This window comes from Triticum aestivum, chromosome 1A, assembly GCF_018294505.1.
Source record: "Triticum aestivum cultivar Chinese Spring chromosome 1A, IWGSC CS RefSeq v2.1, whole genome shotgun sequence".
Lineage (NCBI taxonomy): Eukaryota > Viridiplantae > Streptophyta > Magnoliopsida > Poales > Poaceae > Triticum > Triticum aestivum.
The window spans coordinates 322,998,197-323,070,285 of record NC_057794.1 but is presented as its reverse complement, the minus strand read 5'-3'; the positions used below and the strand labels follow the sequence as shown (position 1 = coordinate 323,070,285).

Below are 72,089 nucleotides of genomic sequence, written 5' to 3'. Positions count from 1 at the left end.
CAAGTGGCTATAAATAGCCCACCCCCTACAACCATAAACGGCTGGCTGCTCAGATTGAAAGTACGGCTTTTGTCGTTTGAGAGCAACCCACCTTGAAGCCTTTGAGAGAGAATTCCTTGCGAGGATAAAGCCCTAACCACCAGAGCCAGAGAGAATTGGGCATCACTTAAGTCTTCTTGTCTGTGTGATCTGAAGACTTATTACACTTGAGGACTGTGCATCCTCCAGCCGGTTAGGCGTCGCGTTCTGAGCATCCAAGATACATTGTGGATTGCCGGTGAACGAAGTCTGTGAAGGTCTGGGAGTCTACCTTGAAGACTTACCAGAGTGTTGGGCGAGGTCTATGTGACCTTAGCTCAAGGAGAATACGGTGAGGACTGGGTGTCATGAGCTGCGTGTTCAGGACTGGGTGTCCGGGACTGTGTGTCCTAAGGTTTAAATACCTAGCCGCTCCAACCAGACGTACAGTTGTCACAGCAACTGGAACTGGTCCAACAAATCATTGTCTTCAACGAGTCACTGGTTTCATCTTCACTTCACTTTACTTACTGTTACTCCTTGTGAAGTCATTGTATGTTTGCACTATCATTTGTCTTCACTGAGTGACTGCGTGTTCTGTTTGGCTTCACAATATCTTCCTACTTGATCCTTACTACCTAGCTGCTATTAGTCTTTGTGTTTTCACTTCATTGAATACTTGACTATGGTTTGCCTAGTGTAGTCTACCTTCCGCTGCATGGTAATAGGTTTAATTTTATCGTTTGTCTTCAAAACTTCTATGTTTTGAAGACTTTCATAAAAATCGCCTATTCACCCCCCTCTAGTCGATATAACGCACTTTCAAAACTATAAACTGTTTAAGAATCAGAATGGTGAAGTGTTTGCCAAGTATATTGGTACTAACTGCAGGAATGGGCCACCTATGAAGAAAGTTTGGGTGCCGAAAAGGCGTCTAGAGAATCTTCTTGTGAATGTCATCATGACACCACAAGTGAAGAAGACAAACCCCAGACCACATGCTTCATATGGTCCAAAGGCTTCATACAGACAGAGGACTCACCTGAGTCGCACTAACGCAAATATTTTGTAGGGAAACCATACTCAGGACTATGAATATGAGCGTGTTTCGTCAAACTGCCATGTTCATAAGACCAAGAACTACTCTGCTTATTCTTATGAGTATTATTGCCCTCCTGCAAGATTATTTGCTAGGGCTACAAAGCCAAAGTTCTCAGATGCTGCACTTAGACTCATTGCTTCGAAGCCACCATTGAAGATGTGGGTGGCTAAGAAAGCTTAACTCTCTTTTGCAGGGAAGGGTCTCCAGCCAAAAATCAAATTCGTTTGAAGCTATTGCTGGGGACCTTAAACATCTTGTAGGGCGCAATATCAAATGCCCAAATGGTCTTATTATGTATTTTGTTCCTGAGTTGCTTGCTACTTGCCCTATCAGTCCTAACCTCGATCTAAGCTTTCATAATCCACTTGCTCGTCAAATGTTTATGCTTCACAATTCTCTTCGTGAAGCCTACCCCCCTAACTGCACTGTAGGGCATGACACCAGCTGCTTCAGAATGGATTATTGACAGTGGGTGTACTAATCACATGACTGGCAAGCGAAGTCTTCTCATGGACTCAACTTTACGTCCATCTGAAAAGAGTCACATCACATTTGCTGATACTGGTAAAAGCAAGGTATTGGGTCTAGGTAGAGTTGCAATCTCAAGGGATCAACACATGGATAAAGTGATGCTTGTTGAATCCCTTGGTTTCAACTTAATGTCTGTCTCAATGCTTTGCGATTTAAACATGATTGTAATATTTGGAAAATATCGTTGCCTTGTTCTAATGGAATCTAACAAGTCTCTAGTCTTTGAAGGGTATCGGAAAGATGATTTCTACGTGGTAGATTTCTTAGCAGGACCACAGCTTGCCGTATGTCTTCTAGCAAAAGCTTCAGAATGCTGGCTCTGGCATCGGAGGCTAGGGCATGCTGGCATGAGGAACTTGCACACTCTTGCAAAGAAGAAGCATGTCAGAGGCATCGAGGGCGTCAAGTTCAAGAAAGATCACCTATGCGGTGCCTTTGAAGCTGGAAAGATGACGAGGGCCAAGCATCCCTTGAAGACAATCATGACAACGAATCAACCCTTCGAACTGCTACACATGGACCTCTTCGGTCCCACTCACTACTCAACTCTTACTACTACTGCTTGTCTCTATGGCTTCGTCATTGTTGATGATTATTCAAGATATACATGGGTGCATATAATCCTCTACAAGACTGAAGTGCAGGATGTCTTCAGACGCTTCGCCAATCAAGCCATGAACAACTATGGCGTCAAGATCAAGCATATCAGAAGTGACAATGGCACTGAATTCAAGAACACTGGCCTCGACACTTATCTTGATACTTTGGGCATCACTCATGAGTTCTCAGCTCCATACACGCTGCAGCAGAATGGTGTCGTGGAATGCAAGAACAGAACACTTATTGAGATGGCCCGGACGATGGTCGATGAACACAAGACTCCAAGAAAGTTCTATCCTGAAGCCATTGATACTGCATGCCATATTATCAACTGTGTTTATCTTCACAAGCTTCTGAACGAAACATCCTATGAGCTCCTCACTGGTAAGAAGCCAAATGTCAACTACTTCAGAGTATTTGGTGTCAGGTGCTGGATCAAGGATCCACATCACACTTCAAAATTTGCACCGAAAGCACATGAAAGTTTTATGCTTGGACACGGAAAGGATTCGCACTCCTACAGAGTCTTCAACCTCTTTCACTATAAAGTGGTTGAAACTGTGGATGTGCGGTTCGATGAGACTAACGGCTCGCAAAGAGAGCACCTGCCAAATGTGCTAGATGAAGTTCCATCCAGTGAAACCATCAAGCTTATGGGAACTGGAGAAATCATACCGTCTGAAGCTCAGCCTGAAGAGGAACTCATCATCTCTGCACCTGATCAGCCTGAAGACAATGCTCAGCCTGAAGACAATCCTTCTAGCGATGACAATGATCAGCAAGAGCAAAATCTTCATCCTGTTCATCCTCGTGTTGCAAATGAAGTACAGATTGAGAGAATAATTGACAACATCAGTGCACCTGGTCCACTCACTCGTTCAAGGGCAACGCAACTAGCAAATTTCTATGGACACTTCGCATTCGTCTCAATATCTAAACCCAAGAAAGTTGATGAAGCCTTCATGGAGCCTGAGTGGATTCAAGCAATGCAAGAAGAGCTTCAACAATTTGAGCTGAATAATGTGTGGGAACTGGTCAAGCGTCCTGATCCTCGTAAGCACAATATCATAGGCACTAAATGGATATATCGCAACAAGCAAGATGAGCATGGTCAAGTTGTCAAAAACAAAGCTCGTCTTGTTGCTCAAGGATACACTCAAGTTGAAGGAATTGACTTCGATGAAACATTTGCTCCTGTGGCTAGGCTTGAAGCTATACGCATACTGCTGGCCTATGCAAATCATCATAACATTCTTCTGTATCAAATGGATGTGAGCGCTTTTCTCAATGGCAAGATTGAAGAAGAAGTGTATGTTGCACAACCGCCTCACTTTGAAGATCCAAAACATCCTGACATGGTTTATAAGCTCAACAAGGCACTGTATGGCCTCAAACAAGCCCCTCGTGCTTGGTATGACACACTCAAGGACTTCCTGAAGAGCAAAGGCTTCAAACCTGGTTCTTTGGATCCCACACTCTTCACGAAGACATATGATGGTGAACTATTTGTGTGCCAAATATATGTGGATGACATTATCTTCGGCTGCACCAACCAGAAATACAATGATGAGTCTGGATATATGATGCAAGAGCAATATCAGATGTCCATGATGGGTGAACTGAAGTTCTTCCTTGGTCTTCAAATACGACAGCAATGCAACGGCATCTTCATATCTCAAGAGAAATGCCTCAAAGATTGCCTGAAGAAGTTTGGAATGCAAGACAGCAAAGGTTACACTATGCCAATGCCAGCTAAACACCATCTGGGTCCCGACGACAATGGTAAAGAGTTCGATCAAAAGGTATACCTCTCCATGATTGGTTCTTTGCTTTATTTATGTGCATCTAGGCCAGATATCATGCTTAGTGTTTGCATGTGTGCCCGATTCCATGCGGCACCAAAGGAATCGCATCACTTAGCTGTGAAGCGAATTCTTCGATATTTGGCTCATACCCCAACACTAGGATTATGGTATCCAAAGGGCTTAGAGTTTGGTCTAGTTGGATTCTCGGATGCTGATTATGCTGGTGACAAGGTGGATCGCAAGTCTACATCAGGCACATGTCACTTTCTGGGACGATCACTTGTATGTCGGTCTTCAAAGAAGCAGAACTGTGTATCTCTCTCCACTGCTGAATCTGAATACATTGCTGCTGGATCTTGCTGCGCTCAGCTTCTATGGATGAAACAAACACTCAAAGACTATGGCATTCATCTGAAGCAAGTGCCACTCTACTGCGACAATGAAAGTGCCATCAAGATTGCTAACAACCCAGTTCAGCACTCGAAGACAAAGCACATTGAAATTCGTCATCACTTTCTCAGAGATCATGTCATGAAGGAAGATATTGATATCATACACGTCAACACTAAAGAGCAACTGGCAGATATCTTCACAAAGCCCTTGGATGAGAAGAGGTCTTGCAAGTTACGGTGTGAGCTAAATATCTTGGAATCCTCAAATGTCCTGTGATCAGGCACACATCCTAACACTTATGCATGTTGATGACTTAGATGTGCAACACATGAAGTAAAGTATGTCTTCAATCAATGAAGACTTACATTCTGAGTGTGAATACATTAACGTGGAATTTGACTTCGGAGCGCCACGATAATTGTGCGCCATGTCTGGGTCTAATACTTCCTATACGGTGGGTAACGCCACCACCAAATTCTTCCCTTAGAAGTGTTTTTCACATGGCGTTACATTTGCAAAGTCTTTGCATTTTGTTTGTCTTCAATGTTAACATGGCCTCATGTTTATCTTCAATATACTGATTTAGTTTCTGTCCTCTACAGCATTCACTTATAGCTATGTCTTCACGTTGAATCTTTTGAACTAAGTGAATGTGATCGGACCCTAACCTTTCTATGCTTCCGTCTTAAGTCTCTCTATCCAAATCATATGCATTCTATTGAAACTGTCAAAACGTCTTCTCCGCGTCCTTGTCAGCAGAAGACACAGAGACAAACATTAATCTGTTTTCAATGCTCAATCCTTTTTGCCTGAAACCCGGAGAAGTGGGAACGACCACCCGACAATCCAGGCGTGCGTGGGAACGTGGAACAACCTCCAATGTGTTGCATGATCACCACGTCTCCTTCAGGTGTGAACCGCTAGGGGCGCCTGCGTAATAATGATGTGCCATCCCTATCTCTATAAATACACGCCTTACCCCAGTCATTATCTCTTCTTACACTCTCGCACAAACCCTAGCGCCACCGCTAGCACTTGACGACGCCGGCGACGAAGTGCTTAGCTGCCGCGACCTCATCGACGCCGTCCTCACGCCGTCCGCGGACATCGTCTTCTCCGCCGTCGCCATAAGTGTCCTCCGTCGCCAAGTTAGGGCACGGAAGATAGAACTACTCGGCCTCCTCTCCCACTCCGTCTAGCAGTTCCTCGTGTGGTAAATAAAACCTCCTTTTTATAGTCTTTTTGATCCAATAGATTCATCCTTTTCAACCACAAGTGGTTTCTATTCCCACAAGTTGGATCTATCTCATTCTGCATCTCATAGCATGCCCAGTATGTTCACTTATGCTTCACAAAGTAGTTAGATTCCTCACTTGTACTTATTCGTGGATTCGTACAAATCTGGAACCAACTCTCTACATATGAGTGAATGTCTTTGCACTATGAGGTCAATGTCTTCTAAACTAATTTATCTTCAAAATCTTCTGAGAATGCATATGACCTCTTCCCCTTCCCTCACACCTTTAATGCTGTCACAGGTACATGTCTGTGGGAGAATCCCTTGGTTCTCATAGTCTGCATTCATTTGCAGAGTTCTTACAGCATCATATAAATTCTCCTGAAGCCAATTCTTGTCTGACCAGTAGACGGAGGACTTTGACATTGTTGAAGCCTTTCAGTCTAAACTTCATGGAAATAGAGAAATCTGCAAGGAAGGGTGGCAGACAGCACCATGGAAACACCTCAAGAGATTTGCCTCCTGACCTCTATGAGCTATACAAGACAGATACAGAGGAGGACTACAATCAGCGGAAAACCTGAATCCAATGGATTCGAAGATATTGGGCAGAACAATGGTACAAGTATAGATTCGTGACCTAGGAATATGTTGAGAAGAATGCCATCAAGCGACCCTGGGGAGACATCTTGTACAGAAATCTTCAACCGAGGTCCAGAGCTGAAGCCATTGAATAAGGCTTCTATCCTTGCATGGTCCATGGAGCACAGCCTGCAGATGCAGACCCATCTTCATTACTATGGTGCCGTGATGACAATCTGTTCAAGCGCAACTTCCAGTTTGCCAAGAACTTAGCCAAAGAAAATAAGAAATCACGGGGATTAGACTTCAATCCAGGCCCCTCTGCTCCTCGTGCTGACGGCACACGCGAAGCTGAACCCAATCTGGTTGGGCCCTTCTATAACTTAGAAGGTCTCATCACTCACATAAAGGTTCAAGGGGCAGTCATGGATCAACCTGCAGACGGCGCTGATTCTGACGAAGCGCCTGCACCACCGAAGCCAAAGAAGCTGAAGAAACCTAAAGCTTCGAAGCCTTCCCCTGCACCAAAGGTTTCACAGGCGAAGCCTCTGGCCACTGCACCTCCTGAAGACAGTGTGCAGTCTGAAGATCTTTCACGCATCTCCAAGCCCGCCAAAGTGAAGAAGCCCATGCAACCCACTGGTCAAGCACTAACCCCTGCTACTGTTTTGCGAAATAAAAATGATGCCATTGATCTGTCCAGTGACGACGATCTTGGCGATGACGCTATTGAGCAGTTGATCAAGAGCAAGGAAGAGGCAGAAATCTTCAATGAACTTCCTCTCCTTGATGTGGAAATCTTAAACAAGTTCATTGATGAGTGGTTCGACAGCCCAAATGTCAGCTTTAATGATCTTCAGCTTCCAATTGGCCTCAGCGTCGCCTTCCATGAGCCATTGCTCCTGAGCTGGCTCTAGCTCAGAAAATTGTTGAGCTGAAGCATAAGATCGATTATGAAAAGGCTCAGTTCAAGAAGCACATGGCCAAGCCCAATGTTGAAGACATTCAAAACTTCAAGGTCATGATGCATGAGCTCAAGGAAGCATTCCACAAGAAACGCGAAGAAGCCAAAGGTTCTCATGAGCACATGAAGGATCTTGCTGCCAAATGCGTTCAAGAATACAATGAAGCTGAAAAGCGCAAGGCTTTGGGGCGACCAGGCATGACCCCAGAATGGCTGCCAAGAAGAAGAAGAAGCCAGCTGTGGAAGAACCAGAAGCATCAAGGCAGGAAGAACCTCGCATTGTCTTCCCATCCAGTATGACAGGCTCGAAGCCAATACTGAAGCACCTGAAGCCAATGTGGCCCCTAAAGCCCATGTCAACGACAATGTCAATGCTCATGTACCCCATCCAAGACCTCATACAATTGAGCTGGCATTTGATCATGGTCAGCCTGTTATGGTCTGATGGCCCATTCTGGTTCCTCCACCTGTTGCGGGTCCACAATTTGACTATCATGTCAAGCACAGACCTCATGTCCAGAAGCCCAAGCCAAGACTTCCAAGATTCCTAGGCACTGCAACCTCTCCTAGGGTCTTCAATGTGAATGGCTTCGTGGCACATAACACCTTCTTCAACAGCGCCAAGAATCCATACACCAAACCCCGTATTTCCTCGGATCGGTTCTGGAGCTATCAGCAGCGCATCTACTATTCCTGCGTCTTATACAATCAAGGGCGCATATTTCCCCATATGTGTCTTGATACTGAAGCTATAGCTGGTCTGCCCTGTCTAGAAGAAGCGTTGGATTGCTTCAGAGACGCTGGACTCCTGCAGTTTGTCACAGACAAGGAACACTGGAATGAAGAGCTTCTGTTACAGTTCTATGCAACTCTTCACATTCGCGGCTACAACAGGGATTCAAAGACTTGGGTCCTTGAGTGGATGACAGGCAATGTCCATCATGAAGCCAAAGCTCTTGATATCATTGAGCTCACAGGCCTACCCACTCTTGGTGAATATTATGAACTAGGTTATCAACAACACCAGAATGCTATGGAGAGCATTTTTCAGAAGCCAGAACCCAACATGAGCCAAATGTTGAGCATGATGAAGCCTTTGCCTCACGATGCTGACTACCCATCTGAATTCTTTGTTGAAGACCTAGAGTATTTGCCTCGCACCATTTATCATATCATCAGAAAAACTCTATGGCCTGTCAAAGGACATTCATCTGCAGCGAAGCTTGAAGGAGCAATGAAGACTTTGGTTTTCTATATCTTCAATGGCATCAGCTTCAATGCTCAAGACTTCTTCATCAGGCAGTTGGCTGCATCTGGCTCCGACATTTTTGGTCTGAAGTTCTATGCTCCATGGGTAATGCGTCTTATCAAGCTTCACTCTGCCATCAACTATCAGCCGTCTGCGCGCAATCATCTTGTAATCTTGCCAGAGGTTGATCTGTCTGTTGAAGCTATTTACCCAGAGCCTGCTAAGGATCCCATTTATATTCACAATGCTAATCACCAAAGCTTCACCCAGCCCATTGAAGGAGTTCAGGCAGTCTCGCGTGTTTATCCCTTGGCTGGCAATACACGTGCCCCTCGCGCTCAAACTGACACCACTGGAAGCACCATTGCCCAAAGGCCTCGGAGGCGATCTAGTGTTCTCAATGACCGAGAGCTTCTCGTCGCGCTTCATCAGAAAGAGGACAAGCATCACAACTGGCTTAAGCGTCAGATGCAAATCCTCTTGGTGGATGTCAATTTCATTCACAATCTTGCCACCAAGAATGCCTTTGTTACTCATGAAACCTGTCGGAGGTCTTGGAAGAGTTTGACATTGCTTAGTGCTGAAGCTGATCGGCAGGACGATGGCTTCACCGAAAGATTCAAGTTTGACTCAACTCCTCCAAGGAATGCTCACTTGTGTCGGACTCCCTCACTTGAAGACTCTGACTATTCGTCCTCAGCTGCGACAGTTAATGCCAGAGTCATCGATGACCAAGATGATGCAACTTCACCTCCTCCAACTTCAGCGCGTGTCGACACTGCACCAAGTTCTTCTGCACCACCTGACCTCAACGATGACCCTGTTGCCTCGTCTGCACCTCATGGGAACGAGTAGGCCCTCTATGTCTTCAAACCTTTTTGGTCCTTACTAACAAAAGGGGGAGAAGCATATGAGTTGATAGTCTTCAAGCGGGTCCATATGGGTGGTTGCTTTACTTTTTGCTACTTTTGCCAAGTGCTTACAACTCTCGCTTTTCGATACATTTGGTTCTTTGAGTTGTAACACTTAAACTCGATGGTCGTCTGCTACTTATTTGCTATTCTGTGATGCGATGATAAATTCCGCATGTGCGATGATAACTTCCGCACTTAGGTCATTTTGCAGACGTCCATTTTTCATTATGCATGGCATTATCTTCGTTATATCAAATCATGCATGATGAATTGTCATCATAAGTTGAAGAGGGTCTCCACAAGTACAACCTGTCATGTGCATTTTCATTCCAAAAGCAAATTACTTATATGCACATCTTCAGGGGGAACCTTTGCCACTTATGAAGACAATACACTATCCTTTACAATTTCACATATTTTATTCCCCATTGAAAACTTCAACCAGTTTGTCATCAATCACCAAAAAGGGGGAGATTGTAAGTGCATCTAGTGCCACCCCTAGTTGGTTTTGGAGTATTGACGACAAACCTGGTTGAGGGACTAATGTGTTTGTGAGAATTGCAGGATAACACAGGTAGAAGTCCCTCATTGATTCGGTTTTCCTACCAGAGATGACCCCTAAAAATGTATGAAAACATTGAAGTCAAAGGTGGTATGTGAAGACATTCACATTGAAGACTATGACAAGAGAAGACATTGCGTGAAGACTATGGAGCGCGAAGACTTAGTTGTTTCATCGTTCTTTTTCTTCTTTGTTGAGTCATAGGAACCACCGTACTGTTAAGTGGGGTCCAAGTGAACCAGTCAGAATGACTGAAGTGATGCTTAACCAAAATCCTATGTCTTCGAGCGAAGACAATGAGAGCAAATCTTATCCAGAGCTGGATAAGTCAGCTTTGCTTGTAGCCCAAGTAAAGTTGTCGTGTGTGTTTGAAATCTGACCATTGGAACACATGTCAGTTCCTTAGTGACCCAGGGTCATTTCGGACAAATCAGGTTGGGTTGCCTAGTGGCTATAAATAGCCCACCCCCTACAACCATAAACAGTTGGCTGCTTAGAGTTAGTGTGCGGCTTTTGTCGTTTGAGAGCAACCCGCCTCGAAGCCTTTGAGAGAGAATTCCTTGCGAGGACAAAGCCCTAAACACGCAGAGCCAAAGAGTGTTAGGCATCACTGAAGTCTTCGTGTCTGTGTGATCCGAAGACTTATTACACTTGAGGACTGTGAATCCTCCAGTCGGTTAGGCGTCACGTTCTGAGCATCCAAGAGTCATTGTGGATCGCCGGTAACGAAGTCTGTGAAGGTTTGGAAGTCTACCTTGAAGACTTACCAGAGTGATTGGGCGAGGACTGGGTGTCCTTAGCTCAAGGGGAATAAGGTGAAGACGCGGTCTTCTGAGTTGAATCTTAGCCTCCCTAACCAAACATACAGTTGTCACAGCAACTGGAACTGGTCCAACAAATCATTGTCTTCAACGAGTCACTGGTTCCATTCTTCGCATCTCTTTATTTGCAGATTGGTCCTTGTGAAGTCATTGCCTGTTTGCATTATCTATTTGTCTTCACTATGTGACTGCTTGTTCTGTTTTGCTTCGTACTATCTTCCATCCTGATCTATACTGCCTAGCTGCTATTAGTCTTTGTGCCTTCATCTCATTGAATACTTGACTATGGCTTGCTTAGTGTAGTCTACCTTCCGCTGCATGGTAATAGGTTTGTTTCTATCATTTGTCTTTGAAACTTCCATGTTTTGAAGACTTTCATAAAAATCGTCTATTCACCCCCCCCCCCTCTAGTCAATCACTAGCACTTTCACTTGGAAAAGATAGGTTCCAAGAGAGAAGCCATTCCCAGCAATGTGTTTTTGGAGCATATTCACACACCAACAGTTCAGGAAGATCCTTTACTGAAGAGCCCCCGCAGCCTAAGAGTGCCACAGATCCGACCGAAGTCGAGGTCCCAGCCATGGTCGACCTAATCATGGAGGTTCTAGTCATTACTCCTGACTGGACAGTGTCGTACATTGCGTACATCCTTAGGAAGGAACTCCTAGAGGACGAAGAAGAGGCTCGGTAGGTCGTCCGTCGATCCAAGGCCTTTACTGTGATAAGAGGACAACTGTTCAGAGAAAGCGTGACTGGAGTCGGTCAGAGATGCATAACGCTAGAAGAAGGTCAAATGATCGTCAACAACATCCACTCGGGGACCTGTGGTCACCATGCGTCCTCTCGGGCCATCGTGGATAAAGCATACCGAGCCGGATTCTATTGGCCACGAGCAAATGAAATGGCGAAAGATATAGTCGAGAGATGTGAAGGCTGCTAGTTTTACTCTGACATGTCTCACAAGCCAGCGTCAGCCCTGAAGACCATTCCCCTCGTCTGGCCCTTTATTGTTTGGGGATTGGATATGGTTGGACCACTGAGAACTGGTAGGAGCGGCTTCACTCATGTGCTTGTAGCAGTCGACAAGTTTACCAAATGGATTGAAGCTAAACCTATCAAGAATCTTGAAGCCAGCACCGCTGTCAGTTTTATCAGAGAATTGGCATTCAAATATGGAGTTCCACATAGCATCATCATTGACAATAGGTCAAACTTTGATTCTGATGAGTTTAGAGCTTTCTACGCTTCTCAAGGCACACGAGTCGACTATGCTTCAGTCGCTCACCCGCAGTCGAACGGACAAGCAAAAAGAGCGAATGCCTAATTCTCAAAGGACTAAAACCCCGACTGATGCGTCATCTCAAACACACAGCAGGCACTTGGGTTGATGAACTTCCGTCAGTTCTCTGGGGTTTGAGGACAACTCCCAATTGATCGACTGGACAAACTCCTTTCTTTTTGGTCTATGGAGCCGAAGCTGTTCTGCCAAGTGACCTGCTCCACAATGCACCCCGAGCCGAGCTCTTCTTCGAAGAGGAAGCCGAGCAGGCCTGGCAAGATCCAGTCGATCTCTTAGAGGAGGAAAGAGAGATGGCCTTGATCCGGTCGACCATTTATCAGCAAGACTTGCATCGATTCCACGCCAGAAACATGAGGGGTTGAACCTTTCAAGAGGGAGACCTGGTTCTTCAAGTGGATCAACAGAAACCACACAAGCTCGCCGCGGCTTGGGAAGGCCCCTTCATCATCACCAAAGTTCTCCACAATGGAGCATACCATCTTTACAGCGTCGAGCATCAGAAGGACGAGCCACGGGCTTGGAACGCGGAGCTGCTTCGTCTTTTTATACTTAAGCACTCGTTCGAATAAAATGTAATAAGAAGTACCTTTGTAATTTGTTCGTCAGAGACAAAAGCTTTTCAGTCTTCTCGCACGATTGTTGTTGTTTTTACTTACCTCCGAAATCCCCCAGTGGGTGGGCTTAGCCGTGAATCCGTTTCGCCTAAGTTCGAAAGAAAATCCTACCGAGTGATGAGCAAGCCTCTCACTCGGGAGGCTTAGCCACGAATCCATTTTGCCTAAGCTCGAAAGAAAATCCTACCAAGCAGTGAGCAATCCTCCCACTCGGGGGCTTAGCTGCAGTCCAGTGCTCGCCTAAGTTTGTAAAATCCTCCCGAGTGGTGAGCAATCCTCTCACTCGGGGGCTTAGCTGCAGTCCAGTACTCACCTAAGTTTGTAAAATCCTACCGAGTGGTGAGCAATCCTCCCACTCGGGGGCTTAGCTACAGTCCAGTACTCGCCTAAGTTTGTAAAATCCTACCGAGTGGTGAGCAATCCTCTCACTCGGGGGCTTAGCTACAGTCCAGTACTCGCCTAAGTTTGTAAAATCCTACCGAGTGGTGAGCAATCCTCCCACTCGGGGGCTTAGCCGCATTCCAGTACTCGCCTAAGTTTGTAAAATCCTACCGAGTGGTGAGCAATCCTCCCACTCGGGGGCTTAGCTGCAGTCCAGTACTCGCCTAAGTTTGTAAAATCCTACCGAGTGGTGAGCAATCCTCCCACTCGGGGGCTTAGCTGCAGTCCAGTACTTGGCTAAGTTTGTAAAATCCTACCGAGTGGTGAGCAATCCTCTCACTCGGGGGCTTAGCTGCAGTCCAGTACTCGCCTAAGTTTGTAAAATCCTACCAAGTGGTGAGCAATCCTCCCACTCGGGGGCTTAGCTGCAGTCCAGTACTCGCCTAAGTTTGTAAAATCCTACCGAGTGGTGAGCAACCCTCTCACTCGGGGGCTTAGCTGCAGTCCAGTACTCGCCTAAGTTTGTAAAATCCTACCGAGTGGTGAGCAATCCTCCCACTCGGGGGCTTAGCCACAGTCCAGTACTCGCCTAAGTTTGTAAAATCCTACCGAGTGGTGAGCAATCCTCCCACTCGGGGGCTTAGCTGCAGTCCGGTACTCGCCTAAGTTTGTAAAATCCTACCGAGTGGTGAGCAATCCTCCCACTCGGGGGCTTAGCTGCAGTCCAGCACTGGCCTAAGTTTATAAAATCCTTGTCCGCAAGGACGGCGAGGTGCAGGTCGACCGCGGCCCTCTTCTCCGAGCTACGCCACAAATACAACGTACGCTCCATCCTTGTCCGCAAGGACGACGAGGCGCAGGTCGACCGCGGCCCTCTTCTCCGAGCTACGCCACGAATACAACGTACGCTCCATCCTTGTCCGCAAGGACGACGAGGCGCAGGTCGACCACGGCCCTCTTCTCCGAGCTACGCCATAAATACAACGTACGCTCCATCCTTGTTCGCAAGGACGGCGAAGCGCAGGTCGACTGCAACCTTCTCCTCCGAGCTATGCCACATATACAACGGAGCAGACCCCAAAAGCAATTGCAAGTATACTCAAAAGCAATTCGGATAAATCCTAAAGTTCCAAGCAGCAAATCAAAAGTATTTGAGCATCAAGCCCGAAGGAGTTTAACAGTTACAACAATCACTCGGCATTCCGAGGCAAATTTAAGACGGTTCAAATCTCATAAGTTTGTTCACTCGGCAGGAGGAGGGTTGGCTAGTTCGACGAATTCGTCCAAGTCGATCCCATCCGTGATCTGAGTGGCAGAAGCGGTGAAAGTCTCCATAAAGGACTGGAAGTCATGCCTTTTGGTGTTAGCGATCTTGATCGCCGCCAGCTTGTCTTCACGGGCTTCCTTGCAGTGGACTCGTACCAAGGACAACGCCACGTCAGCACCACACCGGGCGAAGGACTTCTTCCATTCTTGCACTCGATCGGGGATCTCATCGAGTCGAGCCATCAGAGATTCCAGGTCATTTTGAAGCGTCGCCCTTGGACAAAGCAATGAGTCGACTCGTGAGACCGCCACCTTCAGACGCGCGAGGTAACTTGTGACGCTGGCGACACGAGACTCCAGTTGGAGCATGTTCATGGCAGTTTCATCGCAAACTGGAGAAGCGATAGGGTCCAGACCCGTCTCGACCCTTCTGGTTTCCTCGTCAAAGTCTTGACAGAATTCTGCAGTCAAAAAATTAGTGATTCGACCGGACAGGATTCGTTTGCAAGCATCAACACAGTCGGTTTAAAAGAAGTACCTTCCAGCATAAGATAGAGCTTCTTGGCAAGAGTTCTCATATAAGCTTCCGTGTCATTCCTCTTGTGGACTACAGACTCTAGCTTTTCATTCAGGGCAATTTTATCCTTCTTCAGACGACTCACTTCTCGGTTAGACTCATTGAGACAGAACTTCAGCTTGTTCACCTCCCCTTCCAATGCTCCGACTGAAGCCAGCTTCTGGTCTGTAAGGGCAGTCTTATCCTGGGCTTCCTTCTGCGTAGCTGCGAGGTCTGAGTCCTTTTTCTCCGAAGCCAACTTCATTTTCTTTGCAAAAGAAGCAATCGGATCAAACAAGAGATCGAAGAAATGTTTTAAAAGACGATCGACGTAAACAGTCGACATGCAGTTACCTTCCATACCAGCAGCTTCATCTTGAGCTTTCTTCAAATTCTGTTGGGCCAGCTCCAAGTCGAGGTTGAGTTGCCTCTGCTTCTCCTCAAGTTCAGCAAACTTGGAAATGAGAGTACAAGATTTCTGCAGGAGGCAAAAGACGTGTCAATCGACAAGATCAAAGGTTATTTACTTTCGAGTGAATAAAACTTAAAGAGTTCACTTAGACCCCAGCCGACTGCACGTAGTCGACTATGGTCTCGGGGACTACACCCAGCAGGTGCACTTGGCGTGCTCCCGCTGATTTAGACCCAACTCAACCGGTCCGCCCGGGTCAAGTCAAAAAAAACTATTCAGACCCCAGTTGACTGCCAGTAGTCAACCGCGGTCTCGGGGACTACACCCAGTGGGTGCACTTGACGTGCCCCCACTAGTTCAGATCTCATTCGACCGGTCTGCCCGGGTCGAGTGGAAGAAAAGAAAGGAAAAATAACTCAGACCCCAGTCGATCGCCAGCAGTCGACTGCGGTCTCGGGGACTACACCCAGTGGGTGCACTTAGCGTGCCCCCACCGGTTCTGATCCTACTCGCCCAGACCGAGTAGAAGAGCGCAAATACCAAAGACAACAAAACACCCAGCGGGTGTACAGATTCGACGCAAACAACAGGAGATTGTATGGAAGAAAATATTTTGGGTAGCATATCCTGATAGAACAAGGTCAGTCGAAAGTTTACTTACCTGGACATTGGCCCGGAGAGCAGCGCTGGCGTCATAAGCAGCCTAGCTATTCTCGTGCACCGTCTTCATCCGCTCCATCATCACGTTAGCCTGACAGATGGCTTCTGCAGCCGCATCCGACTGGCTTTCCAAAACAGGGTAGCTGGTGAAGAAGAGGGCAGACGACCCAGGTGCGGCAGCTTGGAGCTCCGGGGCGTGAGATTGGACGACTGAAGGAGACACCGGTACAGTCGACGGTGCAGGGCGCTCACTCGACAAGGGTACATCGAAGGTTACAGAGGCCCCGCCCGCGTCTTTAGATTGACGGATGGTTGGTGTTGTCGTTGGTCCCTGCTGAGATGCCTTACCAGCCGCTACCTTTTTGTTCTTTCTGGGCCTAGGAGCCACATCTTCATCGTCGTCTGGGAGATCGATGACGTTGGGTGGAGCTACAGAGAAGTTCACTCGACCTCAAGTGAACCGCTAGAATTCAATCGACCGAGTAATCAAGAACAAGATCATAAGAGTTTTTACCTGGGTTGGAGGTAACCGCATCTTCCATCTCCTCGTCTCGGTACTGGTAGGAAGAGGTTCCTGATGTAGTAGCACTGCAAATTTCCTCACTCAGTCGGTTACATTCTATTGCTCAAATCGACGAAAAGAACATGTCAGATGATTACCCAGAGATGGTGGGGATGGTCACTTTGATTCTGGGCAAAGCCTTCGGTGGTTTGGAGGAGGTGGCCTTCGATGCTTTTGGCGCAGGAGGAGGCACAACCTTGAGCTGCTTCGGAGCCTTCTCAATCGGCGCTGGGGAAGACGTCCGGGGGCGCTTCGAAGATTGCCCAATCGGCGCGGTCCAGGACCGGGGTGCTCGCCGGGTCGTGAGCGTGCTTGGATCTCCTCTCTCTACGAGGAGGCGAGTCGACCTCTTCGTCATCACTCGAGTCGTCGCTCTCCTCGTCCTCCTCTGCATCCGAGTGCCACTCGCCACTCTCGCCCCCGCTCGCTCCTTCCTCGACGTCTTGCTCCTGCACTCCATTAGGCATCGAGTACATATCAATGAGAGCCTGAAAGGACAATGAGCAAAAGAAATACAGTCGACCATCAATAAGGTGTCACACAGTGAATCGAGAAGATACTTGGCAAAGCAGAATCATACCTGTTCCGGCTGGCGCGAGTGGTCGAATGGAATCACCCTCCTAGACCCCCGGGGACTGTCTTTGTTGCTGGTGATTCCCCTCAGCCACTTCTCCGCCATGTCTTCGCTAACGTCCTCCGGGTGGATCCGAGTGGAGTCCTCGAGTCCCGAGTACATCCACATCGGATGGTCACGTGCCTGAAGCGGTTGGATGCGTCGACTGAGAAAGACCTCCAGCAGGTCCATCCCAGTCACCCCGTCGCGGACAAGTTGGACGACCCGCTCGACCAATGCCTTGACATGCGCCTTCTCTTCTGGGATCACCCTCAAGGAGGAGGGCTTCTCCACTCGAGCCAGGAAAAGGGGGGAGTCTAGTCGACTGACCCGGAGTCGGCTGGTCCTTACAGTAAAACCAAGTCGACTGCCAGCCCTGAACCGAGTCAGGAAGGATCATTGCTGGGAAGGTACTCTTGTTCCTCATTTGGATCCCAAGGCCCCCGCACATCTGGATCACGTGCGTCCTCTCATCACTCGGGTTGGCCTTCTTGACCAACTGGGAGAGACGGGTGAATATGTGTTTGAAGAGACCCCAGTGCGGTCGACAACCCAATAAATTTTCGCTAATTGACACAAAGGCAACCAGATAAACTATGGTGTTTGGAGTGAAGTGGTGGAGTTGAGCCCCGAAGAAGTTCAAAAAGGCACAAAAGAAAGGATGGGGAGGCAAAGAAAACCCGCGGTCGACGTGAGTGGCAAGGATAACACACTCACCCTCCCGTGACTGCGGCTCGGTCTCGTTCCCAGGGAGCCGCGCTGATTCGTGGGGGATCAGTCCCCCCTCCACCAGGTCGTCGAGGTCGTCCTGGCTGATCATCGAGCGGATCCAGTCACTCTGGATCCAGCCCGGCGGCAGGCCGGATCTTGATGAGGATCCGCCCCGGCTGGTCCTCTTACCCTTTGCCTTCGCGGTCGCCTTCTTCGCGCGCTCCAACGCCACCGTTTTCTCTTTTCCCATGGCAACGGATCGAGTCTGAGCGAGGTTGCGATGCCGAGAGCGGAAGCGGGCGCAGCGGAGAAGTCTGAGGAAGAAGAAAGAGAATGAGGGCGCGCTGTTCAAAGGCCCTGTCCAGTGTCCCTTATAAGGTCATTCCCGAGTGACTGACTTGTAGGCCCAGACGATCTAAACAAATCCCGCAACAGTCGCGCGCGTGATACGTGGCGAAAAAGGTGGCATGGGGACCGAGGCGGCCTGCCTAATCCATCCCGATTACCACGGCCTCGCCCGTCCAGCGCGCTTCCCAAAATTCAAATCCCGCGGAATCCGCGGAGAGCAGAGCAACTTGTCAGATGGAAAACATCCTCCACATCGTCATTCGGAACTCTACCATGAAAGTTCACTCGACAAAAACTAAGAATGGACTAAGGCGACTGGAAAAGAAGTTGATGTCATCCCCTCAATTCATTGATCCAAAGCAAGATATACTGATAGCACGAAGAATGAGTCGGAAGTGTTTTCAACTCCTTCCTCACTCAAACCCTGATCCATTCGGGGGCTAATGATGAAGCTATGTACCTAGGGTAGGGTCATGGATCCAATCCAGATACCCTCCCCAAGGACATCTCTTAAAGAACCAGAAGCAGTCGAATAGAAATCATCGTCCACTCGACCATAAAGCCATGTTCCACTCGACAGTCTTGAAGACACTCGACCATACGAACAACCACTCGACTACCAGAAGACTAAGAGCCACTCACTCTGCAACGGTCGGGATTTAAGTCATAGCTTTAATGGTCATTTATGTACTTTTATTACAGGCGTTACCAGTAACGTATCTACCTTTATGTACCTTAAACCCTTTGTAACTAAGGGCAGGAGGGGTCTGGCGAACTCTATATAAGCCACCCCCTCCTCAGGGGCAAGGGTTCGCACCCCGTGTAACTCACACGCGTATAATCCAGTCGACCGCCTCCGGGCTCCGAGACGTAGGGTTGTTACTTCCTCCGAGAAGGGCCTGAACTCATAAAACTCGCGTGTACAACTCCTCCATAGCTAGGATCTTGCCTCTACATTCCTACCCCCCATTTTACTGTCAGACCTAGAACCACGACATACGACACTCTCCCCTCTCGTTGCTATGCATCACCATGATCTTGCGTGTGCGTAGGATTTTTTTTGAAATTACTACGTTCCCCAACAATGGCATCCGAGCCAGGTTTATGCATAGATGTTATATGCACGAGTAGAACACAAAGGAGTTGTGGGCCTGGATATATACATATTGCTTGTCGTCACTAGTTGATTCTTGATTCAATGGCATTGTTGGATGAAGCGGCTCAGACCGACATTACGCGTACGCTTACGCGAGACTGGTTCTACCGACGTGCTTCGCACACAGGTGGCTAGTGTGTGTCTGTTTCTCCAGCTTTAGTTGAATCAGATTCAATGAACATGGTTCTTTCTGAAGATCAAAAAGCAATCACTTATATCGTGTTGTGGTTTTGATGCGTAGGTAAGAACGGTTCTTACTCAGCCCGTAGCAGCCACGTAAAACCTGCAACAACAAAGTAGAGGACGTTTAACTTGTTTTTGCAGGGCATGTTGTGATGTGATATGGTCAAGACATGATGCTATATTTTGTTGTATGAGATGATCATGTTTTGTAACCGAGTTATCGGCAACTGGCAAGAGCCATATGGTTGTCGCTTTATTGTATGCAATGCAATCGCCCTATAATTGCTTTACTTTATCACTAAGCGGTAGCGATAGTCGTAGAAGCAATAGTTGGTGAGACGACAACGATGCTACGATGGAGATCAAGGTGTCGCGCCGGTGATGATGGTGATCATGAAGGTGCTTCGGAGATGGAGATCACAAGCACAAGATGATGATGGCCATATCATATCACTTATATTGATTGCATGTGATGTTTATCCTTTATGCATCTTATTCTACTTTGTTTGATGGTAGCATTATAAGATGATCTCTCACTAAATTTCAAGGTATAAGTGTTCTCCCTGAGTATGCACCATTGCGAAAGTTCGTTGTGCCGAGACACCACGTGATGATCGGGTGTGATAAGCTCTACGTTCACATACACCAGGTGCAAGCCAGTTTTGCACACGTACAATACTCGGGTTAAACTTGACGAGCCTAGCATATGCAGATATGGCCTCGGAACACTGAGACCGAAAGGTCGAGCGTGAATCATATAGTAGATATGATCAACATAGTGTTGTTCACCATTGAAAACTACTCCATCTCACGTGATGATCGGACATGGTTTAGTTGATATGGATCACGTGATCGCTTAGATGATTAGAGGGATGTATGTCTAAGTGGGAGTTCTTAAGTAATATGATTAATTGAACTTTAATTTATCATGAAGTTAGTACATGATAGTATTTTGCATGTCTATGTTGTTGTAGATAGATGGCCCGTGTTGTTGTTTCGTTGAATTTTAATGCGTTCCTTGAGAAAGCAAAGTTGAAAGATGATGGTAGCAATTACACGGACTAGGTCCGTAACTTGAGGATTATCCTCATTGCTGCATAGAAGAATTTCGTCCTGGAAGCATCGCTGGGTGCCAGGCCTGCTGCAGATGCTGCTGACGTTAAGAACATCTGGCAAACTAAAGCTGATGACTACTCGATAGTTTAGTGTGCCATGCTTTACGGCTTAGAACCGGGACTTCAACGACGTTTTGAATGTCATGGAGCATATGAGATGTTCCAGGAGTTGAAGTTAATATTTCAAGCAAATGCCCGGATTAAGAGATATGAAGTCTCCAATAAGTCCTATAGCTGCAAGATGGAGGAGAATACTTCTGTCAGTGAACATATACTCAAAATGTCTGGGTATCATAATCACTTGACTCAACTGGGAGTTAATCTTCTTGTTGATAGTGTCATTGACAGAGTTCTTCAATCACTGCCACCTAGCTACAAAAGCTTCATGATGAACTATAATATGCAAGGGATGAATAAGACAATTCCTGAGCTCTTCGCAATGCTAAAGGCAGCGGAGGTAGAAATCAAGAAGGAGCATCAAGTGTTGATGGTCAACAAGACCACCAGTTTCAAGAAAAAGGGTAAAGGGAAGAAGAAGGGGAACTTCAAGAAGAACAATAAACAAGTTGCTGCTCAGGAGAAGAAACCTAAGTCTGGACCTAAGCCTGAGACTGAGTGCTTCTACTGCAAACAGACTGGTCACTGGAAGCGGAACTACCCCAAGTATTTAGCGGATAAGAAGGATGGCAAGGTGAACAAAGGTATATGTGATATACATGTTATTGATGTGTACCTTACCAGAGCTCGCAGTAGCACTTGGGTATTTGATACTGGCTCTGTTGCTAATATTTGCAACTCGAAACAAGGACTACAGATTAAGCGAAGACTGGCTAAGGACAAGGTGATGATGCGCGTGGGAAATGGTTCCAAAGTCGATGTGATCGCCGTCGGCACGCTACCTCTACATCTACCTTCGAGATTAGTTTTAGACCTAAATAATTGTTATTTGGTGCCAGCGTTAAGCATGAACATTATATCTAGATCTTGTTTGATGCGAGACAGTTATTCATTTAAATATGAGAATAATGGTTGTTCTATTTATATGAGTAATATCTTTTATGGTCATGCACCCTTGAAGAGTGGTCTATTTTTGTTGAATCTCGATAGTAGTGATACACATATTCATAATGTTGAAGCCAAAAGATGCAGAGTTGATAATGATAGTGCAACTTACTTGTGGCACTGCCGTTTGGGTCATATTGGTATAAAGCGCATGAAGAAACTCCATACTGATGGACTTTTGGAATCACTTGGTACTTGCGAACCATGCCTTATGGGCAAGATGACTAAAACGCCGTTCTCCGGAACTATGGAGCGAGCAACATATTTGTTGGAAATCATACATACTGATGTATGTGGTCCGATAAATATTGAGGCTTGCGGCGGGTATCGTTATTTTCTCACCTTCATAGATGATTTGAGCAGATATGGGTATATCTACTTAATGAAACATAAATCTGAAACATTTGAAAAGTTCAAAGAATTTCAGAGTGAAGTGGAAAATCATCGTAACAAGAAAATAAAGTTTCTACGATCTAATTGTGGAGGAGAATATTTGAGTTACAAGTTTGGTCTACATTTGAAACAATGCGAATAGTTTCGCAACTCACGCCACCCGGAACACCACAGCGTAATGGTGTGTCCGAACGTCGTAATCGTACTTTACTAGATATGGTGCAATCTATGATGTCTCTTACTAATTTACCGCTATCGTTTTTGGGTTATGCTTTAGAGACGGCTACATTCACGTTAAACAAGGCACCATCAAAATCCGTTGAGACGATGCCTTGCGAACAATGGTTTGGCAAGAAACCAAAGTTGTCGCTTTTTAAAGTTTGGGGCTGCAATGCTTATGTGAAAAGGCTTCAACCTGATAAGCTCGAACCCAAATCGGAGAAATGTGTCTTCATAGGATACCCAAAGGAGACTGTTGGGTACACCTTCTATCACAGATCCGAAGGCAAGATATTCGTTGCTAAGAATGGATCCTTTCCAGAGAAGGAGTTTCTCTCGAAAAAAGTGAGTGGGAGGAAAGTAGAACTTGACGAGGTAATTGTACCTTCTCCCTTATTGGAAAGTAGTTCATCACTGAAATCAGTTCCAGTGATTCCTACACCAGTAAGTGAGGAAGCTAATGACGATGATCATGAATCTTCTGATCAAGTTACTACCGAACCTCGTAGGTCAACCAGAGTACGATCTGCACCAGAGTGGTACGGTAGTCCTGTTCTGGAGGTCATGTTACTAGACCATGACGAACCTACAAACTATGAGGAAGTGATGATGAGCCCAGATTCCGCAAAATGGCTTGAGGCCATGAAATCTGAGATGGGATCCATGTATGAGAACAAAGTGTGGACTTTGGTTGACTTGCCCGATGATCGGCAAGCCATCGAGAATAAATGGATCTTCAAGAAGAAGACAGACGTTGATGGTAATGTTACTGTCTACAAAGCTCGACTTGTTGCGAAAGGTTTTCGACAAGTTCAAGGAGTTGACTACGATGAGACCTTCTCACCCGTAGCGATGCTTGATACGTCTCTGTCGTATTTATAATTTTTGATTGTTCCATGCCAATATTATTCAACTTTCATATACTTTTGGCAACTTTTTATACTATTTTTGGGACTAACATATTGATCAAGTGCCCAGTGCCAGTTCCTGTTTGTTGCATGTTTTTTGTTTTGCAGAATATCCATATCAAATGGAGTCCAAACGGAATAAAAACTGACGGAGATTTTTTTAGAATATATATGATTTTTGGGAAGAAGAATCCACGCGAGACGGTGCCCGAGGGGGGCATGAGGTAGGGGGGCGCCCCCCAGGGTGTCAGGAACGCCTCTGATCCTCGTGGACACCCCGTAAGGCGGTTGATGCCCTTCTTTCACCGCAAGAAAGCTAATATCTAGATAGAGATCGTGTTAAAATTTCAGCCCAATCGGAGTTACTGATCTCCGGAAATATAAGAAACAGTGAAAGGGAAGAATCTGAGAACGCAGAAACAGAGAGAGACAGAGAGACAGATCCAATCTCGGAGGGGCTCTCGCCCCTCCCGTGCCATGGAGGCCATGGACCAGAGGGGAAACCCTTCTCCCATCTAGGGAGGAGGTCAAGGAAGAAGAAGAAGGAGGGGGCTCTCTCCCCCTCGCTTCCGGTGGCACCGGAGTGCCACCGGGGGCCATCATCATCACTGCGATCTACACCAACACCTCTGCCATCTTCACCAACATCTCCATCACCTTCCCCCCTCTATCTACAGCGGTCCACTCTCCCGCAACCCGTTGTACCCTCTACTTGAACATGGTGCTTTATGCTTCATATTATTATCCAATGATGTCTGAGTAGATTTTCGTTGTCCTACCGGTGGTTGATGAATTGCTATGATTGATTTAATTTGCTTGTGGTTATGTTGTTGTCGTTTGGTGCCCATCATATTATTGCGCGCGTGGATCACACCATAGGGTTAGTTGTATGTTGATAGGACTATGTATTGGAGGGCAAGAGTGACAGAAGCTTCGACCTAGCATAGAAATTGATGCATACGGGATTGAAGGGGGGGCCAATATATCTTAATGCTATGGTTGGGTTTTACCTTAATGAACATTAGTAGTTGCGGATGCTTGCTAATATTTCCAATCATAAGTGCATAGAATTCCAAGTAAGGGATGACATGCTAGCAGTGGCCTCTCCCACATAATACTTGCTATCGGTCTAGTAAAGTAGTCAATTGCTTAGGGGCAATTTCGCAACTCCTACCACCACTTTTCCACACTCGCTATATTTACTTTATTGTTTCTTTATCTAAACAGCCCCTACTTTTTATTTACGTACTCTTTATTATCTTGCAAACCTATCCAACAACACCTACAAAGTACTTCTAGTTTCATACTTGTTCTAGGTAAAGCGAACGTCAAGCATGCGTAGAGTTGTATCGGTGGTCGATAGAACTTGAGGGAATATTTGTTCTACCTTTAGCTCCTCGTTGGGTTCGACACTCTTACTTATCGAAAACTGTTGCGATCCCCTATACTTGTGGGTTATCAAGACCTTTTTCTGGCGCCGTTGCCGGGGAGCAATAGCGTGGGGTGAATATTCTCGTGTGTGCTTGTTTGCTTTATCACTAAGTAATTTTTATTTGCTGTTCTAGTTGTTTTCTATCTTTAGTTATGGGTAGGAAACGCAGAATACCAAAAAATTTAGTTGTACCTACTAAACCAATGGTTGAAGAACCACTCAAAATCTATCACACTGCTGAAGCTTATTACTTGGATCATCTTTGATCCCTTTGTGCTCGTGCTGAAACCCCAACTAGCTTAGTTGAGGGCAAATCTTTAGATGAGCATGCTTGTTTTGTGCGACACCGAATATCTGAAAAAGGGAAAACTTTACAGGATCAAATTCATTGTTTGCAATGCTATGCTTGGAATTTATGTGAAATATATGATTATACTTGTTGTTCTGAAGACCCTAAGAAAGACCTTCCCTACCAATGTTTGTTTAGTGATAATGGAATCGTATCCTCTTATGATAAGGGTGTTTATAGTTACTATGATGTTCAACAAATTGAAGAATTTGTTGCTTTTAAGGGTGCTTATGAAATTGCTTCTTTGATTGAAAAATATGATGTTACTCTTTACAAATCTGAAAATTTTGCCATATTTAAATATTGCTATGATAATTATGCTTCTAATGCCTATGTTGAACCATATATTGAGTACTACTCCGCTGTCCAAGAAGAGACTAATATTTTGCAGGAGTCTATGGAAGAAGAAATCGATGAAACTGTGAGCTCATTGGATGAAAAAGATGAGGAGGAGAGCGAAGAACAAAAGGAGGAAGAGCGGATTAGCTACCCGTGCCCACCTTCTAATGAGAGTAACTCTTCAACTCATACATTGTTTAATTTCCCTTCGTGCTTACCGGAGGATGATTGCTATGATGATTGTTATGATCCCGTTGATTCTTTTGAAATATCCCTTTTTGATGATGCTTCCTATGCTTGTGGCCAAGATGCCAATATGAATTATGCTTATGGAGATGAACTTGCTATAGTTCCTTATGTTAAACATGAAATTGTTGCTATTTCACCCACGCATGATAGTCCTATTATCTTTTTGAATTCTCCCAACTACACTATATCGGAGAAGTTTGCACTTATTAAGGAATATATTGATGGGTTGTCTTTTACCGTTGCGCATGATGATTTTGATGAATATAATATGCATGTGCTTGCTGCTCCTACTTGCAATTATTATGAGAGAGGAACTATATCTCCACCTCTCTATGTTTCCAATACAATAAAATTGTAAGAAACTGTTTATACTATGCATTGGCCTTTACTATGTGTGCATGAATTGTTCTTTTATGACATGCCGATGCATAGGAAGAGAGTTAGACTTCGTCATTACATGATATATGTTACCTTGTGCTCACCACTAAATTACAAATCATTGTTAATTAAAATTGGCTTTGATATACCTTGGGATCCGGGTGGATCCATTACTTGAGCACTATATGCCTAGCTTAATGGCTTTAAAGAAATCGCTGCCAGGGAGACAACCCGGAAGTTTTAGGGAGTCATTTATTTCTGTTGAGTGCTTTCATATAGTTTAAAAACAACAAAAATAAAAAGGGGAACCCGAAACTTTTTCAAAAAGGAAAGTGAAAGTGAGAAAGACAAGCATTGTTGAAGTGGGAGAGCTCCTTGAACTTTGTTCATGCTCACTGAAACTTTGTGAATCTTGATTACAGAAACTTTTCAACAAAAATAATTATCCCCTTGTACAATTCCATTGTATTATAAAAATAATGTGCCAAGGTTTGCCTTTAGGATGTTTACATTTGCTTGATGGTTTGGATGGTGCAGGACAGAAACTTTGGCTGTAGTGCGCGATTTTACATTTTTAGCTGGAACATCAAATGGTTCTTATTCTTTCTGCGTTGTATTCCTATACAAATTGTTTATTTTTCCTCATTTTGGGAGAATTTTTCAAGTATTATAAGTATGGTGAATGTTCAGATTATTACAGACTATTCTGTTTTAGACAGATTCTGTTTTTGATGCATAATTTGCTTGTTTTGATGAAACTATCAATTCATATCAGTGGATTAAGCCATGAAAAAGTTATATTACAGTAGACACAATGCAAAAACAAAATATGAATTGGTTTGCAACAATACTTAGAGTAGTGATTTGCTTTATTATACTAACGGATCTTACCGAGTTTTCTATTGAAGTTTTGTGTGGATGAAGTGTTCGATGATCGAGAAGGTCTCGATGTGAGAAGAAGGAAGAGAGACAAGAGCTCAAGCTTGGGGAATGACCGAGGCACCCCAAGTAAATATACAAGGAGACTCAAGTGTCTAAGCTTGGGGATGCTGCGGAGGCATCCCCTCTTTCTTCAACAAGTATCGGTATGTTTTCGGATTCGTTTCGTTCATGCGATATGTGCAATCTTGGAGCGTCTTTTGCATTTAGTTTTCATTTTTCTTTTATGCACCATGCTAGTATGAGATAGTCCTTGGTTGATTTATAGAATGCTCTTTGCACTTCACTTATATTCTTTGAGTATGGCTTTATAGAATGCTTCATGTGCTTCACTTATATCATTGGAAGTTTGGATTGCGTGTTTCTCTTTACATAGACAACCGCCATTTGTAGAATGCTCTTTTGCTTCACTTATATTTGTTAGAGCACGGGCATATCTTTTGTAGAAAGAATTAAACTCTCTTGCTTCACTTATATCTATTTAGAGAGATGACAGGAATTGGTCATTCACATGGTTGGTCATAAAATCCTACATAAAACTTGTAGATCACTGAATATGATATGTTTGATTCCTTGCAATAGTTTTGCGATATAAAGATGGTGATATTAGAGTCATGCTAGTGGGTAGTTGTGGATTGTAGAAATACTTGTGTTGATGTTCGTGATTCCTGTAGCATGCACATATGGTGAACCGTTATGTAACGAAGTCGGAGCATGATTTATTTATTGATTGTCTTCCTTATGAGTGGCGGTCGGGGATGAGCGATGGTCTTTTCCTACCAATCTATCCCCCTAGGAGCATGCGCGTAGTACTTTGTTTCGATGACTAATAGATTTTTGCAATAAGTATGTGAGTTCTTTATGACTAATGTTGAGTCCATGGATTATACGCACTCTCACCCTTCCACCATTGCTAGCCTCTCTAGTACTGCACAACTTTCGCCGGTACCATAAACCCACCATATACCTTCCTCAAATCAGCCACCATACCTACCTATCATGGCATTTCCATAGCTATTCCGAGATATATTGCCATGCAACTTTCATCATCATCATATACATGACTTGAGCATTCATTGTCATATTGCTTTGCATGATCGTAAGATAGCTAGCATGATGTTTTCATGGCTTGTCCATTTTTTGATGTCATTGCTACGCTAGATCATTGCACATCCCGGTACACCACCGGAGGCATCCATATAGAGTCATACTTTCTTCTAGACATTGAGTTGTAATATTCAGTTGTAAGTAAATAAAAGTGTGATGATCATCATTATTAGAGCATTGCCCAAAAAAGGGAGAGGCCAAAGAAGCCTAAATAAATAAATAAAGGGGCCAAAGAAGCTCACAAAAAAAAGAAAAAAAGGGGGCAATGTTACTATCCTTTTACCACACTTGTGCTTCAAAGCAGCACCATGTTCTTCATATAGAGAGTCTCTTGAGTTATCACTTTCATATACTAGTGGGAATTTTTATTATATAACTTGGCTTGTATATTCCGATTATGGGCTTCCTCAAATGCCCGAGGTCTTCATGAGCAAGCAAGTTGGATGCACACCCACTTAGTTTCAGTTAGAGCTTTCATACACCTATAGCTCTAGTGCATCCGTTGCATGTCAATCCCTACTCACTCACATTGATATCTATTGATGGGCATCTCCATAGCCCGTTGATACGCCTAGTTGATGTGAGACTATCTTCTCCTTTTGTATTCTCCACCATCATATTCTATTCCACCTATAGTGCTATGTCCATGGCTCACGCTCATGTATTGCGTGAAAGTTGAAAAGGTTTGAGAACGTCAAAAGTATGAAACAATTGCTTGGCTTGTCATCGGGGGTGTGCATGATGTGAATATTTTGTGTGGTGAAGATGGAGCATAGCCAGACTATATGATTTTGTAGGGATAACTTTCTTTGGCCATGTTATTTTGAAAAGACATGATTGCTTTATTAGTAGGCTTGAAGTATTGTTGTTTTTATGTCAAATGATAGACTATTGCTTTAAATCACTCGTGTCTTAATATTCATGCCATGATTAGATATGTGATCAAGATTATGCTAGGTAGCATTCCACATAAAAAATTATATTTTTTATCATTTACCTACTCGGGGACGAGCAGGAATTAAGCTTGGGGATGCTGACACGTCTCCGTTGTATCTATAATTTTTGATTGTTCCATGCCAATATTATTCAACTTTCATATACTTTTGGCAACTTTTTATACTATTTTTGGGACTAACATATTGATCCAGTGCCGAGTGCCAGTTCTTGTTTGTTGCATGTTTTTTGTTTCGCAGAATATCCATATCAAACGGAGTCCAAATGGAATAAAAACTGACGGAGACTTTTTTTTGGAATATATATGATTTTTGGGAAGAAGAATCCACGCGAGACGGTGCCCGAGGGGGGCACGAGGTAGGGGGCGCCCCCCAGGGTGTCAGGCGCGCCCCTGACCCTCGTGGCCACCCTGTAAGGCGGTTGATGCCCTTCTTTCACCGCAAGAAAGCTAATATCCGGATAGAGACCGTGTTAAAATTTCAACCCAATCGGAGTTATGGATCTCCGGGAATATAAGAAACGGTGAAAGGGAAGAATCTGAGAACGCAGAAACAGAGAGAGACAGAGAGACAGATCCAATCTCGGAGGGGCTCTCGCCCCTCCCGTGCCATGGAGGCCATGGACCAGAGAGGAAACCCTTCTCCCATCTAGGGAGGAGGTCAAGGAAGAATAAGAAGGAGGGGGGCTCTCTCCCCCTCGCTTCCGGTGGCACCAGAGTACCACCGGGGGCCATCATCATCACCGCGATCTACACCAACACCTCCACCATCTTCACCAACATCTCCATCACCTTCTATCTACAGCGGTCCACTCTCCCGCAACCCGCTGTACCCTCTACTTGAACATGGTGCTTTATGCTTCATATTATTATCCAATGATGTGTTGCCATCCTATGATGTCTGAGTAGATTTTCGTTGTCCTATCGGTGGTTGATGAATTGCTATGATTGATTTAATTTGCTTGTGGTTATGTTGTTGTCGTTTGGTGCCCATCATATGATTGCGCGCGTGGATCACACCATAGGGTTAGTTGTATGTTGATAGGACTATGTATTGGAGGGCAAGAGTGACAGAAGCTTCGACCTAGCATAGAAATTGATGCATACGGGATTGAAGGGGGGGCCAATATATCTTAATGCTATGGTTGGGTTTTACCTTAATGAACATTAGTAGTTGCGGATGCTTGCTAATATTTCCAATCATAAGTGCATAGAATTCCAAGTAAGGGATGACATGCTAGCAGTGGCCTCTCCCACATAATACTTGCTATCGGTCTAGTAAAGTAGTCAATTGCTTAGGGGCAATTTCGCAACTCCTACCACCACTTTTCCACACTCGCTATATTTACTTTATTGTTTCTTTATCTAAATAGCCCCTACATTTTATTTACGTACTCTTTATTATCTTGCAAACCTATCCAACAACACCTACAAAGTACTTCTAGTTTCATACTTGTTCTAGGTAAAGCGAACGTCAAGCGTGCGTAGAGTTGTATCGATGGTCGATAGAACTTGAGGGAATATTTGTTCTACCTTTAGCTCCTCGTTGGGTTCGACACTCTTACTTATTGAAAACTGTTGTGATCTCCTATACTTGTGGGTTATCAATGCTTAAGTCTGTCCGAATCATGTTAGCTATTGCCACATTTTATGATTATGAAATTTGGCAAATGGATGTAAAGACTGCATTCCTGAATGGATTTCTGGAAGAAGAGTTGTATATGATGCAACTTGAAGGTTTTATCGATCCAAAGGATGCTAACAAAGTGTGCAAGCTCCAGCGATCCATTTATGGACTGGTGCAAGCCTCTCGGAGTTGGAATAAACGTTTTGATAGTGTGATCAAAGCACATGGTTTTATACAAACTTTTGGAGAAGCCTGTATTTACAAGAAAGTGAGTGAGAGCTCTGTAGCATTTCTAATATTATATGTGGATGACATATTGTTGATTGGAAATGATATAGAATTTCTGGATAGCATAAAAGGATACTTGAATAAGAGTTTTTCAAAGAAAGACCTCGGTGAAGCTACTTACATATTGAGCATCAAGATCTATAGAGATAGATCAAGACGCTTGATATATTTTCAATGAGTACATACCTTGACAAGATTTTGAATTAGTTCAAAATGGAACAGCCAAAGAAGGAGTTATTGCATGTGTTACAAGGTGTGAAGTTGAGTAAAGACTCAAAACCCGACCACGGCAGAAAATAGAAAGAGAATGAAAAGTCATTCCCTATGCCTCAGTCATAGGTTCTATAAAGTATGCCATGCTGTGTACCAGACCTATTGTGTACCTCACCATAAGTTTGGCAAGAGGGTACAATAGTGATCCAGGAGTGGATCACTGGACAGCGGTCAAAAATATCCTTAGTGGAATAAGGAAATGTTTCTCGATTATGGAGGTGACAAAGAGTTCGTCGTAAAGAGTTACATCGATGCAAGCTTTGACACCGTTCTGGATGACTCTAAGTCTCGATCTAGATACATATTAAAAGTGGGAGCAATTAGCTAGAGTAGCTCCGTGCAAAGCATTGTAGACATAGAAAATTTGCAAAATACATACGGCTCTGAATGGGGTAGACCCGTTGACTAAATTTCTCTCACAAGCAAAACATGATCACTCTTTGGGTGTTAATCACATAGCGATGTGAACTAGATTATCGACTCTAGTAAACCCTTTGGGTGTTAGTCACATGGAAATGTGAACTAATCACATAAAGATGTGAACTATTGATGTTAAATCACATGACTATGTGAACTAGATTATTGACTCTAGTGCAAGTGGGAGACTAAAGGAAATATGCCCTAGAGGCAATAATAAAGTTGCTATTTATATTTCCTTATATCCTGATAAATGTTTATTATTCATGCTAGAATTGTATTAACCGGAAACTTAGTACATGTGTGAATACATAGACAAACATAGTGTCACTAGTATGCCTCTACTTGACTAGCTCGTTGAATCAAAGATGGTTAAGTTTCCTAGCCATAGACATGAGTTGTCATTTGATTAACGGGATCACATCATTAGGGAATGATGTGATTGACTTGACCCATCTGTTAGCTTAGCACGATGATCATTTATTTTGTTGCTATTGCTTTCTTCATGACTTATACATGTTCCTATGAATATGAGATTATGCAACTCCCGAATACCGAAGGAACACTTTGTGTGCTACCAAACGTCACAACGTAACTAGGTGATTATAAAGGGCTCTACAGGTGTCTACGATGGTACTTGTTGAGTTGGGATAGATCAAGATTAGGATTTGTCACTCCGATTGTCGGAGAGGTATCTCTGGGCCCTCTCGGTAATGCGCATCACTATAAGCCTTACAAGCAATGTAATTAATGAGTTAGTTGCGGGATGATGCATTACGGAACGAGTAAAGAGACTTGCCGGTAACGAGATTGAACTATGTATTGAGATACCAACGATCGAATCTCGGGCAAGTAACATACCGATGACAAAGGGAACAACGTATGTTGTTATGCGGTTTGACTGATAAAGATCTTCGTAGAATATGTAGGAACCAATATGAGCATCCAGGTTCCGCTATTGGTTCTTGACCGGAGACGAGTCTCGGTCATGTCTAGATAGTTCTCGAACCCGTAGGGTCCGCATGCTTAAAGTTCGGTGATGATCGGTAATATGATTTTATGTGTTTTTGATGTACCGAAGGTAGTTCAGAGTCCCGGATATGATCACGGACATGACGAGGAGTCTCGAAATGGTCGAGACATTAAGATCGATATATTGGAAGCCTATATTTGGATATCGGAATAGTTCCGGGTGAAATCGGGATTTTATTGGAGTACCGGGAGGTTACCTGAATCCCCCGGTAAATGTATGGGCCTTATTGGGCCATAGTGGAGAGAGAGAGAGAGAGGAGACCAGGGCAGGCTGGGCGCCCCCTCTCCCTCTGGTCTGAATTGGACTAGGAGGGGGGCAGCGCCCCCCTTTCCTTCCTCCATCTCTCCCCCTCCCTTCTCTCCTAGTCCAACTAGGAAAGGGGGGAATCCTACTCCTGGTGGGAGTAGGACTCCTCCTGGCGCGCCCTGCTAGGGCCGGCCGGCCTCCCCCTTGCTCCTTTATATATGGGGGCAGGGGGGCACCTCAAGACACACAAGTTGATCTTTTAGCCATGTGCGGCGCCCCCTCCACCATAATCCACCTCGGTCATATCGTAGCGGTGCTTAGGCGAAGCCCGCGTCGGTAGCATCATCATCACCGTCATCACGCCATCGTGCTGACGGAACTCTCCCTTGAAGCTCTGCTGGATCGGAGTTCGTGGGACGTCACCGAGCTGAACATGTGCTGAACTCGGAGGTGTCGTACGTTCGGTACTTGGATCGGTCGGATCGTGAAGACGTACGACTACATCAACCGCGTTCTCATAACGCTTCCGCTTATGGTCTACGAGGGTACGTGGACAACACTCTCCCCTCTTGTTGCTATGCATCACCATGATCTTGCGTGTGCATAGGATTTTTTTTGAAATTACTACGTTCCCCAACACGACGATCTTCAGGACGACGTCAATGACTTGCGAGGGAGGAAGGCGATAATGAACAATCTTGTTTTCTTCGCGTGCTCTGTTTAAAAAAAAGAGGCCTGAGGTTCTTTTTTTATTGTAGAGAAAATGCCATGGTTTTGACGATACCACAATATGAATACTACTGTTTTTTTGTGGTTGCCAAACAACTCACGGTAAAATTAAACTATGGTATTTTAGAAAACGGTGGTATTCTCACAACACTTCAAAAAAACTGAGCTGTCAAATGGGGCCCAATTGGTTCATCTTGCCATCATCTGCATATGCTTCTTGCGTTTGCATTCTCGTGCTCTACATTGTTGTTTGCTAGACAGCGATGGCGGCCACTTTATATCACGAAACGGATAACAAGTCATTTGCTTTTAGCCATTGTTGGATCATATTAAATGGCAAGCCAAAGTGGACACAACTTATGGCCGCTCTCAAGGCCGACAAGAAGAGGAATGACGGCTCAAGCTTCCACCAATCAATTGGGTTGGACAATATCGTCGCCGAGAGCCACCGTACCAAAGGATAATCGGCAAGTCATGGGAAACATGTGGGAGAAGGCAAGGGCTTCCCGTGACGACATGGCTACAAAAATGTCCGCCACATGGACATGCATTTCTTCGGTGATGGAGAACAAGAAAGAGTAGAGGTACAAACTCATGTTGGATGCGCAAAAAGGAGAGGATGGATTGAGATCGAAAATGGGTGGATAAGAAACTGAAAATTGAGAGGGAGAAGACCGAATTGGAGAAGGAAGAGGCGGCGATCAAATGAGAGCTCGAGAAGGCCAAGACATTAGAGAGATTGAGCTTGAGAGGACATGTTGCAACTCGCAGAGGATGCATAGGATGCGAAGATCATGTTAGCAGACGAAACCCTCTTGGATGAACATGCAAAGAAGTGGGTTGCAGAGAAGAAGAAGGAGATCAATGACCGTAGGGAGTACGAGGCGGCGAGGGCGGCCACGGTAGCAGCGAAGCATGCAACAAGGATGTAGGCGGAGCATGACGCAAGGATGTCCTCGGAGCAGGCCGCATGGATGGCGTCCGACGAGTGATTCAGCCAGCCAGTGAGGCATTCGTCAGGCTCGAGCATTGATTTCTTTTTGGCATTTCCAAATTGTTGTTGAACTATGATTTGCTTTCTTTTGTTTTGATATGTTGAATTCGAACAATTCGTATCATACGATCGACGTATATGAATTGTATGGATCAAAGCTTCGCATTTAAGGTGTTTGGATGTGTGCCAGCCCATATAAAAAGGCCGCCTAGCACTGTCTGCAGACCCGCCCGAACGCACCGCCACGGGTGTAAGGGGGCCGGATTTGCCTGCCCTAGATGCTTTTAGGAGACAAAGGAAATGGCGTATTCAAATATGTTACACGTGCCATTCATAAATTATATGAAAGCTGCAAATATGCAGTATACGATCGGATCATAGTGCATGTGCTAGATTTTGTCCGTGGACACGTCCAGGCATGTCCACGTCGGGTGTAAAGGGGCCCGAATTTGCTGGGCGTAGATGCTCTTAGGAGACACACAGAAAATGGCGTATTCAATAGTGAGAGCCCGCGCACATGTTACACGTGCCATCCATAAAACATATGAAAGCTGCAGATATGTAGTATATGAGTAGATCACAGTGGATTTGTGCCAGATTCTGGAGACCTGTGTTGTATGCTAATCATGTTTCATTGTTCCCCGTAGTCTCTACTTAGTGAGCTCGAGGGCCCAGCTGATTTTGACCGGCAACCGTAGGTAAACGGCGCAGGCGAGAAAACACGCACGACAACGGCCTCGGCCGATCGGCAACGAGCAGCATTTTTTTTTTTTGAGTAATGATCAGCAAGGAGCAGCAACCACGTCCTTCCTCGGCCACCACCACCGTCGCCACGGCGTGAGCCAAATAACTGCCTCCGAGCCAACCACGCGGCCCGGCCATCCAATCGCGGGGCAGGAAAGGGTCCGGGGACCACGCCCGAAAAAGCGCGGCCCCACAGCAACACGCCCCCCACTTCGCGGGGCTCCCTCCCCCTGGAGCGCACCCACCACTCCGCCCCCCGATCGTTGGGGTTTTTACCCCGGATGCCCCGGCCTAATTACCGCCACCGCACCGTCCTTTTGCATTTCGAGTCGGCTCGTCTCTCTCTCTCTGTGTGTGTTGTGTCTGTCTCTCTCCCTCTCCCTCCACCTCGCTCGCTGTACTCTCCCCACGCGCTCGTGGTCGTACACCAACTCGACCTACCCGCGCGGATTGGGCCGCGGCGACGGGGTGGAGAGGCTTTGCCCGCGAGGTTCAGCTAGGGTTAGGGTTTTTGCCCTGGATTCGCGCGAGGCCCTGCTGACCCATGGACGCGGGGCAGATACTCTCCCCCGGCGAGGCAGAGTGGCCCCCCGAGCTTCGCCTCCCGCCGCCGCCTCCCATGCCGGACCCCGCTCCCCCTCCGCGGCCCAGCCAGCCGCCTCCAGCGCCACCAGCGGGGTCGGCACACCCTCACCGTCTCACTGCGTGGCTGCAGGCTCCTGCCTCGAACAAGGAGCCTTCCCCGCCTCGTCACACGGAGGGGTTTGATGATTCGCACTTCCTCGGCTCGATCATGGAGGCCGCGGCCCCGGTCCAGCAGCAGCAGCAGCAGCAGGAGGAGGAGGAACCTGCCGTGGCTGAGGCACCGGTGAAGAGGAAGAGAGGCAGGCCGCGGAAGAACAGGGACGGAGCGGTTGCTGCGCCTGCGCCGCCCAAGCCAGTGAAGAAGAATGACGAGGAGGAGGTGGTGTGCTTTATCTGCTTCGACGGGGGCAGCCTCGTGGTTTGCGACCGCAGGTGCGCGCGCGAATACTAGCTTTATTATTTATTATCTTCCTCTGTATCCTGTGTGCACCAGTGCGGGTTGGACTCGTTGCCTCGACAAGGCTGAAAACCCTGTTCTGTGGCTGCAGGGGTTGCTCCAAGGTGTACCATCCTGCCTGCATCAAGCGTGACGAGTCGTTTTTCCGCTCCCGTGGCAAGTGGAATTGTGGTATGTCTTGGTCATTCTAGTATTTGCATGGAGTATAATCACAATATCAATGCTGCAGTGTGTTGGATATTCATATAGTATTTGGCATATTAATACTTCTGATAATGGCAGACAAAAGCTCTATTGAAAGAAATTGGTAACATTTGAAAGAACCTGATTTACCTAAGAGCAGCGTTGATCTTCTTCCATACCCCTTCAGTAAAGTAATTTGGATATGTAGTCTTGCCTTCCCGAACCTCCAGCATGAATGCCCGATCACATTCATTATAGACGTAGAGTTTGTAAGATGCTTTTTTCCGCAATATAGCTTATGCCCAGTTAGTGTTGAACCATTTCCACTTTTTTTACTACACATTTGTCTTCATGATCAGTTGTCTGTTGATGTGTACATGCCCTGTTATAAGGCTGTTTATATAGTGAAGTCGAAACAGATTTACGTGTTGAGTTTATGTAGGAGAACTGGATATGCTCGGTTGGCATTACACCATATGGGGCAAGAAGCACCACGACGATAAATAGCTGCTTTTTAGTTATCATATACGATTACATTGTAGTATGTGGCTATGTGCATGCGCCAACCCTTTAACTTCAGAAACGATAGTTCAATCTGACCTGTCCTGTATCTTGATGCCACACATGCCAGGTTGGCACATTTGCAGCAGCTGTGAAAAGGCAGCACAGTACATGTGCTATACTTGTACTTACTCCCTCTGCAAGGCATGCGTCAAACAGGGCAAATTCTTTGGTGTTAGAGGGAACAAGGGCTTCTGTGACACTTGCTATGCCACTATATTGTTGATAGAGTCCAAAGACCAAGATGCTACAAAGGTATTGTACTGTTGGCCCTTAAATTGTATACCACGTTCCATTTTTCTGAAGCACAGAAGCATCTGTATGCAAACACTAAAACATGTGCATCTCTATGGAACCAGAGTGTTCATACATCCTTCTCTCATTCCTTGGACAAACCACCACTACATTTTAGTCAGCTCAGCAGCACAGTAAATGTATAATTATGAAAATACCATCCATCATGAGGGTGACACGTGTGACTCAGGTCATCGTCACACTGACATTTTCCTAACTATGCATCTTCGACAGTGCTGAGCTATTAAATGAATATATCGCCATTGGCCCAAAACTTTAATCAAAGTAAAGTTGGGCACACATACATCCTAATTTTTCCAGTTGAGTCCCTAAACACCGCCATTCAGTTAGGCTATTTCAATCAGAAAAATAATGTGGCACTAAAAAGTCGAGTTAGCACTGCAAGTCATGAGTCAGCAAGTGCATAGATTGTGACCTCGGTTTCTGTAAGGAAAATGCTCCTCCATTCCAGCGAATACCGCACACACGTATTCCAAAATTGAACTTGGACTATCAATTTAAACAACTAAATGTGGGGTATGTGTGACAAAAGTTATTATACTAATGAATTCATATTCGGAAGAACTTTTCAATGGTATAATTTTTAAGTTGCATAACTTATGTTTGTTGGTTAAATTGACGGTCAAAGTTTAATTTTGAAATGCGTGCATGCTTTATTCACTGGAATGGAGGTAGTAATAAGTTTTGAATGCCAATTCATGGAATATGGGAACATTTCCCTAGTCCCCATGTTATTTTCTTAGTAATTTCTTTCATTATATATATATTTTTGTATTAGGTCTCCTGATTACGTTGCATGCTTTATTGCGTGATCTAAATCCTAGCCTTTCTACCGAGGTTGTAATATTGTTATATGAGCTGCAGGCCTGTAGCTATGGATTTCTGTGCATGCTAAGTTGGTAGCTTTTGCTGAGTCAATTTATCCACTGTATTGCCTTTAAGTTTAGCCACATGTGTCTTTGCCTGTGTTGAAATTGCATTATAAAATTATGCTACTAGCTTGAATCAGATATGCAACCACGGAACTCTGATGTCACCTTCAAAACGCACAATACATAATGATCGTGTGGCCTAATTTCCATTCTGATGCATTTGAATAAACTAGATACTAAGTATAAGTACTGATACGATCATACCTAAATTGCTGAATCGGCACACCATCGTCATATGATGGCTAAATTTGGTTGTGCTCATTCATTATCCGTTTTAGTATGCAACTTTGCTCGCACTGTTTGCTGATATCTGAACATATGGTGATTCTCCTTTTTTTAGCTTAGATGACTGAGATTTACTGCACCTAACTTTAATGCCCTTAAGAAGTTCCATGCGGGTATATGCTTGATAATTGTTCACTTTCTTGGGGCCTTGTTGGTACTGCATTTGGCCATCATCTAGTCTTTTGCAGTGCGGAAATCTTCTGTTTTGGCAGAGGCCTACCTGCAACATGCAATACTATTAAAGTTGAAATCTGCTTTGTTTGGGACGAAGATTGTATAGATAGATGCTAGGAACAAGCAATACTTCCATTCTAGGTTTGATTTGCATAAATCATGAAATGGTCTATTCTTGTTTCCTTTTTGATTGATTATGTGCCTGTGATGTGTCATATGGACTTGTTATCATATTTTTTCTCGATGCCAGGTGATGGTTGATTTTGATGATAAAAATAGTTGGGAATATCTCTTCAAGTTATATTGGCTGGATGTAAAAGGGAAGCATTTATTAACATTGGAAGAACTAATCAGTGCCAAAAGCAATTGGACTGTTCGAAGCATTTCTGCTAGGAGAGAAAAAGAGGAGTCATCTGGTGAGCGATATGAAGCAAACAATGACCACAATGTCAGTTCTGACAGCTCTTCGAGGAAACGAAGTCGGGGTACTTCTTTAAGGAAAAGGGGCCGGAAGCGGCAAAATCATAGTCTTAATACTGCAAGGAACTGTGAAATTTCAATTAAAGGTTCTGAAAGCTTACCCAAGGGAGCACCATTTGAAGGCATGGATTTGTCGGGTGACACGAAATGGGCCTCACCGGAGCTGCTGGGATTCATTGGGCACATGAGAAATGGTGATGTGTCTCAAATTTCCCAATTTGATGTTCAGGTTCTGTTGCTTGAGTATATAAAGCAAAATAATCTTCGTGACCCTCGCAAAAAAAGTCAAATTATTTGTGATGCAAGGCTTAGTAGTCTGTTTAGGAAACCACGTGTTGGTCATTTCGAGATGTTAAAACTTTTGGAGATTCATCTTCATGTGAAAGAGACTCCAGCATTAAATGGTGATACCCAATTAGCCCGTGAGCCAGATTCAGCACAAGTAGATAGTGGAGGACATAGTGAGATGGGAACTAAGTTAAGCTCTGATAAGAGGAGGAAGACTCATAAGAAGCTTGAAAGAGATCTACCAGCTAATCTAGAGGATTATGCAGCCATTGACATGCATAATATCAATTTAATATACTTGCGCCGCAGCTTGATGGAGGATATCATTGATGATGTTGCTGCATTCTCTGAGAAAATTACTGGTGCTTTTGTGAGGATAAGAATTCCGGGTTCTGGCCAAAAGCAAGATATGTATCGCCTAGTCAAAGTTCTTGGTAAGATTTTTACTCCTGTCTGATTTACCGATATTAGCTACTCAATTGTAATTTAACTAAAATGATTTTGTATGCAGGTACACATAAAGTTGCAGAACGATATAGTGTTGGTAAGAAGACAACAGACTGTGCACTTGAGATATCAAACTTAGATAAGAAGGAAGTGATCACAATGGATACGATCTCAAATCAGGATTTCACGCAGGTAATGCATGCAAGGACACATGTTGCTTATACATTTATTTGTTTGATACCTATAATATCGGGTGAGCCTTCACTGACCGGAAATGCTGTTAGGTGTTGGCATGTTTTTGTTGGCTAACGAACTTAGTATACACTTTCAAGTGAAACATACATTTGATTGTAAAAATACATTATGAATGACTATAATTGGCAACTATTTTCACATTTTAGATCATCAATGCACAATTTTAATGTTTAGTTAAGGCGTTGAGCTACAAAATCGTTGTTTCAATTTTTAAGAAACATGCTTTGTTGTTGTGCTAGAATCACGAGAAACAACTATTCATAATGGATCTTACTAGTTACTATAGTCTATAGTAAATGACACACGACCATCAAAGGTTGATGCTGCGTCTCAATACTGCCTTCTCGAATTTGTTAGTGATTATGTCTAATTTTGACACTGGATTTGGACATCTTTTATTTGATCATGTGTATTGTGCAATAAGGGGCTATTGTCGATCATTTACAGACTCATTTGTCTCTTTTTCGCAAGCTTTCCAAGAATCAATCTAGTATTTGAATTTGATTGTTGGATTTGGATCTTGTTGCAACAATATTCTTGTTTATAGACCTTATGATTCAGTATCACCACTGTATATGCTGGCCAATCTCTATCTCCCCCTTTTTTTCACTAGCTCTTAGATGTAATTTTCCGACTGCTGAATGTGGGGGTAGTGTTAGATGAGTGTCTCTTACGTTTTGTTGTATCTAACTGGCTTGTTTGCTTGTATAATGTAGGATGAATGCAAACGCTTACGCCAGAGCATGAAGTATGGTCTAATTCCTCGACTTAAAGTGGTACTGCTGATCAAGATCCAATTTATGATGATCCGTCTGATACCTAAGTTACCAAATTGTGTATGTCTGAATTATTTTCTTCATCTTGTTAATTCAGGGAGACATATATGAGATAGCCAAAAGCTTCCAATCTCTGCAAATTAATGATGTAAGTACTACACTAACAAATAAAAGCTGGCGATGTGATGAGGTTGCTTATTTGGTAATAACCGATAGGTTCTCTAGCTTGACCTAACATCACTTATTGTGTGTTAAATCCTTTTCAGTGGTTGGTAAATGAAAAGCAGAGGCTGAGCCATCTCCGTGACCGTGCTAGCGAAACTGGACGCCGAAAAGAATATCCTTCTAACTTACCATGTTGAGCTATTGTTATATTTTTTATCTTAGCGTTGGTGTTCGTGTTTCTGTGGGTCGTATAGTGTGAAGATCTTGTTTTAGTCCTTGATTGTTTAGTCATGGCTTGGCATGCATATGCTCACCATAGCTGAACCTTTAAAGCTATCAAATAAACTACCATTGTGCACATATTTGTTGGCCTGAGGACACATTTATTCTGGCAAACTTTAACTCATAACATTTGTGACCAAGGACGGTGCTATTGTAGGGTTTAGAATTTGTAATTTTTTTTGAGAGTTTCTCATAACCTCTCTGGAGAACGAAGATACTACATGGGATTGCTAGGTACCGGGTTTAGCTCACAACCTCTTTGGCGGTTATTTTTCGTTTATGTTGTTTTGTCTTCAATTGGAGTTTCTTATCTCCGAACTTTGTTTCTCGCACTTACCGAATAGTATCGGCCTTATTGAGGGTTATCTTTATGAAGAGAACACAATATTTTGTGACCCTCATTTAATGGAGATAAACAACTTTTGTATTGTTCTCATCCTTCCTTTATTTTGTGTTACATAAAATGATATGGTGGAAACCATCTTTCATCTTTAAACCCGAGCTATCATTCAGTGTTCTAAAGATGTTGCATGTGCATCTATCCTGTCATATAATCCCAATTAATTTATGTTTGGCTTTCTTTTTGCATAAGATAGGTAATCATGTGTGCTCTTCATTTAAGTGTTGTTATTGGTGCTACCTTCATTTGATGATCCTTAACTATGTCATACACTAAGAGAGTGCGTAGAGAAGTTACAACTTCTGAACACTCCTGAAGAAATAGCACGCAAGATTAATGAAGTTCCAGAAGTACATGTTGACCCCCATATGGCTCCTACTTATGAATCTGCTGAAGAATGGAATGATGAAACAACTGGTACTTCACCTGTTGACTGTTAATCATATTCTACAATTTATGTTCCACTAGTAAATATTAATTTTCTGAGAACTTATTGACTTTTATGCAGTTGATTTGACCATAAATAGGAATGGACCAGATCTTCTGTTTCCTGGAAGAGAAGGGACAGAATCAAACGCTGTGCAGTACCTGTCACAAAAATGTCCCGATGCTAGTTGTCACTCTAGTTTAAATCTTCCTACGGAGGGCGTAACACATATACCAGGAGCAGGAAGTATCACTAATTTGCAGGCAGCAAATGGGTTGAATATTCCTCGGCCTCGCATTGATTTAAATAATACAGCGGGTGATGCTGCATCAGTTCCGTCATCTGGGGTTGTATCAAGTGACACGGAGCCAGAAAAAGTATGGCACTACAAGGACCCTTCTGGAAATGTTCAGGGCCCGTTTACTCTTTCACAGCTATCCAAGTGGACTACTTATTTCCCAAGTGGCATGAAGATATGGCTCACATTTGAGAGTGAAGAGAACTCATTGTTGCTGACTGAAGTGCTCTCAACACAGAAGAAAGATATCATTCAACCTACGCCAGTTATTAACAATAATAAATCTGCATGGGCAGGCTCTGGGCAAGATAGAATTAACCCAAGTATGACTGGAAACATTACTTCCCCTATTGGCTATAATGTTGTCTACTCTTCTGGGTTACCCAGCCAGTCTTCTGACCATCCTCCTCTGAGAAGAGAAAGTCCAAACTTTATGGGTGAAGCTTTGCCATCAACAACATGCTGGGAGCCACTGGCTTCTAGTGTCCAGATTCAGCATCAGGCAAACTATGCAAGCACCATTCCATCTTTTGCTGGTTCATATAGATCAACAGGACCTCATGGTGATGGGGTCCCCCGAGAAAAGATTGGGGAACACAACAATCGCCAAGAAACCGGTGGTTTGTGTAGTCCAACCCCAGCACCAAAGATTCACAACAGCCAGAGTAACATGAAGCCTGAGAGCTGTTCAAGGTCAAATCTTGTTGATGGAAGAGAATCCAATTCAGCCTTGGGCATTCCTAGTCAGTCAAGAGCTCCTGCCTGCGGTGCACAATCAACTTCATTTACATGCACTTCTAGTTCAAGCAAGACCAAGGAGATCATGAATCTGCAGAAACCATGCCCCCCTGATGCATCAAATGCTTCAGTTAATCAACTTTTTGAGCCTAAAATTGATTCAGTGTTATCCCCTGGCACTCAAGATCAATATCCCAGTCCAAATCCAAAATTTGAGAGGAAGCAGCCTGTGATGAACAAGTCAGGGTCAACATCAGTAGCACCTGAAGATTCAGCTACAAAGGCATATGACCACTCTTCAATAGCTTTCGTGTCAGAAACATCTGGTCCGCCTTCAAGTAAATTTGTTGGCTTGCAATTACTTAAGGAAACACAAACATCATGTGTAGAAGAAAGAGATCTAAAAGATGGAGGCTGTGTCACTCAAACAGCACCACTAAAAGGAGATGCCACATCAGCTAAGAGAGATAACATAACTGTTAGTTCTGTCTCTGATGCTGGAGTTTGTGATGTGCTGGGATCTTTGACAGAACCAAACTGTGGAACTTATAATGTGCATGCTGGAATGCCTTTGGAAAATGTCACCCCAGCTTCAGCTGAGGAAGAAAGGCCGCAGTGCTCTAGCCCTATTGCGCTATCTCCTTGGGGTGAACCTAGTTACTATCAAGGCGGAGCTGTTGATTCTGCTCTGTGGGGTGTTCAAGATGACCCAAGCAATGACATGTGGTCATTGTCTTCACCAACACCTGCTCTCCAACCCTCCTCAGGTAATGAAATGATAGTCTTTTCCTGTTTTTGTTGTTAACTTGACAGAGAATCTTACACCATCTTCTACAGATCTTGGAGCTGATGGAAAAGATACTTCATGCATTATAGAGGAGGCAGTAGTAGCCCGAGGAAGTAGCGCTGTTGGTGAAATATCACCAACACCAGAGGAAAAGATGGCAAAAGGCAACCCAAGCGCTTCCACAGATTGTGGAGTGCCAGAGCAGGTAATCCTTATTTGTAAGATCTAGGGCTTGAGGTCCAAGCGTGATGTGTCTTTCAAAAAGAGAAATCCTAGCAACATGATCCTCTAAATATCTGAGGATTGACGTCCAACTAAACATGTTACTTCTGACTTGATTAGGTAAAACTAAAACCAAGTGCTGCATTGTTGAACTCATCTCTCAAGAGCACAGAAGCTTCAGGCGGGCAACCATTAGGCTCATCTTTGGAGGGGAGCACAAAAGCTTCAGGTCGGCAACCGGTAGGCTCATTCCTGGACGGGAACACAAAAGTTTCAGGCAGGCAAGCATCAGGCCAATTTCTTGAGGGGAGCACAAAGGCTTCAGTATGGCAATCAGGTTCATGTCTAGAGACAAGCACTAAAGGTTCAGGCTGGGGTTCATCTGTAGATGGAAGCACAAAAGGTTCAGGCTGGGGTTCATCTGTAGATGGAAGCACAAAAGGTTCAGGGCGGGGTTTATCTCTAGAGGTAAACGCAAAAGGTTCAGGTTGGGGTTCATCTCTAGAGGGAGGCACAAAAGGTTCAGGTTGGGGTTCATCTCTCGAGGGAGGCACAAAAGGTTCAGGTTGGGGTTCATCTCTAGAGGGAAGCACACAAGCCTCAGGCTGGTTACGATCAAGTTCATCTCCGGAGGGGAGAAAAACTCCAGGTCGGCATTCGTCAGCCCGTGAGAGTTCAAAGGTGAATTTCAAGAGTGGCAGCCAAAACCGTAACTCGTCTTCAGGTCACCAAACAACACCAACAGCTAAAAGCTCTTCAGAAGCACAAAGGAGACAGGGAAGCACCAATTCAAATTCTGCTGGCTGGGGAGAGGCACCAGGGAGCAACAAGAGCTGGCATCCATCTTCTGGCAGTGCTAGTCGAGGCAGCCAGTCGAATCAACACCATGATAGGCACTGTCATGGCAACGAATCACGGCGGGGTAGCTATCAGGGCAATGATTCACGGCGTGGTAGCTCGAACCACTCTAGGAGGTCGTCTGATCATCGTCAAGATCATGGCAGCGGTATGTCGTCAAGATCATCGTCAAGAGGGCAGTCTCAACGAGGAATATGCAAATATTATGAGAATGGCCACTGCTGGAAGGGGCCATCTTGCTCTTTTGTACACCGTTGACCATCGTGGTAGGAAACACATTGTGAAGGTACCACGCCTTACCCCACATTTTTGTATAGCCTGACAAGCCACTTTGTAGTCAGCTTAGAACAGAGCTCTTGGCGCCACTCAGATGCTAGTACATATATCCATACGATTGGATAGCATTTTACGCTTAAAAGACCACTGACGATGAGTATGAATGCAGATTCTCTGCTTCTGGAGCCTGATTTATTCCACTCTGTTCAGTTCAATGGAGTTGACTTCAGTTTTCCCATGACCAGGAAAAAAATGTTTATGTGCGGATATGGATTCTAATCCTGGGCTCATATGCACCCTTGTGAATAGTAAAAGAAAAATCTGGTTTTTTTGCCAACAATCGTCATGCGTATCATATTTTACCTTTTTAGATGAACGGAAAAACTATCGCCTACACGTGTGGGCGTTTGCAGATCGTCCACACGCCTTCATCACCACTCATTTTGCCATGTATGAATAGATGACATCAGTAGAAATCTTTTTGGTTTTTGGCTTAAAAATGTTTTATCTCTTAAATAAAAAAGCAAATTAAAAATCCGTTTTTACCATTAAATCTGTCTCGACGAGATCTTCAAAACTAGACATCATGTTGATATGTTTCGATGAATTTTTTCCCCAGAAGTTGCCATGATGTTTACACTGAAGTTGTCATGATATGTTTCAACTATTTTCTTTTACATCTAAAAGTAAATTCATGTGCAATAGACATGACAACTTTTAACCAAAAAAAATTTCACCGAAATATATCGATATGAGATCTAGTTTTGAAGATCTCGTCGCGAGAGATTTAATGGTGAGAACAGATCTTCAATCGGATTTTTCATTTAAGAGATAAACATTTAAAAAATTGAAAATTCAAAAAGATTCTTGCATGCATGCGATGACGTGACAATCTATTTGTATTAGAGACGTGTGGTGCGTCTCCTTTCCTGCCACACGTATGGCAGTTATCGACGTCCAATATTAAACTTAATAAAAACTGCTTAATTATTCGACAACTCCTACGCTCGCGATCATTAGCCTTGCTGAATAACTTAGAGTGAGTATCGCCTACCCGAAGCCACTGCAGCCTGCATCGATGTCTGGTGCGAAACCTGTGAATCGCAGCCAGGCCGAGAAGCTTGTGTCTTAGAGCATCTTCAGTCATTGGCCCCCTAGGCGGCTATTTTATGCGCGCCCTGGGGGCGAGCCGGCGCTAAAATCGGCGCGGGGGCGAGCGGGTCCGCTCGCCCTATGGTCGCCCCCAGACGCGGGTTTTTTATTTTGAAAAAATGAATTCGGCAAAGTTTGGTAAATTGCACAAAATGTTCGGCTAAATTCGGCAAACTTGACATAATATTTGACATGTTTGACGTTATCACATAAGTTATTAAAAAAAGAGCAACTACGGGGCGAAGAAGTCGCTGAGCGCGGCGAAGTCGCCGCCGTCCTCCTCGTTGTTGTCGGCGTCGGCCTTCTCCTTCTTGATGGCGCGGCCGCCCCTGTTGGATCCCTGCCCGGGGTCTCCATGGCGGACCGGTGGCGGCGACGCGTCGTCATCGCTATCGTCGAGGACGACGATGCCTCCCTCGTTCCGGCCACGGCACCGAGCTTCGAAGCGCTCGTAGGCGAGGCGCTGGCGCTCCAGCTCTAGCTGCGCCCACTCATCGCGCACCCATTTGAGGGCCGCCGCGTCGTCGAGCTGCTCCTCCTTGACGCCGCCGGCGAGCCCCGGCTTCGTCTTTGGCTTGACGTAGTGTGGAGGAGCCGAGGAGGGGGCGCGCCTGCCGCCCTCGTTGATGACGATGCCGGCGCTGCGGGTGGGCCGACCGAGCGGCGTCTCCGCGGCGGGCTCGACCTTGACGCTGAACAGCGCCGGCGAGCCGGAAGAGTGGGAGGAGGAGTGGGAGGACGACTGAGATGAGGAAGACGAGGAGCCGAACCTCCTAAGCACCCATGGCCTGGTGCTCCCGCGTGGGGGCGGGACAACCGCCGCAGCAGGGTATATGCTAGCGGCGGGTCATTGCCGCCCTCGAGGTACGCCAGCATCTCGTGGAGTGTGCGGCTCGGGACGCCCCACCAGACGCGGCACCCGTCGCTGTTCGTGACGCCGCCCACCACCGGCGCCCTATTCGTGGACGCCAACCGCTGCGCCTGCCAGCGCTGGAAGTACTCCGCCCACGCTGCGTGGTTGTCGGCGGCGTACTGAGGGACGGCGCGCTGCTCCTCCGTCGGGGACGAACGCACGCGGTCGACCTCGGTGGCGAAGATGCCGGAACGCGCCTCGACGTCGGGCATAGGGGGGATGGGGACGCCCCCGTTGCTGAGCCTCCATCCCGTCGGCCCGACGCGCATGTCCGGCGACGCCGGGATGTTGGCCTCGAACAGGAGGTACGTCTCCCACTCCTGGAGCGAGCGGCGACCGAAGCTGTTGACCGTCGCGGCGTCGCCGAGGAAGCATTCGGCCATCGAGGGGGAAAGGGAAGGGGAGGGAAGGGGAGGGAAGGGGAGAGCGGCAGAGCTCGGCGGCGGGGGAGGGAGGCAGAGCTCATCGGCTCGGGCTGGTGTGGCCAGCGGTGAGGGGGAGCCTCTGGTTTTATAGCCCCGCGCCGTGTGTACGCGTGGCGGAAGGGGAGGCATCGCCGCGCCCGTCCCTCATGACGCGCCGTCCATGAGGAATCAATGGCAAGGCTGACCGGCGGCAGCCTTGCCATTGATTTCCCGTGGGAAACCAATGCGTTCTGGGAAAGACGAGGCGCGTGCCGCTGACTCGGCGGGCCCGCGGCTTTTTCGCGCCAAAATCAACGAAAAATAGGCTTCTGGGGCCGCCGACGCTTATTACGGCCTAAGCCAACGAAAAACGGGCTTCCGGAAACGCGACTGAGCTGATTTTTGGGTGCCGATGCAAAAAAAATGTTCAAGAAGGGTTTGTTGAGAACGCGTCTGGAGATGCTCTTAGATGCACACGCAGCCCGATCTCGGCGATGTTGAGGTCCCGGTTGTCCTGTGCATGATCAAGTCCCAAGATGATCTGATTGGCAATGTAACTGAGCAGATTAATGCTGCCCACATGAGAGCGAAGAGCGTGGGCGAGCTTGTACAGCTTGTGGTGGAGAATCTACATAGCATTTCCATGCGTCACAGTAGCGGACCAAGAATTGGCGACGATGCCCTGAAACCCACGAAGCTTGAGCCAATAGTCTTTAAGTCAGAATTCCCTGTACTGACGATGGAGTTGCCCTTAAATGTTCTATTAAGTCCCTCCTTAAGGACAAGAGGGGGATAGATCTCTAAAGTTCTCAACCGAATCGAACAAGGAGATCGCTGCATTGGCATAAATTTTTTCCTCCAGCGCAAATAAAGACCTGACCCATGGTTTGAGATGTTTTCTCAGGATCTTCAATTTAGCATCAATCCTCTTGGCAACATCTGTATAATGTATGGACTGGAGGCATAGAGGGACAAATAGTTCTCATGCTCAACCCACCAATCTTCAAACCCGAAAATGTTGCTCCTAACCACTGTTGTTTGGACATGAATAACACAAGGGATGCGATCAGATCTTGAGTTCAACAGTTTGATCCGTCATAAAATGACATATCTTCTGAACTCACCGTGTTACTCGCATGTGTATTTCGCTAGTCAAACAGTTCTATGGAACCAGGCGTCAAGCCTGGTAAGCTATCTCAAAAAAAAAAAGTTCTATGGAAATGCTGAGACTTATGGATAAAACAGACTACAAGTACCCCCGATCGTTTTTCCATTCCCTTACAACAAAAGTTTCCTTTATGAGCTACAGCCTTTGGTGACTACATTCATCACAGATAACACCGTTCCTGAGTAGCACAAGTTCATCGCGGTTATTTCGATCTGGGCGTGCTGGACCTGGGCGTGGAGGGGGAGAACACCGGGTAGTAAGTATTCAGCTCCAGCTGCTCCAGGATCTGCTGCATGAGTCCCAGGTAGGAGGAGTGCCCCACGACGAGCTCGCTAACATCAACCTGCGTGAGTCGAGGAGCAACCTAGTCAAGAAAAGTACTCTCTTGTAGTGATCTAAAAAGTCTTATAACTTTTTTTACATTTTCAACTCCGGGGACTTGGATTGCTTGGATGCCAGCCAAACCTTGCGTGAGCAGACTGCACGAGAGGCTAGTTTGTCAGAGCACTCAGAGGGCTGCGTGCATCACTCGATGCAGAGGCCGAGGTTTTCCCCCCTCTCTTTTCGACGGAAAACGAAGAGCATTCAGGGTTACGAGTTACCTCGCCCGGAAAGTGACGCCGAGGATCCAATCCTTGGTGGAGTACACGTTCACAAGCCTTCCAGCAACCATCTGCACATGCGTACATATGGGTTCAGCTGTGTAGGATTTCACATACAAACTTCCCAGTTGATGCAGAGCCTGATAGTATGACTCTCTTCAATTCATACCAATAAGAACAATTCTGGTGGTTTCTTGGGAGAAGAAGGTCAGAATAGCTACTGCCCTTACCTTCCTGGCAGGCCCCCACAACTCGTCATTAACTGAAATCGGTGCACCTATCAGCACAGCCCTCTCGACGATTCCCTCTGTTCATGTTCAATTTGTCAGCTGAATAAACAACTGACTCCATATTGGTAGACATTTAGCGCGCGGGGCTCGTTTCGAATAAGAAGCTTTCGCAAAATGTTCATGTAAACCAGAAAAGTTCCTCAGCTCCAAGCGGTCCATATTGGCTAACATTTACAGTTATGTACTTAATTATGCTCCTGCATGGTCTAGAAAAAAAACACAGGATACGCACCGTTATTGCCCGAAAGAGCTAATTCCTGCAAACATTTGAATACGACACGCGCACCGAGTGAAAAACCTATGAGAGTGACAGGCCTGGAAATGATTGTGACATGGGGGGAGACAATTAGCTCCATGCAGACACAAGGGTTTACTGAATCATTTAGATTGCAGGTATGATTCAGGTATGGGTACCTGCTTCCTTGCAGTCCATTGAGCAACACTTCAGCAAGCATTATCCCAACCTTATCTGATCTGGAATCATCTACTAGATTTATCAGGTAGAAAAGATTACAAGAACGCAGGCTAAGTTAGAAAGGACAATAAACTACGAAATAGTGGAGGAAGGCACCTGTCAATAGCAACGGACCATGTGCTGTCAATAAAATCTGCAGCAGCTACCAAGGTAGCAGGCCATGCAAATGCTGAAATTATACCGCTTAACACAGTCTGCATCGCACCTTCCCTCATCAGCTCCATTGCAAATCCTGAAGTGATAACCGAAACTCTTAATAAAATTATTTAAAGCGTAGGCGGAATGCACATTATGCATGAATCGTTAACATTACTTGATGCCAGAAAATCCTGTATTGCTGTACTCAAGGCAATTATATGCTTAGTCTCCCACTGAAGAATGTACCTGCCAAGTGCCAGTGAGAATTGCAAAGGGTGTCTAGTTATGCATGGTAAGATTCTTCTTGAAAACAATTACTCAATGCAAGCCTGTTGCTAGAAAATGAATTACGTGGAACTCACCTCTATCCATGTTATCTGAATTTCTTCTATCATAAATCTAATTTCTGGCGTTTGTTTACTTGTTGGTTGTTGCAACATTAAAGCATAAGAATATGCTGCTAAGGAATGGGCATATAAATAAGAAGAGCTGTGCTCAGCAACTGCTACTGTATTAGAAAAATGTACCTCTCTAAGTTAGTTTTCCATCCTTCCCACGGCTTTAAAAAATCGTCTTCATTAAAAGCGAATCCAGAAACCATGATGCAGACTGCTAGGCGCTGCAAGTGAAAAAAAAACCCCCATGAAACCCAGTTCATCTTATCAGTAAACAGCATTGTACTCCCTCCGTAAAGAAATATAAGAGCGTTTAGATCACTATTCGCTCTTATAGTGATCTAAACGCTCTTATATTTCTTTATGGAGGGAGTAATTGTTAAGGAAAATGCAGCAAGACAGTGCATTGGATGGACCAGTGTACAGCTGAAAGAGAACAAACACCTACACCCTGGTTATGGTTCTGGCCTAGGGCTTTGAACTCGAATTCTTTCACATCTCCAATTCTTTTGGCCATTTTGGAACCAGTTAACCCAGCTCCAGCAGCTGATTCCAACCAAAGATGACGATTAGTTACTGTGGATGATTAAATACTTGTGGATCATCATCTAATCTAATGGAGCAAAATGTGGAAGGCACACCTCCAAATGATGCGGCAACTGCTACTGAGCCAGCGGTGTGTCCAGCAGCAGTAGCTATAGCAGCAAATCCGCTAGCCCCTATCACAGGGACAAGTGCGTGCAACGTCGGAGCAAGAGCAGTGAACCCTGCAGCAATCGCCGGAGCAGCTAGACCTGTAAAAAGATTCAGTTAACTAGTTCAGCAGATCGCGGAGAGATGTCATCAAGATTGCTTTCGACACGGTGTAACATAATCATCACCCCCGGAGATGGCCATGAGCGTCCCTCCGGTCAAGGCGGCGGCGCCGATGATCCCCCCGCGCCTCCATTTCTGCCACCTGCTTCTCGGCGACGTACTTTCACGCAATTTCTCTTCCTCTTTCGCTGCAGCCATAGCAGAGCAAGCAACCATTATCTCGACAGCTTCCTACAATGCCAAAGGTGTTCGACGCCAAAGAAAAAATTCAGCACGGTAGGAACTAGCTAGCACGCTGCTTCATTATGCGCATTCTGGGGGAATGGTGGTTGGTTACCATCTTGATCCACTTGACGTCGAGCCAAGTCGCGATCAGCCGGAGCGCGACGCGGTGGCGGGCGTCGTAGCCCTTCCTGATGCGGGGGGACCCCATGCCGTCCTCGCCCATGTTCACGTCCGCCACGCAGGCTGAGAGGAGCATGTACAGCACCGCCATCTTCCGGTAGTCCTTGGAGCGCCCGCCGCCGCCCGGCGACGACGGCGAGCCGTCGTCAGCCGGTTCTTCGTCATTGTCGGCGCCGAGCACGTGTTGGTTGAACAGGTCGTCTGGTGCAACGTCGTTCTCCAGGCCCATCGCCATCGCGTCGACGGCTTTGGCGAGCGCCAGCTCGAGGTCGGACCTATCGGCGGCGGCCTTCTCGCCGTCGTCTTCGTCCTCGAACACTTTCCGGAGAAACTGCGCGCGCGAGGAAACGTCACACGATACGTCGAAATGGGGGCGGAATTCAACGCGGACGACGCGGCATTGTTGGCACGTACGGCTCCAATGTGGTGCTTGGGCTGGGAGGTCGCCGCCGTCTTCTCCACGCCCGGCCAGGCCTTGGGGTCGATCTCGAGAAACCTGAGAATTGAAACGCGACGCGCGCACCATGACACGCCGGATCAAGAGACGGAGCACGCATGTGAGAGGAAGGGGGAGAGGGGTGACCGGAGGCCGGGGCGGAGGAGGCCGCGGGAGTCGTGGGTCCAGAGGTCGCGGCCGTCGGGGTCGTCGCTGGAGAGGACGACGGTCTCAGGGTCCGGGCCCTCGTCGAGGCCGTGGGAGCCGAGAAGGACGCGCTGGTGGATCTGCGCCTGGCGGAGCGCGAGCGCGAGGAGCGCACCCGCGGCGTACCGCTGCGTCTGGCTCAGCGTCGACGACGTGGCCATTGCCCGGCGCCGGCGGTGTCCACTGCGCCGAGAGCGCTGCGGGGCCAACGAAATCCGCGACCTTGCCGATGTTGGCAGCCTTTAGCCGCGCGTGCGGGCGAATCGGCTCCGGGCGATATTGCGTGCAACCGACTGAGGAGAACGAAGTCCCGAACGAACGCTCGCATGCACGTACGTCAACCCGCACCGATCATGTAACATGAAAACCTTGCACGGATTTTTTAAAATATATTTACTTGCAACAGAGCTCACGGGAGAAAAAAAAATATCACACTCCCCTGATGCAATAACCACAACTCAAGACCCAATAGATCCACGTCCTTTATTTCAAGCACATGCCATACCATCTATGATGTCATTATCCTCTTATCACCCCCGCCGACGATGGCCTCAGTGCTCACAGAATCACAATGCGTTTAAATGTTGTCAATTCTAAGACATCTCTCTGCATAACATGAGAAATCTGATTTTTTTTCCTATAAGGTTTTGGCGAGGCGTGCATGCGTGATTATAGATGATTTGTTTGTCTCCAATTTTAGTTTTGCTAAGGTGTTCATTTCTAATCCGGATTGGCACCATATGAAAGAAAATCAGATCATGCATGGTTGATTGATGTTGCACCATACATAGCATTTTTTAAAATGGTTAACTGGTAAAATAACATCATATTTAGATTCTAAATACTTTTCTAATCAAACTTCATATATAGCATGTTAAATTCGAAGGTAGGGCTTATAAGATATGAATATTTTACAAAAATATTTGATATATGCGGGTTGATTAACCCAATTATCAGGGGTTTCCGGCAAAACAGAAAATGTGACTTAAAACTAGCATATGGGTTGATTACCAGTAACATTAGAGGGTTTTCTGCAAAAGTGAAAATTTGACTTAGAACTGAACTGCGGGTTGTTTACAAGAAACTTCAAGGGGGTTTCCATAAAATAGCATGACAGACCAAGAATACTTATTCTCTTAATAGTAGGTATATAGATTTCCAAATGCTATAGAGCTATAATGTCAGCTCTGACCGTTTCTGGCGTGAACGTGCTCCACATCATCGGATCGATTGCATGAATTTTGAAGCGGGCAGTGAAGGCATGGGTTGACATGTTATGCAGTGCACTAGTGCAGAATGCTTCTACACAACCTTTAATTGGCGGGGCACCACTTTCAATCGAAGCCATCGTCATTTTTCTAAAATATCTGTGGTGTGGGCAAATTTTGTACGCCACCACTATGGAGTCACGGTGATGTGCAAGCAGGTAACTACACCACTGCCATGTGGGCCCAACAACCTACCAGCCACGGGCTTTATTGGTGGGATGTTAGAGACTCAATACACCACTAATTACTACCTAGCTATGTTGTGGGCTAAATGAACACACTACTGGTTTCGTGAGTCGCACACCACTACCTGGTGTTGGAAATATGCCCTAGAGGCAATAATAAATTGGTTATTATCATATTTCCTTGTTCATGATAAATATTTATTATTCATGTTAGAATTGTATTGATCGGAAACTTATATACATGTGTGAATACATAAAACAACACTGTGTCCCTGGTACATAGGCCTCTACTAGACTAGCTCGTTGATCAAAGATGGTTAAGGCTTCCTAACCAAGACATGAGTTGTCATTTAATAACGGGATCACATCATTAAGAGAATGATGTGATGGACAGACCCAAGCATATATAAACTTAGTAACAGATCTATCATGGTGATGCATAGCAATGAGAGAGGAAGAGTGTTGTCCATGTATCCTCGTAGACCGTAAGCGAAAGCGTTATGACAACGCGGTTGATGTAGCCGTACGTCTTCACGATCCGACCGATCCTAGTACCGAAAGTACGACACCTCCGCGATCTGCACACGTTTGGCTCGGTGACGTCCCACAAACTCTTGATCCAGCTGAGTGTCGAGGGAGAGCTTCATCAGCACGATGACGTGATGACGGTGATGATGAAGCTACCGGTGCAGGGCTTCGCCTAAGCACTATGACGATATAACCGAGGTGGATTATGGTGGAGGGGGGCACCGCACACGGCTGGAAACAATCAACTTATGTGTTCTAGGGTGCCCCCTACCCCGTATATAAAGGAGCAAGGGGGAGGCCGGCTGGCCTTGGGGCGCGCCAAGGAGAAGGAGGAGTCCTCCTCCTAGTAGGAGTAGGACTCCCCCTTTCCTAGTCCAACTAGGAAGAAGGAGGGGGGAGGAAAGAGAGGGAGAGAGGGAGGGAAAAAGGGGGCGCCGCCCCCTCCTTGTCCGATTCGGACTCCCAGGAGGGCAGCCCTATGGCCCCTCCTCTCTCTCACACAAGGCCCATGTTGGCCCATTAGTTCCCTCGGGGGTTCCGATAACCCCCTGGCACTCCGATAATTATTCGGTGACCCCCGGAACTCTTCCGGTGTCCGAATATAGTCATCCAATATATCAATCTTTATGTCTCGACCATTTTGAGACTCCTCGTCATGTCCGTGATCACATCCGGGACTTCGAACTATCTTCGATACATCAAAACACATAAACTCATAATACCGACCGTCACCGAACGTTAAGCGTGCGGACCCTACGGGTTCGAGAACTATGTAGACATGACCGAGACACGTCTCCGGTCAATAACCAATAGCGGAACCTGGATGTTCATATTGGCTCCCACATATTCTACGAAGATCTTTATTGGTCAAACCGCATAACGATATAAGTTGTTCCCTTTGTCATCGATATGTTACTTGCCCGAGATTCGATCGTTGGTATCTCAATACCTAGTTCAATCTCGTTACCGGCAAGTCTCTTTACTCGTTTTGTAATGCATTATCCCGCAACTAACTCATTAGTCACATTGCTTGCAAGGCTTATATTGATGTGCATTACCGAGAGGGCCTAGAGATACCTCTCCGACAATCGGAGTGACAAATCCTAATCTCAATCTATGCCAACTCAACAAACACCATCGGAGACACCTGTAGAGCACCTTTATAATCACCCAGTTACGTTATGACATTTGGTAGCACACAAAGTGTTCCTCCGGTATTCGGGAGTTGCATGATCTCATAGTCATAGGAACATGTATAAGTTATGGAGAAAGCAATAGCAACAAACTAAACGATCATCGTGCTAAGCTAACGGATGGGTCAAGTCAATCACATTATTCTCTAATGATGTGATCCCGTTAATCAAATGACAACTCATGTCTATGGTTAGGAAACATAACCATTATTGATTCAACGAGCTAGTCAAGTAGAGGCAAACTAGTGACACTCTGTTTGTCTATGTATTCACACATGTACTAAGTTTCCGGTTAATACAATTCTAGCATGAATAATAAACATTTATCATGATATAAGGAAATATAAACAACAACTTTATTATTGCCTCTAGGGCATATTTCCTTCAATCTCCCACTTGCACTGGAGTCAATAATCTAGATTACATTGTAATGATTCTAACACCCATGGAGTCTTGGTGCTGATCATGTTTTGCTCCTGAGAGAGGCTTAGTCAATGGGTCTGCAACATTCAGATCCATATGTATCTTGCAAATCTCTATGTCTCCCTCCTTGACTTGATCGCAGATGGAATTGAAGCGTATCTTGATGTGCTTGTTCTCTTGTGAAATCTGGATTCCTTTGCCAAGGCAATTGCACCAGTATTGTCACAAAAGATTTTCATTGGACCCGATGCACTAGGTATGACACCTAGATCGGATATGAACTCTTTCATCTAGACTCCTTCATTTGCTGCTTCCAAAGCAGCAATGTACTCAGCTTCACATGTAGATCCTGCCACGATGCTCTATTTAGAACTGCTCCAACTAACAGCCCCACCGTTCAATACAAACACATATCCGGTTTGCGATTTAGAATCGTCCGGATCAGTGTCAAAGTTTGCATCAACATAACCATTTACGATGAGCTCTTTGTCACCTCCATAAACGAGAAACATATTCTTAGTCCTTTTCAGGTACTTCAGGATGTTCTTGACCGCTGTTCGATGATCCACTCTTGGATTACTTTGGTACCTCCCTGCTAAACTAATAGCAAGGCACACATCAGGTCTGGTACACAGCATTGCATACATGATAGAGCCTATGGTTGAAGCATAGGGGACACCTTTCATTTTCTCTCTATCTTCTACAGTGTTCGGGCATTGAGTCTGACTCAACTTCACACCTTATAACACAGGCAAGAACCCTTTCTTTGCTTGAGCCATTTTGAACTTCTTCAAAACTTTATCAAGGTATGTGCTTTGTGAAAGTCCAATTAAGCGTCTTGATCTATCTCTATAGATCTTGATGCCCAATATATAAGCAGCTTCACCGAGGTCTTTCATTGAAAAATTCTTATTCAAGTATCATTTTATGCTATTCAGAAATTCAGTATCATTTCTGATGAACAATATGTCATCTACATATAATATCAGAAATGCTACAGAGCTCCCACTCACTTTCTTGTAAATACAGGCTTCTCCAAAAGTCTGTATAAAACCATATGCTTTGATCACACTATTGATACGTCTCCAACATATCTATAATTTTTGATTATTCTATGCTATTATCCATCTAGGATGTTTTATATGCCTTTATATGCTATTTTATATGATTTTCGGGACTAACCTATTAACCTAGTGCCCAGTGCCAGTTTTTGTTTTTTCGTTGTTTTTGAGTATCGCAGAAAAGGAAAACCAAACGGAGTCCAATTGACCTGAAATTTCACGGAGATCATTTTTGGACCAGAAGAAGCCCACGGAGTACCAGAGATGGGCCAAAAGAGTCCCGAGGCCACCACGAGGGTGGGGGCGCGCCCTACCCCCTGGGCGCGCCCCCTACCTCGTGGCCGCCTCGGATACCCCCCTGACTTGTTCCCGACGCCAAAACCTCTTATATATACCAAAACTTCCAGAACATGACCTAGATCAGGAGTTCCGCTGCCGCAAGCCTATGTAGCCACCGAAAACCAATCTAGACCCATTCCGACACCCTGCCGGAGGGGGGGGGGGGAATCCCTCGCCGGTGGCCGTCTTCATCATCCCGACGCTCTCCATGATGAGGAGGGAGTAGTTCACCCTCGGGGCTGAGGGTATGTACCAATAGCTATGTGTTTGATATCTCTCTCTCTCTCTCTCTCGTGTTCTTGATTTGGCACAATCTTGATGTATCACGAGCTTTGCTATTATAGTTGGATATTATGATGTTTCTCCCCCTCTACTCTCTTGTAATGGATTGAGTTTTCCCTTTGAAGTTTTCTTATCGGATTGAGTCTTTAAGGATTTGAGAACACTTGATGTATGTCTTGCATGTGCTTATCTGTGGTGACAATGGGATATCACGTGATCTACTTGATGTATGTTTTGGTGATCAACTTGCGGGTTCCGTGACCTCGTGAACTTATGCATAGGGGTTGGCACACGTTTTCATCTTGACTCTCCAGTAGAGACTTTGGGGCACTCTTTGAAGTTCTTTGTGTTGGTTGAATAGATGAATCTGAGATTGTGTGATGCATATCGTATAATCATACCCACGGATACTTGAGGTGACATTGGAGTATCTAGGTGACATTAGTGTTTTGGTTGATTTGCGTCTTAAGGTGTTATTCTAGTACGAACTCTAGGATAGATTGAAAGGAAAGAATAGCTTCGTGTTATTTTACTACGGACTCTTGAATAGATCGATCAGAAAGGATAACTTTGAGGTGGTTTCGTACCTTACAATAATCTCTTCGTTTGTTCTCCGCTATCAGTGACTTTGGAGTGACTCTTTGTTGCATGTTGGGGGATAGTTATATGATCCAATATGTATTATTGTTGAGAGAACTTGCACTAGTGAAAGTATGAACCCTAGGCCTCATTTCCTAGCATTGCAATACCGTTTACGCTCACTTTTACCACTTGCTACCTTGCTGTTTTTATATTTTCAGATTACAAAAACCCTTATCTACCATCCATATTGCACTTGTATCACCATCTCTTCGCCAAACTAGTGCACCTATACAATTTACCATTGTATTGGGTGTGTTGGAGACACAAGAGACTCTTTGTTATTTGGTTGCAGGGTTGTTTGAGAGAGACCATCTTCATCCTACGCCTCCCGCGGATTGATAAACCTTAGGTTATCCACTTGAGGGATATTTGCTACTGTCCTACAAACCTCTACACTTGAAGGCCCAACAACGTCTACAAGAAGAAGGTTGTGTAGTAGACATCAAGCTCTATTTTGGCGCCGTTGCCGGGGAGGTTAGCGCTTGAAGGTATATCTTTAGATCTTGCAATCGAATCTTTCAATTTCTTGTTTTATCACTACTTTAGTCTATAAAAGAAAATTACAAAAAAAATGGAATTGAGGGTACCTCATATGCTTCATCTGTTTAATATCTTTCATGAAAATAAGGATTCCGATAATTGTGCCAAAGTGCTAGAAGAAGAATGCATTAAAATGTTTGGCACTAAATATTTGAATGATGAGCATGATTGCGATGTTGTTAGTATGAATTCCTTGAATATCCATGATTCTAATGATATGCAAAGCCACAAGCTTGGGGATGCTATGTTTGATGAAGATGATATTTTTTGTCCCCCAAGTTTTGATGAGAATATTTATTATGATGATAGCATGCCTCCTATTTATGATGATTATATTGATGAAAGTGGGTTTGGAAGAGTGTCAACTTTAGGAAGTAATGATCCCACTATTTTGGAGGATGTTGAATCTTATTGTGATAATTATAGAAGTGAATTTGGAGAGGTCATGACTTTATTTAGTAATGATTCCACTATTTCCGAAGAGGTTCCAATTGATTATGAGAACAAAGTTGCTGTCTATGATGATTATTGTGATGACTTGTATGCTATAAAGAATAATGATAACCATGAAACTTGTCATCATGATTTTAATTTTCAATTGGATTATGCCTCACATGATAGTTATTTTGTTGAGTTTGCTCCCACTACTTTTCACGAGAAGAAATTTGCTTATGTGGAGAGTAATAAAAATTCTATGCTTGTAGGTCATGAAAAGAATGCTTTATGTGATGGTTATATTATTGAATTCATTCATGATGCTACTGAAAATTATTATGAGGGAGGAACATATACTTGTAGGAATTGCAATAATATCAAGTTTCCTTTCTATGTGTTGAAAATCTTGAAGATTTGCTTGTTTTACTTTCCTATGCAAGTTGATTCTTGTTCCCACAAGTTGTTTGCTCACAAAATCCCTATGCATAGGAAGTGGGTTAGACTTAAATGTGCTAGTCATATTCTTCATGATGCTCTCTTTATGTTTCAATTCTTATATTTTATGTGAGCATCATTGAAATCATCATGCCTAGCTAGGGGCGTTAAACGATAGCGCTTGTTGGGAGGCAACCCAATTTTATTTTTGTTCTTTGCTTTTTGCTCATGTTTAGTAATAAATAATTCATCCAGCCTTTGTTTACTCCGGTATTCGGGAGTTGCATGATCTCATAGTCATAGGAACATGTATAAGTTATGGAGAAAGCAATAGAAACAAATTAAACGATCATCGTGCTAAGCTAACGAATGGGTCAAGTCAATCACATTATTCTCTAATGATATGATCATGTTAATCAAATGACAACTCATATCTATGGTTAGGAAACATAACCATCATTGATTCAACGAGCTAGTCAAGTAGAGGCAAACTAGTGACACTCTGTTTGTCTATGTATTCACACATGTAATAAGTTTCCGGTTAATACAATTCTAGCATGAATATTAAACATTTATCATGATATAAGGAAATATAAATAATAACTTTATTATTACCCCTAGGGCATATTTCCTTCAGAAACGATTAAAGAGACTTGCCAGAACGAGATTGAACTAAGTATGCGATACCGACGATCGAATATTGGGCAAGTAACATATCGCCAGACAAAAATAATTGCATACGGGATTATCTGAATCCTTGACATCGTGGTTCAAGCGATAAAGATCTTCGTGGAGTATGTAGGAATCAATATGGGCATCCAGGTCCCGCTATTGGTTATTGACCGGAGAGGTGTCTCGATTATGTCTACATGATTCATGAACCCATAGGGTCGCACGCTTAACGTTTGGTAGCGCTAGGGTCATGTTGAGATATTAATAGTGGAAAGTCTGAAAGTAGTTTGGAGTCTCGTATGGGATCCAGGACATCACGAGGAGCTCCGGAATGGTCCGGAGGTAAAGATTTATATATGGGAAGTCATATTCAGGGTTCTGGAAAAGTTTCAGAATTTTTGGTAGAGTACCGAGAAGGTTCTAGGGGTTCCACCGTGGGGCCCAATGATCTGGGAAGGGCACCGAGGGGTGGGGCTACAACCCAAATGGACTGGCTGCACCATTCCCCAAGGCACATGTCGTTTAAATCTAGAGATAATGTCTTATCTCTAAATTTAAAGGGTTGAATCTAGAGATAAGATGTTCACTGGTACAACGAGGTGCTATACACATTACAAAAAAAGACACATCCGTGACATTTTGGGCCGAACGATTTTTTTCCTGTCATGCTTATGATACTTCTATGATGATAATTGTGATAAAACCCGGTATCATCATAGATGTGGTGGGCTCCTACTTCTATGACAAAAAATCATGACAGAAAATGGGCTTCTCGTCCTGGGCGGGCCGGAGACGCAGCTGCTGTTGGGGAACGTAGTAATTTCAAAAATTTCCTACGCACACGCAAGATCATGGTGATGCATAGAAACAAGAGGGGAGAGTGTTGTCTACGTACCCTCGTAGACCGGCAACGGAAGCGTTGACACAACGTAGAGGAAGTAGTCGTACGTCTTCCTGATCCGACCGATCCAAGTACCGAACGTACGACACCTCCGAGTTCTGCACACGTTCAACTCGGTGACGTCCCTCGATTTCCAATCCAGCAAAACATTGAGGGAGAGTTTCATCAGCACGACGCGTGATGACGGTGATGATGTTCTACCGACGCAGGGCTTCGCCTAAGCACCGCTACGATATGACCGAGGTGGAATATGGTGGAAGGGGGCACCGCACATGGCTAAGGAACGTTCACGAGGATCAACTTGTGTGTTATGGGGTGCGCCTTGCCTCAGTATATAAAGGAGCGAGAGGGGGAGGTGCGACCGGCCCTATGGGTGCGCCTGGAGGAGTCCTACTCCAACCGGGAGTAGGACTCCCCCCTCTTGCCTTGTTGGAGAAGGAAGGAGGAAGGGAGAAAGAGGAAAGGCCCCCCCCCTTCCTTGTCCTATTCGGACTAGGGGGGGGGAGGGGGCGTGCGGCCTGCCCTGGCCGGCCCTCCTCTTCTCCCTTATGGCCCATGTAGGCCCAATAACCCCCCCCCGGGGGGGGGGGTTCCGTTAACCCCCGGTACTCCGGTAAAATCCCGATTTCACCCGGAACATTTCCGATATCCAAATATAGGCTTCCAATATATCAATCTTTATGTCTCGACCATTTTGAGACTCCTCGTCATGTCCGTGATCACATCCGGGACTCCGAACAACCTTCGGTACATCAAAACACAAAAACCCTAATTACGATCGTCACCGAACTTTAAGCGTGCGGACCCTACGGGTTCGAGAACTATGTAGACATGACCGAGACACGTCTCCGGTCAATAACCAATAGCGGAACCTGGATGCTGATATTGGCTCCTACATATTCTATGAAGATCTTTATCGGTTAGACCGCATAACAACATACGTTGTTCCCTTTGTCATCGGTATGTTACTTGCCCGAGATTCGATCGTCGGTATCTCAATACCTAGTTCAATCTCGTTACCGGCAAGTCTCTTTACTCGTTCCGTAATACATCATCCTGCAACTAACTTATTAGTTGCAATGCTTGCAAGGCTTGAGTGATGTGCATTACCGAGAGGGCCCAGAGATACCTCTCCGACAATCGGAGTGACAAATCCTAATCTCGAAATACGCCAACCCAACAAGTACCTTCGGAGACACCTGTAGAGCACCTTTATAATCACCCAGTTACGTTGTGACGTTTGGTAGCACACAAAGTGTTCCTCCGGTAAACGGGAGTTGCATAATCTCATAGTCATAGGAACATGTATAAGTTATGAAGAAAGCAATAGCAACAAACTAAACGATCAAGTGCTAAGCTAACGGAATGGGTCAAGTCAATCACATCATTCTCCTAATGATGTGATCCCGTTAATCAAATGACAACTCATGTCTATGGTTAGGAAACATAACCATCTTTGATTAACGAGCTAGTCAAGTAGAGGCATACTAGTGACTCTCTGTTTTTGTCTATGTATTCACACATGTATTATGTTTCCGGTTAATACAATTCTAGCATGAATAATAAACATTTATCATGATATAAGGAAATAAATAATAACTTTATTATTGCCTCTAGGGCATATTTCCTTCAGTCTCCCACTTGCACTAGAGTCAATAATCTAGATTACACAGTAATGATTCTAACACCCATGGAGCCTTGGTGCTGATCATGTTTTGCTCGTGGAAGAGGCTTAGTCAGCGGGTCTGCAACATTCAGATCCGTATGTATCTTGCAAATTTCTATGTCTCCCACTTGGACTAAATCCCGAATGGAATTGAAGCGTCTCTTGATGTGTTTGGTTCTCTTGTGAAATCTGGATTCCTTCGCCAAGGCAATTGCACCAGTATTGTCACAAAAGATTTTCATTGGACCCGATGCACTAGGTATGACACCTAGATCGGATATGAACTCCTTCATCCAGACTCCTTCATTTGCTGCTTCCGAAGCAGCTATGTACTCCGCTTCACATGTAGATCCCGCCACGACGCTTTGTTTAGAACTGCACCAACTGACAGCTCCACCGTTCAGTAAAAACACGTATCCGGTTTGCGATTTAGAATCGTCCGGATCAGTGTCAAAGCTTGCATCAACGTAACCATTTACGATGAGCTCTTTGTCACCTCCATATACGAGAAACATATCCTTAGTCCTTTTCAGGTATTTCAGGATGTTCTTGACCGCTGTCCAGTGATCCACTCCTGGATTACTTTGGTACCTCCCTGCTAGACTTATAGCAAGGCACACATCAGGTCTGGTACACAGCATTGCATACATGATAGAGCCTATGGCTGAAGCATAGGGAACATCTTTCATTTTCTCTCTATCTTCTGCGGTGGTCGGACATTGAGTCTTACTCAACTTCACACCTTGTAACACAGGCAAGAACCCTTTCTTTGCTTGATCCATTTTGAACTTCTTCAAAACCTTGTCAAGGTATGTGCTTTGTGAAAGTCCAATTAAGCGTCTTGATCTATCTCTATAGATCTTAATGCCCAATATGTAAGCAGCTTCACCGAGGTCTTTCATTGAAAAACTCTTATTCAAGTATCCCTTTATGCTATCCAGAAATTCTATATCATTTCCAATCAATAATATGTCATCCACATATAATATCAGAAATGCTACAGAGCTCCCACTCACTTTCTTGTAAATACAGGCTTCTCCAAAAGTCTGTACAAAACCAAATGCTTTGATCACACTATCAAAGCGTTTATTCCAACTCCGAGAGGCTTGCACCAGTCCATAAATGGATCGCTGGAGCTTGCACACTTTGTTAGCTCCCTTTGGATCGACAAAACCTTCTGGTTGCATCATATACAACTCTTCTTCCAGAAATCCATTCAGGAATGCAGTTTTGACATCCATTTGCCAAATTTCATAATCATAAAATGCGGCAATTGCTAACATGATTCGGACAGACTTAAGCATCGCTACGGGTGAGAAGGTCTCATCGTAGTCAATCCCTTGAACTTGTCGAAAACCTTTTGCAACAAGTCGAGCTTTGTAGACAGTAACATTACCGTCAGCGTCAGTCTTCTTCTTGAAGATCCATTTATTCTCAATTGCTTGCCGATCAACGGGCAAGTCAACCAAAGTCCACACTTTGTTCTCATACATGGATCCCATCTCAGATTTCATGGCTTCTAGCCATTTTGCGGAATCTGGGCTCACCATCGCTTCTTCATAGTTCGTAGGTTCATCATGATCTAGTAGCATGACTTCCAGAACAGGATTACCGTACCACTCTGGTGCGGATCTTACTCTGGTTGATCTACGAGGTTCGGTAGTAACTTGATCTGAAGTTTCATGATCATTATCATTAGCTTCATCACTAATTGGTGTAGGTGTCACAGAAACCGGTTTCTGTGATGTACTACTTTCCAATAAGGGAGCAGGTACAGTTACCTCATCAAGTTCTACTTTTCTCCCACTCACTTCTTTCGAGAGAAACTCCTTCTCTAGAAAAACTCCGAATATAGCAACAAAAGTTTTGCCTTCGGATCTGTGATAGAAGGTGTACCCAACAGTCTCCTTTGGGTATCCTATGAAGACACATTTCTCCGATTTGGGTTCGAGCTTATCAGGTTGAAGCTTTTTCACATAAGCATCGCAGCCCCAAACTTTCAGAAACGACAACTTTGGTTTCTTGCCAAACCACAGTTCATAAGGCGTCGTCTCAACGGATTTCGATGGTGTCCTATTTAACGTGAATGCAGCCGTCTCTAAAGCATAACCCCAAAACGATAACGGTAAATCAGTAAGAGACATCATAGATCGCACCATATCTAATAAAGTACGATTACGACGTTCGGACACACCATTACGCTGTGGTGTTCCGGGTGGCGTGAGTTGTGAAACTATTCCGCATTGTTTCAAATGTAGACCAAACTCGTAACTCAAATATTCTCCTCCACGATCAGATCGTAGAAACTTTATTTTCCTGTTACGATGATTTTCAACTTCACTCTGAAATTCTTTGAACTTTTCAAATGTTTCAGACTTATGTTTCATTAAGTAGATATACCCATATCTGCTTAAATCATCTGTGAAGGTGAGAAAATAACGATATCCGCCACGAGCCTCAACATTCATTGGACCATATACATCTGTATGTATGATTTCCAACAAATCCGTTGCTCTCTCCATAGTACCGGAGAACGGCGTTTTAGTCATCTTACCCATGGGGCACGGTTCGCAAGTACCAAGTGATTCATAATCAAGTAGTTCCAAAAGTCCATCAGTATGGAGTTTCTTCATGCGCTTTACACCGATATGACCTAAACGGCAGTGCCACAAATAAGTTGCACTATCATTATCAACTCTGCATCTTTTGATTTCAACATTATGAATATGTGTATCACTACTATCGAGATTCATCAAAAATAGACCACTCTTCAAGGGTGCATGGCCATAAAAGATATTACTCATATAAATAGAACAACCATTATTCTCTGATTTAAATGAATAACCATCTCGCATCAAACAAGATCCAGATATAATGTTCATGCTCAACGCTGGCACCAAATAACAATTATTTAGGTCTAATACTAATCCCGAAGGTAGATGTAGAGGTAGCGTGCCGACCGCGATCACATCGACTTTGGAACCATTTCCCACGCGCATCGTCACCTCGTCCTTAGCCAATCTTCGCTTAATCCGTAGCCCCTGTTTCGAGTTGCAAATGTTAGCAACAGAACCAGTATCAAATACCCAGGTGCTACTGCGAGCATTAGTAAGGTACACATCAATAACATGTATATCACATATACCTTTGTTCACTTTGCCATCCTTCTTATCCGCCAAATACTTGGGGCAGTTCCGCTTCCAGTGACCAGTCTGCTTGCAGTAGAAGCACTCAGTCTCAGGCTTAGGTCCAGACTTGGGTTTCTTCTCCTAAGCAGCAACTTGTTTTCTGTTCTTCTTGAAGTTCCCTTTCTTCTTTCCTTTGCCCTTTTTCTTGAAACTGGTGGTCTTATTGACCATCAACACTTGATGCTCCTTCTTGATTTCTACCTCCGCGGCTTTTAGCATCGCGAAGAGCTCAGGAATAGTTTTATTCATCCCTTGCATATTATAGTTCATCATGAAGCTTTTGTAGCTTGGTGGCAGTGATTGAAGAACTCTGTCAATGACACTATCAACAGGAAGATTAACCCCCAGTTGAGTCAAGTGATTATGATACCCAGACATTTTGAGTATATGTTCACTAACAGAACTATTCTCCTCCATCTTGCAGCTATAGAACTTATTGGAGACTTCATATCTCTCAATCCGGGCATTTGCTTGAAATATTAACTTCAACTCCTGGAACATCTCATATGCTCCATGACGTTCAAAACGTCGTTGAAGACCCGGTTCTAAGCCGTAAAGCATGGCACACTGAACTATCGAGTAGTCATCAGCTTTGCTCTGCCAGACGTTCATAACATCTGGTGTCGCTCCTGCAGCAGGCTTGGCACTTAGCGGTGCTTCCAGGACGTAATTCTTCTGTGCAGCAATGAGGATAATCCTCAAGTTACGGACCCAGTCCGTGTAATTGCTACCATCATCTTTCAACTTTGCTTTCTCAAGGAACGCATTAAAATTCAACGGAACAACAACACGAGCCATCTATCTACAATCAAACATAGACAAGCAAGATACTATCAGGTACTAAGTTCATGATAAATTTAAGTTCAATTAATCATATTACTTAAGAACTCCCACTTAGAAAGATATCCCTCTAATCCTCTAAGTGATCACGTGATCCAAATCAACTAAACCATGTCCGATCATCACGTGAGATGGAGTAGTATCAATGGTGAACATCAATATGTTGATCATATCTACTATATGATTCACGCTCGACCTTTCGGTCTCCGTGTTCCGAGGCCATATCTGTTATATGCTAGGCTCGTCAAGTTAAACCTGAGTATTCCGCGTGTGCAACTGTTTTGCACCCGTTGTATTTGAACGTAGAGCCTATCACACCCGATCATCACGTGGTGTCTCAGCACGAAGAACTTTCGCAACGGTGCATACTCAGGGAGAACACTTATACTTTGATAATTTAGTGGGGATCATCTTATAATGCTACCGTCAATCAAAGCAAGATAAGATGCATAAAAGATAAACATCACATGCAATCAATATAAGTGATATGATATGGCCATCATCATCTTGTGCTTGTGATCTCCATCTCCGAAGCACCTTCATGATCACCATCGTCACCGGCGCGACACCTTGATCACCATCGTAGCATCGTTGTCGTCTCGCCAATCTTATGCTTCCACGACTATCGCTACCGCTTAGTGATAAAGTAAAGCATTACAGCGCAATTGCATTGCATACAATAAAGCGACAACCATATGGCTCCTGCCAGTTGCCGATAACTCGGTTACAAAACATGATCATCTCATACAATAAAATTTAGCATCATGTCTTGACCATATCACATCACAACATGCCCTGCAAAAACAAGTTAGACGTCCTCTACTTTGTTGTTGCAAGTTTTACGTGGCTGCTACGGGCTTAGCAAGAACCGTTCTTACCTACGCATCAAAACCACAACGATAGTTTGTCAAGTTGGTGTTGTTTTAACCTTCGCAAGGACCGGGCGTAGCCACACTTGGTTCAACTAAAGTTGGAGAAACTGACACCCGCCAGCCACCTGTGTGCAAAGCACGTCGGTAGAACCAGTCTCGCGTAAGCGTACGCGTAATGTCGGTCCGGGCCGCTTCATCCAACAATACCGCCGAACCAAAGTATGACATGCTGGTAAGCAATATGACTTATATCGCCCACAACTCACTTGTGTTCTACTCGTGCACAACATCAACGCATAAAACCTAGGCTCGGATGCCACTATTGGGGAACGTAGTAATTTCAAAAAATTTCCTACGCACACGCAAGATCATGGTGATGCATAGCAACGAGAGGGGAGAGTGTTGTCTATGTACCCTCGTAGACCGGCAACGGAAGTGTTGACACAACGTAGAGGAAGTAGTCGTACGTCTTCCCGATCCGACCGATCCAAGTACCGAACGTACGACACCTCCGAGTTCTGCACACGTTCAACTCGGTGACGTCCCTCGAGTTCCGATCCAGCAAAACATTGAGGGAGAGTTTCGTTAGCACGACGGCGTGATGACGGTGATGATGTTCTACCGATGCAGGGCTTCGCCTAAGCATCGCTACGGTATGACCGAGGTGGAATATGGTGGAAGGGGGCACCGCACACGGCTAAGGAACGATCACGAGGATCAACTTGTGTGTCATGGGGTGCCCCTTGCCTCAGTATATAAAGGAGGGAGAGGGGAAGGTGCGGCCGGCCCTATGGGTGCGCCTGGAGGAGTCCTACTCCAACCGGGAGTAGGACTCCCCCCTCTTGCCTTGTTGGAAAAGGAAGGAGGAAGGGAGAAAGAGGAAAGGGGGGCGCCGCCCCCCCTTCCTTGTCCTATTCGGACTAGGGGGGAGGGGGCGCAGGCCTGCCCTGGCCGGCCCTCCTCTTCTCCCTTATGGCCCATGTAGGCCCAATAACCCCCCCCCCCCGGGGGGGGGGGGGTTCCGGTAACCCCCCGGTACTCCGGTAAAATCCCGATTTCACCCGGAACGTTTCCGATATCCAAATATAGGCTTCCAATATATCAATCTTTATGTCTCGACCATTTCGAGACTCCTCGTCATGTCCGTGATCACATCCGGGACTCCGAACAACCTTCGGTACATCAAAACACAAAAACCCTAATTACGATCGTCACCGAACTTTAAGCGTGCAGACCCTACGGGTTCGAGAACTATGTAGACATGACCGAGACACGTCTCCGGTCAATAACCAATAGCGGAACCTGGATGCTCATATTGGCTCCTACATATTCTACGAAGATCTTTATCGGTCAGACCGCATAACAACATACGTTGTTCCCTTTGTCATCGGTATGTTACTTGCCCGAGATTCGATCGTCGGTATCTCAATACCTAGTTCAATCTCGTTACCGGCAAGTCTCTTTACTCGTTCCGTAATACATCATCCTGCAACTAACTTATTAGTTGCAATGCTTGCAAGGCTTGAGTGATGTGCATTACCGAGAGGGCCCAGAGATACCTCTCCGACAATCGGAGTGACAAATCCTAATCTTGAAATACGCCAACCCAACAAGTACCTTCGGAGACACCTGTAGAGCACCTTTATAATCACCCAGTTACGTTGTGACGTTTGGTAGCACACAAAGTGTTCCTCCGGTAAACGGGAGTTGCGTAATCTCATAGTCATAGGAACATGTATAAGTTATGAAGAAAGCAATAGCAACAAACTAAATGATCAAGTGCTAAGCTAACGGAATGGGTCAAGTCAATCACATCATTCTCCTAATGATGTGATCCCGTTAATCAAATGACAACTCATGTCTATGGTTAGGAAACATAACCATCTTTGATTAACGAGCTAGTCAAGTAGAGGCATACTAGTGACTCTTTGTTTTTGTCTATGTATTCACACATGTATTATGTTTCCGGTTAATACAATTCTAGCATGAATAATAAACATTTATCCTGATATAAGGAAATAAATAATAACTTTATTATTGCCTCTAGGGCATATTTCCTTCAGCTGCATGACATTCTTTGGGCCGTCCATGATGGAAAAAATAGTGGTAGAAGCGAGGGCAAGGAAAATATCGGAGAGTTCCCGGTTACGGTGGGTGGTCGGGGTCGAGCGATGCGTGTTTCTCTCATACACGTACGCGCATGGGTGCGAGGCGTTGGGATCTAACTGAACCCGAGCGATTGCACTGCAGGCTACGCGTTACTAAACCCGATCGATCGATCGATCTGGCTGTTAACTGAACCCAATCGAGCGATTCCTTCGCTACTGCTGCTAACTGAAGCTGATTGAACCTGCTGGCTCTTGATGAACAACGAGCGTTGTTGGGGGTTGGATGAACAGTTCCTGGTGGGGGTTGGATGAACAGGACCCCGTGTACTAGAGTCCGTTGCCGCTGGATGAACAGGACCCCGATCGAGCCGGTTGGGGGTGGATGAACAGGACCCCGCGGAGGGCTAGATGAACAGGACCCCATGGAGGGCTGGTTGAACAGTAGCCGGTGGAGGGCTGGATCAACAGTAGCCCATGGAGGGGTGGATGAACAGTACCCCATGAAGAGGGCTGGTTGAACAGTAGTCGGTGGAGGAGTGGTGGAGGCTGGATGAATAGGAGCCCGTGGATGAGCATTAGCTGGTGGAGGCAGGAGGAAGACGTCATGGATGAACAGTCGCAGGTGGAGGCTGGAGGAGGTCGACGGTGGATGAATAGTAGCCCGTGGAGGCAGTAGACGATGGATGAATAGTAGCCCGTGGAGTCCCGTTTTGCGGTATGCCACACCCCTCCCAATGTACAGGACCCCTGTTTCGACCATACGAGGTCGAAGAGAAGTCTGTTTCCTCCATTTTGCGGTACGCCACACCCCTCCCGATCAAAAGGACCCCATTTGACCGTAGGAGGTCCAAGAGAAGTCTGTTTCTTGTTTTGCAGTACGTCACTGAAGGAAATATACCCTAGAGGCAATAATAAAGTTGTTATTTATATTTCCTTATATCATGATAAATTTTTATTATTCATGCTAGAATTGTATTAACCAGAAACTTAGTACATGTGCGAATACATAGACAAACAGAGTGTCACTAGTATGCCTGTACTTGACTAGCTCGTTAATCAAAGATGGTTAAGTTTCCTAGCCATAGACATGAGTTGTCATTTGATGAACGGGATCACATCATTAGAGAATGATGTGATTGACTTGACCCATCCATTAGCTTAGCAAGATGATCGTTTAGTTTATTGCTATTGCTTTCTCCATAACTTATCCATGTTCCTATGACTATGAGATTATGCAACTCCCGAATACCGAAGGAACACTTAGTGTGCTATCAAACATCACAACGTAACTAGGTGATTATAAAGATGCTATACAGGTGTCTCCGATGGTGTTTGTTGAGTTGGCATAGATCGAGATTAGGATTTGTTGCTCCAATTGTTGAAGAGGTATCTCTAGGCCCTCTCGGTAATGCACATCGCTATAATCCTTGCAAGCAATGTGACTAATGAGTTAGTTGCGGTATGTTCCATTACGGAACGAGTAAAGAGACTTGCCGATAATGAGATTGAACTAGGTATGCCGATACCACGATCGAATCTCGGGCAAGTAACATACCGATGACAAAGGGAACAAATGTATGTTGTTA

The 72,089-nt window shown here is 45.1% G+C and overlaps 1 protein-coding gene and 1 pseudogene across 1 annotated transcript; one reads left to right on the top strand and one right to left on the bottom strand.

Moving 5' to 3' along the window:
• Positions 1-35,653: 35,653 nt before the first annotated feature.
• LOC123048560 (zinc finger CCCH domain-containing protein 19-like) lies at positions 35,654-45,739 on the top strand (annotated as a pseudogene).
• A 3,354-nt stretch (positions 45,740-49,093) lies between these two features.
• Positions 49,094-53,244, bottom strand: LOC123123161 (transmembrane and coiled-coil domain-containing protein 4). The gene is made up of 15 exons (XM_044543657.1): positions 52,866-53,244; positions 52,697-52,778; positions 52,215-52,613; positions 51,943-52,108; positions 51,703-51,855; positions 51,510-51,607; positions 51,194-51,285; positions 50,842-50,912; positions 50,625-50,760; positions 50,468-50,527; positions 50,286-50,368; positions 49,994-50,070; positions 49,764-49,834; positions 49,583-49,640; positions 49,094-49,504 (listed from the first exon to the last, which is right to left on the bottom strand). Exons 1-15 carry the CDS (start codon positions 53,084-53,086, stop codon positions 49,364-49,366), a joined length of 1,908 nt encoding a protein of 635 aa, XP_044399592.1. The 5' UTR covers positions 53,087-53,244; the 3' UTR covers positions 49,094-49,363.
• Between the last annotated feature and the right edge of the window lie 18,845 nt (positions 53,245-72,089).

What these genes read in the sequence shown, in the direction of transcription:
- LOC123123161 (XM_044543657.1), bottom strand. Translation starts at nt 53,086, where the DNA reads ATGGCCACGTCGTCGACGCTGAGCCAGACGCAGCGGTACGCCGCGGGT. An exon ending in CCAAGCACCACATTGGAGCC is followed by an intron (nt 52,614 to 52,696) that starts GTACGTGCCAAC and finishes TCGCGCGCGCAG; the next exon opens with TTTCTCCGGAAAGTGTTCGA. An exon ending in ACGTCAAGTGGATCAAGATG is followed by an intron (nt 52,109 to 52,214) that starts GTAACCAACCAC and finishes TTGGCATTGTAG; the next exon opens with GAAGCTGTCGAGATAATGGT.